This window comes from Salmo trutta, chromosome 10, assembly GCF_901001165.1.
Source record: "Salmo trutta chromosome 10, fSalTru1.1, whole genome shotgun sequence".
Taxonomy (NCBI): domain Eukaryota; kingdom Metazoa; phylum Chordata; class Actinopteri; order Salmoniformes; family Salmonidae; genus Salmo; species Salmo trutta.
In genome coordinates, this window is record NC_042966.1 from 26,869,261 (window position 1) to 26,941,349 (window position 72,089).

Genomic DNA, 72,089 nt, shown 5'->3' on the forward strand with positions numbered 1-72,089 from the left:
AGAGGTTGATAAGTAAAGAATATACTCTTGGCCAATCAGAAATCAATTCCCTTCCATATGCACTTAGACTGCACATTGGTTATAGTCCTCAGGGATTTCCTTCCTATGCCACTGCAGGCTTTCATCTCTAGAGCAATGTTTGGTAACACTTTACTTAAAGCTGACTAGTAATGCTTTAGTACAAATGTTGGATCTCAATTTGACCAGTAGTGTCACAGCAAAATAATTCTGCAGCAACAGGATTTGAACGTTTAGTCCATAATGTTACTTGATCGGTGGTTTGGCTATTAGCTGGCCAAAATTAGGCTACATGAAAAGTGCAATACTGTTAATATAACCGTGTGTTAATATTAGTGTGAGTTTTCAGAGAATGTATGTAAATCACAAAGCTCATCTGAATTTCCTGTGGTGTAGAACAATTCTCAGCAACAAGAGTGATCAAATGAAGATCCTACACCTGTAATTATTATAAGCATATATATATATATATATATATATATATATATATATATATATATATATATATATATATACATATATATATAATTTATTTTATTTATTTAACCTTTATTTAACTAGGCAAGCCAGTTAAGAACAAATTCTTATTTTACAATGACTGCCTACCCCGGCCAAACCCTCCCCTAACCCAGACGACGCTGGGCCAATTGAGCGCCCCCCTATGGGTTCTTAACAGTAAATTGTGTTCTTCAATCTGAGTTTTACAATGCAAAACATAATTTGTATGCTGTATCATACGAGGCAGGTTGTCCACATTTGCATAGCGTCAGACCACAATGAATCAGCAGTGTTATAGTGATGTAGAAATATATTAGCCGTGATTGTGTTCAATATTATAAGGCTAATGTTATGTTTCTCCATGTACTGTGGAACATTTTGGTAACACTTTTCTTAGGTCTGATTTCGCTCTGGATAAGAGCGTCTGCTAAATGACTTAAATGTTAAATGTAAATTTATGGTATAGTTTCAATAAATCCTTGTATACGGAACATTGTTTATTAAACAGTAGATGGCAGCCTTGCACCTAAACCAAACAGTCTCTGTAAAGGCCAATTCATTTTTACAGCCTCTTTTCATTAGGCTACTCTGCATATCAACTCACCATGGACCCTACTGTGTACATACATTCTGGCCATTAATCATGATTCAAATTTTCCTACATGTCAACACTACCTGGTCCTTTAATTGAGCTTCTATTTATAGTAGTTTGCACATTTCACTTTATCTACACTCACAGATTCCCTATTTGTACAATGCCAATGCTCTTACTTAAGGTATAAGTTGTAGTCAGTGTGTGTGTCAGTGCTGGACTGTTTAGTATATCCATGTTTTGGCATGTGAAGGTATTTTATCTCTTGCTAACACACATCATGCAGCCAAGGTGTCAGCTGAGCCCCTGCAGAGCACTCTATGACATAAGAATCGCATTGCCCACGGTGGGCTGTCGAAAGCTGGAGTTCACTCCAACACACGGGTTGAGCCTCTTGCCTCGAAAGGAAATAGAGTCAGCCATCTTTGGTGTATTTTTAAATGGTGTGAGTGCGCTCAAGGCTGGTGATCTCATAGCATTTAGGGCCAAAGTAACAGCATATGCTTATTGTACAGCGCTGGCTTTGCCAATTCCAAATGATTGTGTTGTAACATTAGGAGATACACTATGGACTAGGAGGGAGGTGGGAGGACGAGGAGATGGATTATGGTGATAAGTTCACCATGTAGCTGGCTGTGAGACAATGCTCAGAGAGGGTCTGGAGGCAGGAGAGGGCTGGTTTCCGTCAGCTCTTGGCAGGAATTGGAGAGCCTTCCTGAGTGGTGTCCACCCACTGGCAATACAGCTCACTCAGGGCTTTTTTCTTCTTCTCAGGAAACCATAGCCTACAGTTAAAGAGGAACTGTTTGGATGGCTGTTACACTCTAAGAAAGTTGTGGGAAAAAAGAAAAGAAAAAAAGAATATATATAATAAAGTTGTGCAGGTAGTAGCCTAGGCAGCCGATAGTAGCCACTAGATCTCTAAGATTGATGTTCATTCTCGGTAATACACTCTTGTCCGGCTAGTACATAAAGCATCCTCCATTCAGGCTGAAAAGGCATCATTTTCCTCCTCAACTAGCTTTAATGGTGGACCGTCTGAAAAAAAAACGGGGAAAATATGTGTACTGTCTTAATAAATAAAACGTAATTTTCCACCACAATTTTCAGATTTTCAGACAATTTAAGATGATTTATGTAGATCTAAGCTTTCCATTGGTCAAATATATTATTAAACAAACTTTCTATTCAGTTTTCAAAGACCTATTTTAACATTTCTGCTGAGTTCATATTTATTTTAAACTAGCTAAGTAAAAAACAAAATAAACAATAGCATGATTATAGTGATTTTAGAGATAAAACTAAATAAAACTTATATTGTCACATGCGACAAATACAACAGGTGTAGACTTTACTGAGGAATGCTTACTTACCTAAGAAAAGATTAGCAAAAAAAAGGAAATCGTAACACAATAAAATAACAATAACGAGGCTACAGTATATACAAGGAGTAACGGTACCGAGTCAATGTGCAGGGGTACGAGGTAGTTGAGGTAATTGATGTAATGTGTACATGTAGGTAGGGGTAAAAGTGACTAGGCAATAAGGATAGATAATAAACAGAGTAGCAGCGTATGTGAAGAGTGTGAAAGTGTGTGAGTGGCGTCGATATGCATGTGTGTGCGTGTATTGTGTGTGTATGTAGTTTATGAGTGTGTGTGTGTGTGTGTGTGTGTGTGTGTGTGTGTGTTAAAGTGTCAGTGTAGTATGTATGAGTGCGTGGGTAGAGTCTAGTGAGTGTGCATAGAGCCAGTGCAAGAATGTCAGTGCAAAACAAATAAAATATGAAAGGGGGACAATGCAAATAGTCCGGGTAGCCATTTGGTTAACTGTCAGCAGTCTTATGGCTTAGTGGTAGAAGCTGTTCAGCAGCCTTTTTGTCCCAGATGTGGCACTCCGTTACCACTTGCCATGTGGTAGCAGAGAGGGCAGTCTATGACTTGGGTGGCTGGAGTCATTTACATTTTTTAGGGTATTCCTCTGACACCACCTGGTATAGAGGTCCTGGATGGCATGGAGCTCAGCCCCAGTGATGTACTGGGCCATATGCACTACCCTCTGTAGCGCCTTGCGGTCGGATGCCAAGCAGTTGCCATACCAAGCGATGATGTAGCCAATCGAGATGCTCTCAATGGTGCAGCTGTAGAACTTTTGGAGGATCTGATGGCCCATGCCAAATCTTTTCAGCCTCCTGAGAGGGAAGAGGCATTGTCGTCCTCTCTTCACGACTGTATTGGTGTGTTTGGAACATGATAGGTCTGTAGTAATGTGGACACTGAGGAACTTGATTCCGCTCTCGACCCGCTCTACTACAGCGCTCCACTACAGCGCTGTCGATGTGAATGGGGGTGTGCTCGGCCCTCTGTTCCTTGTAGTCCACGATCAGCTCCTTTGTCTTTCTGACATTGAGGGAGAAGCTGTTGTCCTGGCACCACACTGCCAGGTCTCTGACCTCCTCCCTGTAGACTGTCTCATCGTCGTCAGTATTTTTGGTTGAAGTTTAATTGAACAGTATAAAACAATCAGAATGGAGAAATACCCTCTGAAATCACTTAGAATGCATGTGTTGCCATCCTAGGGTCACAACCTACCCAAATAAAATGTAGAACGTGTATTATTCAAAAACATCAAATACCATCAAATACCACCATACCTTCAAAAAAAAGTAAAATACTGTGATATTATATTTTGGCCATATCGCCAGTCCCTGCTAGCTAAACAGTCCTGTACCTTAGATTGTTCGCTTGTTATGCAATCCTCAAACTGCCATCAGTTTGAAGATCTGAACACTGCAATTGTATTATGGTGTCACTGTGTGGTTGAAACATATCTATACTGTGTTGATTAAATGACATCCAACTATTTACATCTGTTATAGGCACGTTGGTGGTTGTAGGCTATTGGGGCGGTATAGCAGAGATTGTGGCTATAATGACGAGATGCTCGTGTCTCCACCCTAACAACGGGAGTCGTTGTTCACAAAGGCGGAAGACAGGCAGGAGGACGCCAGATCAGGTGGGAACATTATAGCCAATGAGAGGGCAGATACGCGTGTTAACAGTGGACAGAACTCTGATATCAAATATGTGTTCAAAGTTGCTGGAATGCCACGTGCGTCCACTCAAATCAGTACACTTGTAACAACCTAAGCATTACGAAACTTCTTGTCGATCAAATAAATCTCACGTAGCAAATTTGCAATATATATATTTTTTACCAAATTCGACACTCTCATTGGCCTCCATACACAAATTCCTCACTTCGTGGAATTATTTTCGTGGACAGATTTTGGGCGGAGTAAACCCTCTCGCTTCGCCTCTTCCTTTCTGGTTGTAGAGAATTCCTCCCCTCGACCTCTGACGGGTAGTATCCTAATCTGCATAAAGAAATGACAGGCATTCTTGAGCTGAATCGGAGGGAGGCTAAACAGGGGTTTTCAGTACCAGCGAAGTTTTTTTTCAAGAGTTTTAACCCAACAATTGGCCTGAAGTAGGTCAAATTAACTTTAGGATTTGGCGATGATTTTATTGTGAAAGTTCATCGGGGACCGCGTGATTGTTGGCTTGGCGGTCCATTGAAGACAGAATGGGCCAGACGTCTGTCTCCACCTTGTCTCAAAATGCGAGTGGTGAGTCTGCTTTCCTCATTCACGCGCATACCGATATATCTTATTGTTCAGGAAGTCGATAATGTCTGACAATTTTAACTTGCCTTACTTTACTCTTTTGAAATTCACCTATTCAACAAGTTTGAGTTGGTTTGCTTGAAAATATCGGTCTTATTTTCCTTTTACTCCAATGTGATCGTGCATATGCATCTACATCATTGCAACTGATTTTGAATGCATAAAGCTGTTAGAATAATTGTATTGCATTAGGCGATAGTAACATTTACTTTGACAAGAATCGGATACATTGTACCACTAACGGTTACGTTATGCTCATCAGTCATGGAACTAATGAGTAAACAATGACTCATCTTCGAAACCAGTTTTCAATACCCAAACTAAATCACAATGCAAACTGGAAGACATGCAAAACAGATAATTTGTGCAATAGTGAACGGTTATTGCATAATAAAGAATCCAGTACCAAACTGCTCTGACTCTCCTTTTGACCGGTTTGAGTACTATGAACTACATATTCAATGGGAGAGATAATGATCAGCACATCTGTTGTCTTTTCAAAAGAGAGCAGGGGCATGAAGGTTTGGTGAATTATCATACACACAATGAGTAACGAAACCTCGACTAAGACCAGTGGTGTAAAGTACTTTAGTAAAAAATACTTTAAAGTAAGTTGTTTTCTGTACTTTACTATTCCTTTGCCTACTTTTGCTTCACTACATTCCCAAGGAAAATAATGTACTTTTTACTCCATACATTTTCCCTGACACCCTAAAGTACTTGTTACATTTTGACAGAAAAATAGTCAAATTCGCTACTGCCTCTGATATGGTGGACTCACTAAACACAAATGCTTCGTTTGTAAATTATGTCTGAGTGTTGTGCCCCTGGCTATCCGTCAATAAAAAAATACAACACATATTGTGCCATCTGGTTTGCTTAATATAAGGAATTTGAAATGGTTTATACTTTTACTTAAATACATTTTAGCAATTCCATTTACTTTTGATACTTAAGTATATTTAAAACAAAATACTTTTAGACTTTTACTCAAGTAGTATTTTACTGGGTGACTCACTTGTACTTGAGTCATTTTCTATTGAGTTATCTTTACTTTTACACAAGAATGACATATTAGTACTTTTTCCACAACTGACTGAGACCAGGGAGATAACACAGTAGTCTTGCAGACGACATGGGTTCAATACCCGGTTGGTCACACATGCTCGAGCAAACTGACATTACTGTATTCATGTCAAAGTTACAGTAATATGTGGGTGGTTTAGAAAGTTGTGTGGTCTCTGTCCGCATGCCACCTTTGGTGAGACAAAATCCCACAGTAGAATAGAGTAGCCTAGGCTATGCAGTGTCGGCCGACAATGCACTTTAATTAATGCCTATCCATGTGGTAGCCTCTGTTTATAAAACAGGCAGTTGTATTGGCTTTATAGTCCTGATACCTGACAAAGACTTAAGAATTTTTTTGGGGTATTCAAGCTCTAAATATCAGCTACCATAGGTGGCGGTTCCTAAAGTAAATTGGAAAACATTTTCCAGATGTGTATATACAGTGGATTCGCAAAGGATTCAGACCCCTTTTCTTTTTCCTCATTTGTTTTACGTTACAGCCTTATTCTAAAATTGATTTAACAAATATTTTCCTCCTCAAGATAAACACAATACCCCATAATGACAAAGCAAAACAGGTTTTTAGATTATTTTTTTTAGCAAATTTATTAAACATAAACAGATACCTTATTTACACAAGTATTCAGACCCTTTGCTATGAGACTTTCGAAATTGAGCTCAGGTACATCCTGTTTCCATTGATCATCCTTGAGATGTTTCTTCAACTTGATTAGAGTCCACCTGTGGTAAATTCAGTTGATTGGACATGATTTGGAAAAGGTACACACCTGTCTATATAAGGTCCCACAGCTGACAGTGCATGTCAGCGTGAAAACCAAGCCATGAGGTCAACGGAATTGTCCGTAGAGTTCCAAGAAAGTATTGTGTCAAGGCACAGATCTGGGGAAGGGCACCAAAAAATGTCTGCAGCATTGAAGATCCCTAAGAACACAGTGGCCTCCATCATTCTTAAGTGGAAGAAGTTTGGAGTTGGCCGCCCGACCAAACTGAGCAATCGGGGGAGAAGGGCCTTGGTCAGGGAGGTGACCAAGAACCCGATGGTCACTCTGAAGGAGCTCCAGAGTTCCTCTGTGGAGATGGTAGAATCTTCCAGAAGGACAACCATCTCTGCAGCACTCCACCAATCAGGCCTTTATGGTAGAGTGGCCATACTGAAGCCACTCCTCAGTAAAAGGCACATGACTGCCTGCTTGGCGTTTGCCAAAGGGCACCTAAAGGACTCTGACCATGAGAAACAAGATTCTCTGGTCTGATGAAACCAAGATTGAACTCTTTGGCCTGAATGCCAAGTTTCACGTCTGGAGGAAACCTGGCACCATCCCTACGGTGAAGCGTGGTGGCAGCATCATGCTGTGGGGATGTTTTTCAGCGGCAGGGACTGGAAGACTAGTCAGGATCGAGGGAAAGATGAACGGAGCAAAGTACAGAGAGCTCCTTGATGAAAACCTGCTCCAGAGTGCTCAGGACCTAAGACCTGGGCCAAAGTTCACCTTCCAACAGGACAACGCAGGAGTGGCTTCGGGACAAGTCTCTGAATGTCCTTGAGTGGCCCAGCCAGAGCCCGGAACTGAACCCGATCGAACATCTCTGGAGAAACCTGAAAATAGCTGTGCAGCTACTCTCCCCATCCAACCTGACGGAGCTTGAGAGGATGGGCAGAGATGAATAGGTGAAACTCCCCAAATACAGGTGTGCCAAGCTCGTAGCATCATATCCAAGAGGACTTGCGGCTGTAATCACTGCCAAAAGTGCTTCAACAAAGTACTGAGTACTTGTAATATTTCAGCTTTTTATTTTGAATACATTTGCAAAGATTATTAAAAACCAGTTTTTGTTTTGTCATTATGGGGTATTATGTGTAGATTGAGGAACACAAATTATTGTAATCCGTTTAAAAATAAGGCTGTAAAGTAACAAAATGTGGAAAAAGTTACGGGATCGTAATACCTTCCAAATGCCTCAGTGGATCATTAACTTCTTAATTGTTTTGCTGTGGATTTTTTCAAATCACAGGCGAGTAGGCTTTGCATTGTTGGGCAGTCCACAATTTTGGCAGCTCTCATGGCAATAGACTTAGCTGATTATTGAGTTGTGCCTGTCAGTGAAAAGCATCAAAAATATGTGTGAAGATGATGTGTCTTGAGTATAATTTGAAATGTTGAGACAAGAAGGGGAGGTTTTGGTGGCGAAGATATAGGCTCATCGCTCTCCAGAATGTACTCAGCTCTCCGGAATGTGCTCAGCTCTCCAGAATGTGCTCAGCTCTCCGGAATGTGCTCAGCTCTCCGGAATGTGCTCAGCTCTCCGGAATGTGCTCAGCTCTCCGGAATGTGCTCAGCTCTCCGGAATGTGCTCAGCTCTCCGGAATGTGCTCAGCTCTCCGGAATGTACTCAGCTCTCCGGAATGTGCTCAGCTCTCCGGAATGTGCTCAGCTCTCCGGAATGTGCTCAGCTCTCCGGAATGTGCTCAGCTCTCCGGAATGTGCTCAGCTCTCCGGAATGTGCTCAGCTCTCCGGAATGTGCTCAGCTCTCCGGAATGTGCTCAGCTGTCTCCTGCCAATTCATGCACATTAATTGTTTCATTGTGTGAATTGTTTGCCCTTTGTTTATTTGTATCAATTTCTCATTACATATATCACCAGTAGTAGGCTGTATCACATCTGGGCATGATTGGGAGTCCCATAGGGCGGCGCACAATTGTCCCAGCGTCGTCCGGGTTTGGCCGGGGTAGGCCATCATTGAATAAGAATTTGTTCTTAACTGACTTGCCTAGTTAAATAAAGGTAAAATAAATTAAAAAAAAATAAAAAAAATAAATAAATAAATATATATATATATATATATATATATATATATATATATATATATATATATATAATAAAAATAGTACATTTACAGTTAATCTCTGTCATTTGGTTACATTAATTTCTCTTAATGCATGGCTTAATTACAGTCATTCTCTGAATGGAAACATTGTTTGCAGAGTTCAAAAGTTTTGGTTTATTTCATACCATGATTTATGAGGTTTGTCATTTTTTTTTATTGTCTTGTTTGGAGCGCTCCATGTGAGCAATGAACATGTGTCTGGTTGTTTCTCTATCCTGTTGATGGAGTGCGAGCGCCTGATCACGCATAAAGTAGGCTACCTGGCCTGCAGCACGCAAATGTAGGAAAGTGCATTTGGGGATCAGACATTTGGGTATGTCTGTTTCTGACCACCACTAATAATACACTGAGCTTCTGTCATTTTTGTAACCATGTGACAATGATTTTGAGAAATGAAATATGAATATGAAAATCATAACTGGCACGTAGAAATGGTAGGATACATTCTTAGCTTACCCAAAAGTGAAACTCACGTGCTGCCTGTCAGCTAGCCAAGTTTATCATGCGTTGCGTTATCTTGAAAAACGCAGTTTGTATTTTCTTCTTTGCCATGAAACATATCAGAAATGGAATAATAGGCCTACAAACTTGAAATCGCTAATTATCGTGATAATTTAGCCCACTTAGTGAAACAGCAGTAGTGAGTAGCCTAATTTCATTCCATTGGCTACTGTCCATTTGACCTGTCCTGTTTTTAGAATATGGTGTGTTTGTTAACATGTTAGTTCATATTCACATTGAAGCAAATGTTTTATTTGATTGGGCGCCATTTAGGCTATTTGATCGGAAACATACATGATGTAAAAAGTGTCTCATGACGTTTCTATAAATTTGGTTGCCCTGTAGGCTACAGAAAAGGCCACAGAGGCTATATACTCCATCTACTGTATAGGCTACATGATTTGACGGAGTATTGGTGAAGTGCCACAGCACTGTGTCTCCAACAGCACCATGGAGAGGTGTGCTGTGCATGGACAAGATACATATTTTGCACCCCTGCCTTTGGCAAAGTGCATTGCTTATCATGGGGAGGCATCGGCGTTCAATTTAATAGCCCAAATGCCACTGGGTGAGAGAAGTTAGAATTTTTTTGAGGCAGAGTTATGTGAGGTGTTGGAGGTGCGTCTTGATCAGTTTAGCTCGGAAAAGGCCGCCCTCGTCAATCTGCAGCTCTAGGCATCCGCCTAAACCTGCCTAATGGGCGGGCCTGCCTTGCTGTCGGCACAGGGTGGAGCAGGGATGCATCTTCTATAGCATACTAACCACAATGCTTACTTAACAATAACATTACTCACAAGTAAATGCATGCCTGACATTTCAACTCTTCAAGGCCTAAAGAACCTTATAGTGCAGCCACATAACCCAAGGTGTTATGGTTGAGTTTACCTGGCAAGGTATGTATTCTCTTTAACAACATTGTTCTCTCCATGTTCTTTTTCCTTCTATAAGCAATCATAGCCCATCATTTTCACTGTTCATAATAAAACATTTCAGCTTTTTACATGTTTGGTCGGTTACACTAAATTTGAAAAAAATCTTGAATGTCAAATAGCTTGGGATCTTAAAATACCTTGATGTTTAAGTGCATAAGCCCCCCCCAGTGACTGTATAAACCCTCCCCGGTGGCTTCAGCTGAGGAAACCTCTCCCTATTTCCCCTCTCCCAAATATTTTTCTGGTTGCCGGTGGCACATAAAGCAAGACAATGGGAAAAACATCTGGTGAGCAAACAGCATGTCTGATTGGATTTAAAGCACGCAGATGGATGTGAAGCATTTGAATGCTTTTTGGTTTGGTGTGTAGTTCCATCGTATGTCATTTGACTACTCAAAGTTCTATTTGAGGCACAACCGGTATTGGTGTTTTTGGTTATGACATGCCTTTCCAATGATGTCATCATCCGTTCAGTACAAGTCACACAGCTTCAAATAAAACTCCAGGCTGTTTGCAAAAAGTGTTTCCCAAACAATATGTAAGTCCCTCAATAATCACATAGGAGCAGACATGCAATGTGCTTTGGCCCTCCTACGCAGCATTGTGGAAGACCAGGTTGAGGCTGAGCACTTTGAACCATTTTGCTGCTGTGTTGATAATGTCCTTTCATTACTTTAGGAAAAAAACAAACATATTTTTTTTTCAAGGAGCCTCATTTGTTTCAGAGTAAATGTTTCTCTTGGATAGTGACGACTAGATGCCTGTATTCTTCCCTTTGTGTTCTCCATTTGTGATGTTTCTTTTGTCTGATTCAGTTCTACTTCCTGTCTCACTAGACACCTCGCAAACAATAATTATCAACCTGACTGAGACATGCTAGACCTTTTTTTTTCAAAGTCTTATAGGCCTTTTCTTTTCTCTGAAATGGCTTGAATGTTATGTCATTACAGCCGAAGCTGATATAAACCTACTGATTACATTTAAGTAATCTTAAATCTTAGATGTATGACTGGGACTATACAGAATCCATTTGTCTATGGCTGCGTTTAAACAGGCAGCCCAATTCCAATCTTTTCGGACGGGATACGTTTTACTGGGGGAGCTCAGGTAATGTAATTATGTGTACGACCACAAATCATTACATCTGTTTATTTTATTTTTATTTTTTATTTCACCTTTATTTAACCAGGTAGGCAAGTTGAGAACAAGTTCTCATTTACAATTGCGACCTGGCCAAGATAAAGCAAAGCAGTTCGACAACATACAAAAACACAGAGTTACACATGTAATTACATCTGTAATTTTAGTCCCGTCTGAATCTACCATGTCAGTCATTTTTACTTGGCAGAAAGGTTATTATCCCAACCCTAAAAACCTACTGTTTTTCAGCAAACTCCAACGTCCTCTGATAATACGAATCCCTTGCGAATCGTCATCCCTGTGTTGGGCTCCTGAGTTGCGCAGCGGTTTAAGGCACTGTATCTCAGTGCTAGAGGCGTCACTACAGACACCCTGGTTCAAATCCAGGCTGTATCACAACCGGCCGTGATTGGGAGTCCCGTTGGCCGGTGTAGGCCGTCATTCGAAATAAGAATTTGTTCTTAAATGACTTGCCTAGTTAAATACATTTTGTTTAAGGATATTAGAGTTTAACAGGTGCTGCAACCAGTTTGGGTAAGAACATGGGAACAAATTGATGCTTAAAACAAAGTGCTATGCATGTAGCCGACAGATTAATGATCTGTTTTGTCACATATCAACTTTCCTAGTGCCATACTTCTCTTGTAAAAGATGAAGTGGATGATATTGTGCCAATGAATTGATAAATTGCCAAATCCGTCAGGTAATTAAATGTCTGCATAGGTTACAGTTCATAGTTCTTATTGATATGCATTATTATTTAGACTTTCTCCGAACTGAAGACCATCAGGCCAATATTAGGCTATCCCTAGACATTTGAAATATTCACGTCTAGAAGAGCCTCCAGGTTTCCGTCATAGCGGGAAAAAATATAATTACACGGGCAGTTTGGTGAAAATAATCCCGTCCGAACATGACGTTCTATAGTAGTACTAGTCCTGTGTGAATATGGCTTATATACAAATTTATGACTGGGACTGTACAGAAGTGGCATTTTCTGTGTCCTTCATTTCGTTATGGCTCCAAGTCATTCTCCTTGACTCTGAAGGGAGGCATTGTTAGAGCTGAGGACTAACTTTGTTTGTGTCCCTAAACCATTTTCTCTCTTGTCAAGCAGCTGTTTGAATGATTATTGTCATGCAGTACTTTGTTTGATACTGTCTGTGAGTTATACCTCCAGCCAAACATGAAAGCTGCTAGCCGGACTATACCAGAGATCAACACTAATCTAATAGGCTTTGTATACTGTATGTGATAGGAGATCCACATTGACAACAAATCCTGAATGTTTTTTTTCCCCTAACAGATTGGCATTCTGCTGTATGTGGCCTAGATGTTTGTGCTGTCAGTGCTATCTCAATAATTGTCTGTTTGTTTGGTTTGACACAGTCAATTCACAAGATAATCAAACACATTTGAGAAGGACTACTGTTCCCTCTGTCAATGAAATGTGCTTGTCTAAGAACAGAAGACAGTTGTCAGTAGTCCCATTTAAAAGTTGGTACTGTAAATTTCAATGTCTCTCAATTGATTTGAAATATAGAGCTATGTCCCAAATTAGTTCTCCCAAATAGTCAACCTCTAACTCTCTCTACTGAGCAGCAACAAGTGAAGCCATTGTCCATTCGCTCCCAGGCAGTTCTAGTCTTTTTATTGAAGTCTAATGGTGATAATTGTGAGCTTTACAGATTTTTCTGTCATTAACCACACAAAGAACCTACTGTAACAGTCCCATTGTTCCTATTTGATATCAATCTGGGAATGAAACCATGGGATCGGAAGTTTGGAGTGCAGCTGGCCCCACCTCTTTCATATTTGTTTGTAAGCTTAGCTTGATTAATTGAGACTAAATGTGATTATTGTAGAAAATATAATAAATGTAATGTGTCCTTCAATAGGCTTACCCCAAAATGGCCCAAACAGTTTGTGGTTGTTTGTTTCAAACTTTCAGTTTTTTTTATTGGTAGCTGTTTGGGATATAGATAACTATCTATCAATCCCCCTACTGGGGAGCCAGGCCCAGCCAATCAGAATGAGCTTTTCCCCACAAAAGAGCTTTATTACAGACAGAAATACACTTCTGGCGTGGTTACACGTGGTCTGTGGTTGTGAGGCCGGTTGGACGTACTGCCAAATTCTCTAAAACGACGTTGGAAGCTGCTTATGGTAGAGAAATTAACATTCAATTATCTGGCAACAACTCTGGTGGAAATTCCTGCAGTCCACATGCCAATTGCACATTCCCTCAACTTGAGGCATCTGTGGCATTGTGTTGTGTGACAAAACTGCACATTTTAAAGTGGCTTTTTATTGTCCCCAGCATAAGGTATCTTGATATGCCACACCTGTCAGGTGGATAGATTATCTTGGCAAAGGAGAAATGCTCACTAAAAGGGATATAAACAAATTTGTGGACAACTTTTGAGAGAAATAAGCTTTCAGTGCATAAGAAACATTTCTGTGAATATGACATTCACTGTAAATTCCTTGTCAGAATTGAGGAGCAAAGTCTGAAGGGAAGGTATTTACTGATCTGCTGTAGTGGTGTATGACATGTTCTTGCAGTATTCAATGCTCATGACCTCAGGCCTTTTCAAAATTGAATGTCAGGCCTCAGGCAAGACATTATCCCTGCCGGTCTGGTCATTCATGTTAGTAATCACGAGTCATCATGGTTGTAAAAAAATATATAATAATAATAATTGCACCAATGTTTGGTAACTGCCATTTGCAATGGAAGAGAGTTATCAGTTTTTATATAGCTAATCAGTTTTATATGGGTAGAATGTTTGAACTTGGAACTGGAGCTCTGCTGAAAGGATGACTGGTCAATATATATTGGAAATTATATGTCAACCGTGTAAACACAATTCGGGCTATAAACCTGCCAGATGGCTTGAAAAAGTACTTTTCATTGCAATGACATAATGATGGACGCCTTAGAATGATGGACAATTGTCATTCTCGAATCAAACCCAACCCTCGAACAGTGTCACATAAGCTAGCAAGACAAAAACAAGATCAGCTGAAATGGAGGTGTTAGCTCAAGCTGCTGGAAATCACACTTGCCTCATACTGTGCTTCTCTTCACACTGAAGCACTTGCAATGTACACTGAATGTACAAAACATTAGGAACAGCCTCAATTTGTCAGGGCATGGACTCTACAAGGTGTCAAGCATTCCACAGGGATGCTGGCCCATGTAGACCCCAATGCTTCCCACAGTTGTGTCAAGTTGGCTGGATGTGGTGGACCATTCTTGATACACACGGGAAAGTTGAACGTGAGAAACCCAGCAGCGTTGCAGTTCTTGACACACTCAAACCGGTATGCCTGGCACCTAATACCATACCCCGTTCGAAGGCACTTAAATCTTTTGTCTTGCCCATTCACCCTCTGAATGACAAATACACAATCAATGTCTAAAGGCTTCACATCCTTCTTTAACCTGTCTCCTCCCCTTATTTTACACTGAAGTGGATTTAACAGGTGACATCAATAAGGGATCATGCCTTTGACCTCTATTTACCTGATCAGTCTGTCATGGAAAGAGCAGGTGTTCCTAATGTTTTCTACACTCTGTGTATAAACACTGGCGGTGACACATTTGATTATTCTCTAGGACCGGTGCCTGGGGTTAAACTCTCACAGTTAAAGCGGCGCATTAGCTTATTACCTGTTATTTGTTTACTCAAAATGTCATACAGACATGATACCATTCAGACCAATCAAATACATCTGTCTTTGATTCTACTGGGTTCTACTCTATAGACGTGTGTGAATATTTATTTTATTTTATTTATTTCACCTTTATTTAACCAGGTAGGCAAGTTGAGAACAAGTTCTCATTTACAATTGCGACCTGGCCAAGATAAAGCAAAGCAGTTCGACAACATACAACAACACAGAGTTACACATGGAGTAAACAACATACAGTCAATAATACAGTAGAAAAAAAAAAATAAAAAAAAATAAGACTATATACAATGTGAGCAAATGAGGTGAGATAAGGGAGGTAAAAGCAAAAAATGCCATGGTGGCAAAGTAAATAAAGTATAGCAAGAAAAACACTGGAATGGTAGATTTGTAGTTTGAAGAAAGTTCAAAGTTCAAATATAAATAATATGGTGCAAAGGAGCAAAATAAATAAAATAAATAAATACAGTAGGGGAAGAGGTAGTAGTTTGGGCTAAATTATAGATGGGCTATGTACAGGTGCAGTGATCTGTGAGCTGCTCTGACAGCTGGTGCTTAAAGATAGTGAGGGAGATAAGTGTTTCCAATTTCAGAATATAGGTTGTGTGACAGTGAATAGTGATTTGACGTAGACTAGGTACATTTCTTTGAATCAGAATGCAGTTGAGTGACGGAGAGAACAAGGATGGTCTGATTAATTCAAATGCCATTATCTTTTTGCTTTTCTTTTCCTCGTGACAGTTCGTTACCTCCTTTCCTTTTTCAAATTAGGTCAAGCTAAAGTCATAAAGAAAGACACAAGGTCACATTTTACAGCCTAGGAATCCAAAAACAACCAAGGACTCCCTCAAGATCACTGGATCTTGGAGGAGTGTCCTTGGTAGGGAATGTGGGTGTACTCCTTTGACTGGTGTGGAGGAGTACATACTGTGTAGTCTCCATGTCTGACTCCTCATATAACATAGAATTGCTAATGAAATCCATCATAAGGTGCATGGCACACGGTTCCTGGTTGTTAGTGATACGATACCCCTTGTCTGTCGTAATATTGTGGTCTTTGGAGAGCCACACCTCCTAAGGTATTGAGGTAGGTAATGTTAACCTATATGGCCTTTTTGACGCCTCCAGCAATCGACCTTTGAACTACCTTCCGGCTTTTGAATCCTTGAGAAAAATATACATATAGGCTCATCCTTGTGCTCTGCAGTGAACAGCAAATCTAAAAAGGAAGTGTTGAGTATACTGGAGATGTTGGTGTGCTTTTGTATTACAGTGCTATTACTCAAAGGGAAAATCTGTAGTTGCTACATATACTACCATTCAAATGTTTGGGGTCACTTAGAAATGTCCTTGTTTTCCATGAAAACATACATAAAATGAATAGGAAATAGTCAAGATGTTGACAAGATTATAAATAATGATTTTTAATTGAAATAATAATTGTATTCTTCAAACTTTGCTTTCGTCAAAGAATCCTCAATTTGCAGCAATTAACGCCATGCAGACCTTTGGCATTCTAGTTGTCAATTTGTTGAGGTAATCTGAAGAGATTTCACCCCATGCTTTCTGAAGCACCACCTCCCACAAGTTGGATTGGCTTGATGGGCACTTCTTACGTACCATACAGTCAAGCTGCTCCCACAACAGCTCAATAGGGTAGAGATCTGGTGACTGAGCTGGCCACTCCATTATAGACAGAATACCAGCTGACTGCTTCTTCCCTAAATAGTTATTGCATAGTTTGGATCTGTGCTTTTGGGTCATTGTCCTGTTGTAGGAGGAAATTGGCTCCAATTAAGTGCTGTCCATAGGGTATGGCATGGCGTTGCAAAATGGAGTGATAGCCTTCCTTCTTCAAGATCCCTTTTACCCTGTACAAATCTCCCACTTTACCACCACAGCACCCCCAGACCATCACATTGCCTCCACCATGCTTGATAGATGGCGTCAAGCACTCCTCCAGCATCTTAACATTTTTCTGCGTCTCACGAATGTTCTTCTTTGTGATCCGAACACCTCAAACTTAGATTTGTCTGTCCATAACACTTTTTTCCTCTGTCCAGTGTCTGTGTTCTTTTGCCAATCTTAATCTTTTTATTGACCAGTCTGAGATATGGCTTTTTCTTTGCAACTCTGACTAGAAGGCCAGCATCCCGGAGTTGCCTCTTCACTGTTGACGTTGAGGCTGGTGTTTTGCGGGTACTATTTAATGAAGCTGCCAGTTGAGGACTTGTGCGGCGTCTGTTTCTCAAACTAGACACTCTAATGTACTTGTCCACTTGCTCAGTTGTGCACCGGGGCCTCCCACTCCTCTTTCTATTCTTGTTAGCGACAGTTTGTGCTGTTCTGTGAAGGAAGTAGTACACAGCGTTGTACGAGATCTTCAGTTTCATGGCAATTTCTCGCATGGAATAGCCTTCATTTCTCAGAACAAGAATAGACTGACGAGTTTCAGAAGAAAGATCTTTGTTTCTGGCCATTTTGAGCCTGTAATCGGACCCACAATACTCAGCTAGTCTAAAGAAGGCCAGTTGTATTGCTGCTTTAATCAGCACAACAGTTTTCAGCTGTGCTAATATAATTGCAAAAGTGGTTTCTAATGATCAATTAAGCCTTTTAAAACAATAAACTTGGATTAGCTAACACAACGTGCCATTGGTTTGGTTGCTGGTAATGGGCCTCTATACGCCTATGTAGATATTCCATAAAAAAATCTGCTGTTTCCAGCTACAATAGTCATTTATAACATTAACAATGTCTACACTGTATTTCTGATAAATTTTGTGTTATTTTAAAAAACAAGGACATTTCTAAGTGACCCCAAACTTTTGAACGGTAATGTACATTTTTGGAGTTATAAGTTAATGATCTGTACCCATTTGATTCTAGAAGAATATAACTTATAAATGTCTCATGAGCTTAGTTCAACTGTCGTACCCCATCAGAACCCAACATATAACCTTGTTTTAATCCAATGTTTGTAAAAAAAAAAAAGTACACTGAACAAAAATATAAACGCAACATGTCAAGTGTTGGTTTCATGAGCTGAAATAAAAAAAATCCTAGAAATGTTCCATATGCACAAAAAGCTTATTTAGATATGCCAACCCTGTCAGGTGGATGGATTATTAAGAATTACCAGTGGTGTAAAGTACTTAAGTAAAAATACATTTTCCCTGACACAAAAAAAGTACTCATAACATTTTGAATGTAATTCACGCACTTATCAAGAGAATATCCCTGGTCATCTACTGCCTCTGATCAGACGGACTCACTAAACACACATGCTTCGTATGTAAAATATATCCTGAGTGTTGGAGTGTGCCCTAACTATCAGTAAATGAAAAATAAATTGTGCTGTCTAGTTTGCTTAATGTGAAGATTTTTATACTTTATGATACTTAAGTATATTTAAAATCAAATACTTTTAGACATTTACTCAAGTAGGTTTTACTGGATGACTTCCGCTTTTACTTAAGTCTGTTTCTATTCATCTTTATTTTACTCAGGTATGACAATTGGGTACTTTTTCCACCACTGATCATTACACAGGTGCACCTTGTGCTGGGGACAATAAAAAAATGACTTTAAAATATGCCGTTTTGTCACACAACACAATGCCACAGATGTCCCAAGTTTTGAGGGAGCGTGCAATTGGCATGCTGACTGCAGGAATGTCCACCAGAGCTCTTGCTAGAAAATTGAATGTTCATTTCTCTACCATAAGCTGCCTCCAACGCCGTTTTAGAGAATTTGGCAGTATGTCCAACCGGGCTAACAACTGCAGACCATGTGTAACCACGCCAGCCCAGGACCTCCATCAGGCTTCTTCACCTGTGGAATCATCTGAGGGGGGGTGCTGAGGAGTATTTCTGTCTGTAATGAAGCCCTTTTGTGGGAAATACACATTCTGATTGGTTAGGCCTGGCTCCTCAGTCGGTGGGCCTGGCTGCCAAGTGGGTGGGCCTATGCCCTCCCATGGCTGCACCCCTGCCCAGTCCTGTGAAATCCATAGATTAAGGCCTAGTTCATTTATTTCAATTGACTGATTTCCTTTTATGAACGGTTTAAAAAATATTTATATTTCACCTTTATTTAAACAGGTAGGCTAGTTGAGAACAAGTTCTCAGTTGCAACTGCGACCTGGCCAAGATAAAGTATAGCAATTCGACACATGCAACAACACAGAGTTACACATGGAATAAACAAAACATACAGTAGAAAAAAGAAAACAAAAGTCTATACAGTGAGTGCAAATGAGGTAAGATAAGGGAGTTAAGGCAATAAATAGGCCGTGGTGGCGAAGTAATTACAATATAGCAATTAACACTGGAATGGTAGGTGTGCAAAAAGATGAATGTGCAAGTAGAGATACTGGGGTGCAAAGGAGCAAGATAAATAAATACAGTATGGGGCTGAGGTAGATAGATGGGCTATGTACAGGTGCAGTGATCTGTGAGCTGCTCTGGCAGCTGGTGCTTAAAGCTAGTGAGGGAGATAATAGTCTCCAGCTTCAGTGATTTTTGCAGTTCGTTCCAGTCATTGGCAGCAGAGAACTGGAAGGAAAGGTGACCAAAGGAGGAATTGGCTTTGGGGGTGACCAGTGAGATGTAGCACACGCTCCAGCAGGTATGAGTGGGTGCTGCTGGTGACCAGTGAGCTGAGATAAGACGGGGCTTTACCTAGCAGAGACTTGTAGATGACCTGGAGCCAGTGGGTTTGGCGACGAGTATGAAGCGAGGGCCAACCAACGAGAGCGTACAGGTCGCAGTGTAGGGTAGTGTATGGGGCTTTGGTGACAAAACGGATGGCACTGTGATAGACTGCATCCAATTTGTTGAGTAGAGTGTTGGAGACTATTTTATACATGACATCGCCGAAGTCGAGGATTGGTAGGATGGTCAGTTTTACGAGGGTATATTTGGCAGCATGAGTGAAGGATGCTTTGTTGCGAAATAGGAAGCCGATTCTAGATTTAATTTTGGATTGGAGATGCTTAATGTGAGTCTGGAAGGAGAATTTACAGTCTAACCAGACACTTAGGTATTTGTAGTTGTCCACATATTCTAAGTCAGAGCCGTCCAGAGTAGTGATGCTGGACGGGCGAGCATGTGCGGGCAGTGATCGATTGAATAGCATGCATTTAGTTTTACTTGCATTTAAGAGCAGTTGGAGGCCACGGAAGGAGAGTTGTATGGCATTGAAGCTCGTCTGGAGGTTAGTTAACACAGTGTCCAAAGAGGGGCCAGAAGTATACAAAATGGTGTTGTCTGCATAGAGGTGGATCAGAGAATCACCAACAGCAAGAGCGACATCATTGATGTATACAGAGAAGAGAGTCGGCTTGAGAATTGAACCCTGTGGCACCCCCATAGAGACTGCCAGAGGTCCGGACAACAGGCCCTCAGATTTGACACACAACTCTATCTGAGAAGTAGTTAGTGAACCAGGCGAGGCAATCATTTGAGAATCCAAGGCTGTCGAGTCTGCCAATAAGAATGTGGTGATTGACAGAGTCGAAAGCCTTGGCCAGGTCGACGAATACGGCTGCACAGTAATGTCTCTTATCAATGGCGGTTATGTCATTTAGGACCTTGAGCGTGGCTGAGGTGCACCCATGACCAGCTCTGAAACCAGATTGCACAGCGGAGAAGGTACGGTGGGATTCGAAATGGTCGGTAATCTGTTTGTTAACTTGGCTTTTGAAGACCTTAGAAAGACAAGGTAGGATAGATATAGGTCTGTAGCAGTTTGGGTCTAGAAGAGGGGGATGACCGCGACAGCTTTCCAATCTTTGGGAATCTCAGACGATACGAAAGAGAGGTTGAACAGGCTAGTAATAGGGGTTGCAACAATTTGGGCAGATCATTTTAGAAAGAGAGGGTCCAGATTATCTAGCCCGACTGATTTGTAGGGGTCCAGATTTTGCAGCTCTTTCAGAACAACAGCTATCTGGATTTGGGTGAAGGTGAAATGGTGGTGGCTTTGGCGGGTTGCTGTGGAGGGTGCCGGGCAGTTGACCGGGGTAGGGGTAGCCAGGTGTAAAGCATGGCCAGCCGTAGAAAAATGCTTATTGAAATTCTCAATTATAGTGGATTTATCGGTGGTAACAGTGTTTCCTAGCCTCAGAGCAGTGGGCAGCTGGGACGAGCTAGCCTTAGCCTTCCTAAATGCCTGTGTATATTTGTTCCTAACTTCCCTGAAAAGTTGCATATCACGGGGGCTATTCGATGCTAATGCAGAATGCCACAGGATGTTTTTGTGCTGGTCAAGGGCAGACAGGTCTGGAGTGAACCAAGGACTCTATCTATTCCTAGTTCAACATTTTTTGAATGGGGCATGTTTATTTAAGATGGTGAGGAAGGCACTTTAAAGAATAACCAGGCATCCTCTACTGACGGGATGAGGTCAATGTCATTCCAGGATACCCCGGCCAGGTCGATTAGAAAGGCCTGCTCGCAGAAGTGTTTTCGGGAGCGTTTGACAGTGATTAGGGGTGGTCGTTTGGTCGCAGACCCATTACGGATGCAGGCAATGAGGCAGTGATCGCTGAGCTCTTGATTGAAAACAGCAGAGGTGTATTTGGAGGGTGAGTTAGTTATTGAGGGCATCAAGCTTAGATTGTAGGATGGCCGGGATGTTAAGCATGTCCCAGTTTCTGTCACCTAGTAGCACGAGCTCAGAAGATAGATGGGGGGCAATCAATTCACATATGGTGTCGAGGGCACAGCTGGGGGCAGAGGGTGGTCTATAGCAAGTGGCAACAGTGAGAGACTTGTTTCTGGAAAGGTGCATTTTTAGAAGTAGGTTCTCGAATTGTTTGTGTACAGACCTGGATAGCCTGCAGAGTTCTGTATTACTATCTTTGCAGTAGATTGCAACACCGCCCCCTTTGGCAGTTCTATCTTGGCAGAAAATGTTATAGTTAGGGATGGAGATTTCAGGGTTTTTGGTGGTTTTCCTAAGCCATGATTCAGACATGGCTAAGACATCCGGGTTGGCAGAGTGTGCTAAAGCAGTGAGTAAAACAAAGTTAGGGAGTAGGCTTCTAATGTTAACATGCATGAAACCAAGGCTTTTACATTTACATTTACGTCATTTAGCAGACGCTCTTAACCAGAGCGACTTACAAATTGGTGCATTCACCTTATGATATCCAGTGGAACAACCACTTTACAATAGTACATCTATATATTTTTTTGTGGGGGGGGGGGTTAGAAGGATTACTATATCCTATCCCAGGTATTCCTTAAAGAGGTGGGGTTTCAGGTGTCTACAGAAGGTGGTGATTGACTCCGCTGTCCTGGCGTCGTGAGGGAGCTTGTTCCACCATTGGGGTGCCAGAGCAGCGAACAGTTTTGACTGGGCTGAGCGGGAACTGTGCTTCTGCAGCGGTAGGGGGGCCAGCAGGCCAGAGGTGGGTGAACGCAGTGCCCTTGTTTGGGTGTAGGGCCTGATCAGAGCCTGAAGGTACGGAGGTGCCGTTCCCCTCACAGCTCCGTAGGCAAGCACCATGGTCTTGTAGCAGATGCGAGCTTCAACTGGAAGCCAGTGGCGTGTGCGGAGGAGCGGGGTGACGTGAGAGAACTTGGGAAGGTTGAACACCAGACAGGCTGCGGCGTTCTGGATGAGTTGTAGGGGTTTAATGGCACAGGCAGGGTGCCCCGCCAACAGGGAGTTGCAGTAATCCAGACAGGAGATGACAAGTTAGTAGAAAGAGGAGGAAGGGAAGCGCTACTAAGGTACACAATAGTAAATGTTGGTAGACAGAAGGTGCTCTTTGGTAAAAGGGTTGAGTTGGTCTTCAAAAAGAAAGGAGGACCAAGGCACTCTTCATATAATTGATTAAAATGCCTTTATTAGTATGGCATGTTCAATAGAAACAATGTTTTTAAAAAACCGACGCATTTCGGCTGCATGGCCTTCATCAGGGTGTACACCCTGATGAAGGCCATGCAGCCGAAACGCGTCCTTTGGGGGACGCGTCCTTTGCAGCCGAAACACGTCCTTTGGGGGACGTCGCGATGGAGGTAAGTCTGTTTTTGCCTCTTCGTGCGGTGACGTCGATAGACCAGTCGTGGATTAGTAGGGTTCCAAGTAGCTCTAGGTAGCTAGCAGGCCGCGGTTAGCAGAATGGGCCTTCAGCGGACGTTGCGTCTGAGGTGCCTGTAACTCAGTAATATCTTTGAAATTGTTGCATTTATATTTTTGTACAGTATGACTGTAAACAACACTATATAGCCTCAAAACATGAATAAAACTATGGTTTTGATATCATGGATGGTCAGTCCTTGCATCCATAGCTGTGTGAATTTGAGTGGTTACATTTCTCCAGACCCATATTTTTGCCTTTTACTGAAACGGGCGGGGAGTTGGCGTTGTTATTGTTTCAACTAAGGATTACCGCTTTTTAAGAGGGTGTTCACATTTACTAGACTTTTTGCAAAAATACCCTCGCCTACACATATATAGGTCCAGTCAAAAGTTTGGACACACCTACTCATTCCAGGGTTTTTCTTTATTTTTACTATTTTCTACATTGTAGAATAATAGTGAAGACATCAAAACTATGAAATAACACATATGGAATTATGTAGTAACCAAAAAAGTGTTAAACAAATCAAAATATAGGGCCTCCCGAGTGGCGCAGTGGTCTAAGGCACTGCATCGCAGTGCTAGCTGTGCCACTAGAGATTTTGGGTTCGAGTCCAGTCTCTGTCGCAGCCGGCCGCGACTGGGAGACCCATGGGGTGGCGCACAATTTGCCCAGCGTCGTCCGGGTTAGGGGCAGGTTTTGCCCGGCATGGATGTCCTTGTCCCATCGGGCACTAGCAACTTCCGTGGCAGGCCGGGCGCAGTGAACACTGACACAGTCGCCAGGTGTACGGTGTTTCCTCTGACACATTGGTGCGGCTGGCTTCCGGGTTAAGTGAGCATTGTGTCAAGAAGAAGTGCGGCTTGGTTGGGTTGTGTTTCGGAGGACGCACGGCTCTCGACCTTCGCCTCTCCCAAGTCCGTACGGGAGTTGCAGCAATGAGACTAGACTGCAAGTATAAACACCATGGGACCACACAGCTGTCATACCGCTCAGGAAAGAGACGCGTTCTGTCTCCTAGAGATGAACATACTTTGGTGTGAAAAGTGCAAATCAATCCCAGAACAACAGCAAGGGACCTTGTGAAGATGCTGGAGGAAACGGGTACAAAAGTATCTATATCCACAGTGAAACGAGTCCTATATCGACATAACCTGAAAGGCCGCTCATAAAGGAAGAAGCCACTGCTCCAAAACCGACATAAAAAAGCCAGACTAAGGTTTGCAACTGCACATGGGGACAAATATACTTACTACGTACTTTTTGGAGAAATGTCCTCTGTTCTGCTGAAAAAAAAATAGAACTGTTTGGCCATAATGACCATCGTTATGTTTGGAGGGAAAAGGGGGAGGCTTGCAAGCGGGGGTGGCAGCATGATGTTGTGGGGGTGCTTTGCTGCAGGAGGGACTGGTGCACTTCACAAACTAGATGGCATCATAAGGACGGAAAATTATGTGGATATATTGAAGCAACATCTCAAGACATCAGTGGGTCAATGGGTCTTCTAAATGGACAACGACCCCAAGCATACTTCCAAAGTTGTGGCAAAATGGCTTAAGGACATCAAAGTCAAGGTATTGGAGTGGCCATCACAAAGCCCTGACCTCAGTCATATAGAACATTTGTGGGCAGAACTGAAAAAGTGTGTGCGAGCAAGGAGGCCTACAAACCTGACTCAGTTATACCAGCTATGTCAGGAGGAATGGGCCAAAATTCACCCAACTTATTGTGGGAAGCTTGTGGAAGACTACCCGAAACGTTTGACCCAAGTTAAACAAGTTAAAGGCAATGCTACCAAATACTAATTGAGTGTATGTAAACTTCTGACCCACCGGGAATGTGATGAAAGCTGAAATAAATCATTCTCTCTACTATTATTCTGACATTTCACATTCTTAAAATAAAGTGGTGATCCTAACTGACCTAAGACAGGGGATTTTGCTAGGATTAAATGTCAGGAATTGTGAAAAACTGAGTTTTTAAACGTATTTGTCTAAGGTGTATGTAAACTTCCGACTTCAACTGTATGTGTGTTATTTCTATGCTTCCCGTTAAGTTTTGCTTTTGCGTCTTTTAATTTCAGAGTTGTACACCAGCTGAAAATACAATATTTTTGGTTATGGAAAAGATATTTCACACCGGTTTAGATGGTTCGATGATTCTCTATACTATATTTGCTTGCTTTGTCACATAAACTGAAATTAGGTGAACTATTAGAATGTTAGCAACCAGAAATGGCGTAGCGGATGTTAAAATAAACCCTTTAATTGTCTGCACATGCTTGTGGATTGTTGCTTTATTCAAGAGTGTAATATGGTTTGGTTTAATTATTCACTATTGTAATATGTTTTAGAAGAAAAGTTACTTGGATTGTTAAATAGTTTGCTTACTGGCTAGTGGCCACTGTGATATGTACGTTGTTGAGCTGCGGACCAAGAATGTCATGTTGCAAGCCACAACGAAAGGTAAGGCAATTATGTAATGTAATTGAAAAGTGGAAATCTATCCGCTTCTTAGACTCTCCTCCATCTCTCGTAGTTGGAATAAGGCCTACATCTTCGACACTTCCTATGTTTCTCAAGCACATTATTTTTACACTGTCTTGGGAACCTCCCATGTGTTGCTCTTGTGTTCCCCTTTTGTTTGGACAGGCCTCACTTCACTTCCCCTCCATCAGACAGAGACCCATGATTTCATATACAGTTGTGCTGCTTATTTACAGCTACCAGGACATTAAATGAAACAGAGGTTGAATTGTTCTTGAGATGGTTAGGGATTCTATCCCACCATGTTTTATTTCAATTTTAATAAATCATCCTTGGGTGTTGTTTTTTTCCTGAACAAGGATGTGCTCCTTCAGCAATAAAAACAAACATCAAACATACTATAATAATAATAAATTGCATTTGTAGAGCGCTTTTCATTTACAGACATAAATCACAAAGCTCCTTAAATTGAGAGCTACCATTAAATGGAAAGAAATTGAATTAACCTCTCTGGGATATGTGGATATGTGGGACAGCCAGTGAAATTGCAGGGCAAACAACAGAAATCTCATAATTAAAATTCCTCAAACATACAAGTAGTACACACCATTTTAAAGATAAACTTCTTGTTAATCCAGCCACAGTGTCTGATTTCAAAAGGCTTTACGGCAAAAGCACACCATGCGATTATGTTAGGTCAGCGCCTAGCCACAGAAAACCATACAGCCATTTTCCAAAGAAGGAGAGGTGTCACAAAAGACAGAAATAGCTTTAAAATGAATCACTAACCTTTGATGATCTTCACCGGATGGCACTCCCAGGACTCCATGTTAGACAATACATGTGTGTTTTGTTCGATAAAGGTCATCTTTATGTCCAGAAATCTCATTTGAAATTGGCGCGTTATGTTCAGAAATGCATTGTCTCAAACAAACATCCGGTGAAAGTGCAGAGAGCCACATCAAATTACAGAAATACTCATCATAAACATTTATGAAAGATACAAGTGTTTAACATACGATTAAAGATACACTTCTCCTTAATGCAACCGCTGTGTCTGATTTCAAAAAGGCTTTACGGCAAAAGCACACCATGCGATTATGTTAGGTCAGCGCCTAGCCACAGAAAACCATACAGCCATTTTCCAACCAAGGAGAGGTGTCACAAAAGACAGAAATAGCATTCAAATTAATTGGAATAGGGCCTACCTTTGATGATCTTCATCTGATGGCACTCCCAGGTCTCCATGTTAGACAATAAATGTTTGTTTTGTTCGATAAAGTTCATCTTTATGTCCAAATACCTCCTTTTTGTTCGCGTGTTTAGTCCAGTAATCCAAATGCACAAGGCGCGCTCACAAAGTTCAGACGAAAAGTCAAAAAAGTTCCATTATAGTTCGTAGTAACATGTCAAACGATGTATATAATCAATCTTTAGGATGTTTTTATCATAAATCTTCAATAATATTCCAACCGGACAATTCCTTTGTCTTTAGAAAGGAAAGGGAATGGAGCTCGCGCTCACGGCGGCACGCAATAAACAACTCAAGGCTTTCAGCCAGACCCCTGGTTCAAACAGCTCTTATTCGCTCCCCTTTCACAGTAGAAGCCTGCAACAACGTTCTAAAGACTGTTGACATCTAGTGGAAGCCTTAGGAAGTGCAATCTGACCCCATAGACACAGTATATTGGATAGGCAATCACTTAAGAAAACTACAAACCTTAGATTTCCCACTTCCTGGTTGGATTTTTTTCAGGTTTATGCCTGCCATATGAGTTCTGTTATACTCACAGACATTATTTTAACAGTTTTGGAAACTTTAGACTGTTTTCTATCCAAATCTACTAATTATATGCATATTCTAGCTTCTGGGCCTGAGTAGCAGGCAGTTTACTCTGGGCACCTTATTCATCCAAGCTACTTAATACTGCCCCCGTTCCCAAAGAAGTTAAAGGGCTAAAAAAACTTTAAGCAAGAAATTAAAAGATCACAAGCAGCCTAGTATTATACAAGATACATACATACATACATTTTAATAAAGGAGGTGACAAGGACAAAATAATAACTTGAAACAAATGTATAAGACTGACAACAGATACCACAACAATCACATTAAGCGAAATCCAGTTTGAAGAAGTGTTTCTTTAGCTCAGACTTAAAGGCAGTGGTGGTCTGGGGCATGCGGAGGTGGGGGGAGCTCGTTCCACAGCCGGGGGTCGAGACAGCAAAATGCCCATTGTTTTTAGGTGCGTCTTTGGGACTGCAAGGAGTCATTGATAATTTGACTGGAGTGGGGCTGAAGAGTTCACTGACGTATTGGGGACCAGAGGAATTGGGGGTTATGAAGGAGAGGGAGTCTGGGGTTGTGTTTATGTTTATGTTCTAGTGGAATTGGGTGTTGCGTTTCCTGATTAGGAAAGGAATGGGGCCTAAGACGGTTCCTTGGGGGACGCCACTGTTAATCGTTGAGGCGATGATTCCACTTCTTAATCTTTTCAAATAAGTAGGTGGAGAATCTTCTACCATCCTCTGTGGTAGCAATGTTTTATGGATGGATGGATGGATTGAGAAAACATTCAGCAGCCATGGGATGCAGAGAAAACATTCAGCAGCCATGGGCCATGGAACCTCCCTATTCCTAAGAAGTGAGGCATGAGGAAACGCCACACCTTCTCCCTCCCCCTCCAGCCTTAGCATTCCAGCTTGTTCCCATTCCCCTGGCTTCTTACTTTCAAACAGGAAAGGAAATGATTAGGGAAGGACATGAATCTGGTTGCTAAGGCCAAGTACAGCAACAAATGAATCACTGTGAAACAGGGCTGCACGTGGGTTATCAAAAGGTTTTATCTGCTATTTTGCTTTGCTATGGAGATTATGATTTGTTTTGCAAAGAAGAGAAATTATTAAATGCAACAAAGTTGGGATAATTGTTGACAAAATGATTGGCCTAGGAAATCTAATTAAAGTCATGTGAAAGTACATGTTTATTTCTGACACATACTGAAGTGAATTCACCATTGTGCAATATCCGCTTTCTCATGTTGTGTTTAGTAATTCTTAAAGCATAGTGTTGCAAATGGAGGGTCGATTACCGGTAACTTTCAAAGTTTACCAGTAAACTACCGGAATTTCGAAAACATTCAGGATTTTATGGAATTTTCATAACATATCAAGTATATTTATTTATGTATTTATTTTACTATGTCAATATGTTTTTGTAAATGTTTTGATGCCAAACTGGTGGCAGTTGTGAAAAAAAGTGTATTAGTTGCAGAGTTAATAGAAAATTATGTCATTGTTGATTAGATGTTTTTTCATTAATTAGGCTCTTTTCCCTAGAACCTTTGGTCTATTTACTAGAAACTCATGGACAATATGTACACAGATATAAATATGTATTTGTAATTCAAATATATTACCAAAGTTACCATAGATTACCTGTTAATTACCAAAATTATAGAATTATATAACTTTGTAAATTACTGGTAGTTTTGCAACCCTATGTTCCACATAGGAATGAACAGGGCTAAGTAAGTAAGTTTCCTGATCAGGTGTGTCCTTGTGTGATTTCCCCACAGTTGATGGACTGGAAACAGCATCTCTGTCCAACTGTGATGTTGTGCTGGGCAGCACCCAGACTCCTCCACTGAAGCAGAAGGGGAAGCTCTCCACTATAGGGAAGATCTTCAAACCCTGGAAATGGCGCAAGAAGAAAACCAGTGACAAGTTTCAGGACCTATCCAAAGGTACTTCTGAAGTAGCCTGGACACATACTGTTTTATTATGCTGTTGCCATGCCATATGTTTTCATGCTAACATGAAACTTGTTCTATTTGCTATCCCCTGAAATTACCCCCCCCACACACACAAAGCCATTGGTTTGTATTTTGCATGACGCTAAAATTCTTGGCAAGCTACATAGTGTGAGTACCCTAACTAATGTAAATCTTGTGATATTGACAATTTACATTTATGTAAAGATCTCGAGCGATAGAATATAGGCTGGCTAGGGGCAGGTTTGAAATGAATTCAGTGCTGCCAAAGAATAGAAGTGTGATCATGGGTTTCATTTCTCAAGCATCCTCCACTGTCTGTACTATGTAACACAGAACTAAATTAAGTGATATCTGATCATCATATGCAGTCATGTTGAGCTCTTCATGTCATTCTAGACCTGGCTTCAAATAATTTTTGTTTTCTTTCAAATACTTTTACCATTTGATGGAGCCTGTCTGGGTGGGGTTTACATTGTTGGTTCTAACCCATTTGTTCCATTGTGCCAGGCAAGCTCAATCAAATGCAGCTATTTGAAAGAAAACCAATACTATTTGAACCCAGGTCTGTTGGCTGGTAGTGGAAAGGACTTCTCAGGTTCAACTCTTGGTGTGATAATTGTTTTTAGAACACAAATGCTCTCCATTAGCTGTGTTACAGTGGAAGTGATTGTCTGGGAGCATCTCATTTGAACAAAAGCAGCTTTTTGCGCTCTTGCATGGCTAAAGTGTTGGATGGCTGTATCTGGGCCGCCAATAGTCAGCAGTGTATCCCCAGTCTATGCCAGCCTATCGAAATATCTGTCACATGCAAGGTGGTATAAAATCCAACCTTCTCGTGTAACTAGTATGAGTGAAACTTTATGCTTCCAAGTCAGTCACTTTTCCTATGGAAAACTAGAAGAACTAGGCCTAAATTAAAGTTGTAAGCAGATTACATTATCTAAAGGCTTCAGTTCTGAGAATACTCCTCTGGTGTGGACTGAAGAATGGTCATACCTAGGACTGTTGCGGTGACCATATTACCGCCACACCGGCAGTTATGAGTCATGACCGCAGTAAAATTCCACTTGACCTTTGAGTCACGGTAATCTCCTTTTATGCACTCTGGACATGCGTTGGTAGTACCCAACTCACTAACGACCATCAGGTCGCTAATGACCTGGTACTCAGCGCTCTATTGTCCCTCTAACCACTCTAACATCAATGCAAATGCCATTAAAAATCACATCAAACACTTATCATCAAAACAGTATCATGCTTTTAAAACTCACTTCACTGTGATCGATCAATTTGAAGAAAGAAGTTCAACAACAGGTTGAAACTGAGTGGAAAACATGGCCGTTGTGAATCTTGTTTCAAAGCCTAATACAACTAAATGGACAGCACTTTCTAAGGGGATGATTAATAAAAATAAAAAAATTTGTCAAGTAATAGGGCGTTTAAAAAATATATTTTCATAATTAATAGACTGACATTACCCCTAGCTACAGAATATCTCACCACTGTGCGTTTCCCTCCTTTCTCGAGCGTGCAGAGAGGGGGGCTGTCAATAGTTTAATGAAATGTTTTCTTGCGAAAAAAAAGTTACTATCAATATTCCCTAACAGATTTGACTTTGTTTCCCAAATGAAGCTGCTGGAACAGGGTTGGACAGCCCATGGCATACAGAGTTTGGGCGGAATATAACCTGTCGCACAGCGAGAGGCTGCGTGCTCCTCAAACCGCGGAGTGAAATAGGTGTTACTATGAGCCCAGTGTGAAAGCAGAGTTTTGATGGTTGCCACTAAAAAGAGGAAGATCCCAGCTGCTACTATATTTAGTTTTCAGCTGCTCATATTAAGCACATGCTCCACTATAATACCGGAGTAGCCTACCCTGCATGATTGAAAAACAAGCTACGGGAAAGCGGCCTCAGTTCACCATTCGAGTGCATGTGGATGACGTCTTTTTTCCCCTACACCAGTTCTTGCCCATTTTATAATGGGCCATTCTAAATCAAAACAACTTTGACATATTAGTAAAGACAAGATTACATTTAGAATAGTCTGATGGGTGAAATATGGTCACTTGATGAGAGAAGAGTGTGTGCAGCCTGAGGCAAGGAACAGAGCGCAAGCTTTTTTTGGGGCTTTCTCAAATCTTCAATAGCCTATAGTCGCACCATGCAGTCCCATATACATTCTAAGGTTTGTATCATTCACAACTAAAGTTGGCAAATAACTCTAAATCTAGCATATAGGACCTGTTTCAAATGATCACTTACGCTCAACATAGCCACTTCATATGCACACTCACTCCAGAATGGGAAAATATATATTTTCTATTTTATCCAGCTATGTTCAATTAGACTTCTTACTATAAAATCATATAATATAAAATAATGGCACAGGATTTATAAGCAATATCTTGTCTGCTGAATGAACAAGCCTACAGCCTATGGCATGGCGCATAGCCAGATAACATACAGTAGGACAACTCATATTCTGTTCTTCTGAAATACATTTTCTTCATATCATAATGTTTCTTTAGACCTGCCTAAAATAATGGATTTAGTGTGATGATGTATATTAAATGGATTTATTCTACTCTTTTTTTTTTAAATGTAGATGTTCCAAAGACGCGCATCAGTGGCTTGTAGGCCTATGCGTGGAGGCCTGGAGATGCTAAACGTGTTTTTATGTTAATTAAAAGGTCAATTACCGTGAGACTGGCAGTCATTTGCATGACAATAACCATCTGACAAAATGTCAAGTCCTCCACAGCCCTAGTCATACCAGGTATTGTATTAGTCCTATGCAGTTTACTCCTTTTATCTCACCTTGGACCGCCTCTAGTTAGTACTAATCCATTCTCTTGAACACAATCTCAACTAAAGGCTCATGTAACACTTCACTGTGAGATTGTCATGCAAGTACTATTAATGATGTTAGGTGCTGTCGTGCTATTAGGTGACCTAAACTGGGACATGCTTAACACCCCGGCCATCCTACCAATCTAAGCTTGATGCCCTCAATCTCACACAAATGATCAATTAACCTACCAGGTACAACCCCAAATCCGTAAACACGGGCACCCTCATAGATATCATCCTAACCAACCTTCCCTCTCAATATACCTCTGCTGTCTTCAACCAGGACCTCAGCGGTCACTGCCTCATTGCCTGCGTCTGTAATGGGTCTGCGGTCAAACGACCACCCCTCATCACTGTCAAATGCTCCTTAAAACACTTCAGCAAGGAGGCCTTTCTAATTAACCTCATTCCGACAGTAGAGGATGCCTGGTTATTCTTTAAAGTGCTTTACTCACCATCTTAAATAAGCATGCCCCATTTAAAAAAATTTGAACCAGGAAAAAGATATAGCCCTTGGTTCACTCCAGACCTGACGGCCCTTGACCAGCACAAAAACATCCTGTGGCGTTCTGCATTAGCATCGAATAGCCTCCGCGATATGCTACTTTTCGGGGAAGTTGGGAACCAATATACACAGTCAGTTAGGAAAGCAAAGGCTAGCTTTTTAAAACAGAAATTTGTATCCTGTAGCACAAACTCCAAAAAGTTATGGGACACTGTAAAGTCCATGGAGAATAAGAGCACCTCCTCCCAGCTGCCCACTGCACTGAGGCTAGGAAACACTGTCACCACCAATAAATCCATGATAATTGAGAATTTCAATAAGCATTTTTTTACGGCTGGCCATGCTTTCCACCTGGATACCCCTACCCCGGTCAACAGCCCTGCACCCCCCACAGCACCTTGACAAAGCCTCCCCCATTTCTCTTTCACCCAAATCCAGATAGCTGATGTTCTGAAAGAGCTGCAAAATCTGGACCCCTACAAATCAGTCGGGCTAGACAATCTGGACCCTCTCTTTGTAAAATTATCCGCTGAAATTGTTGCAACCCCTATTACTAGCTTTTTCAACCTCTTTTGTATCATCCGAGATCCCCAAAGATTGGAAAGCTGCCGCGGTCATACCCCTCTTTAAAGGGGGAGACATTCTAGACCAAAACTGCTACAGATCTATATCTATCCTACCCTGCCTTTCTAAGGTCTTCGAAAGCCAAGTTAACAAACAGATCACCGACCATTTCGAATCCCATTGAACCTTCTCCGCAATGCAATCTGGTTTCCGAGCTGGTCATGGGTGCACCTCAGCCCTCAGCCATGCTCAAGGTCCTAAACGATATCATATCCGCCATCGATAAGAGCCAATACCGTGCAGCCGTATTCATTGACCTGGCCAAGGCTTTCGACTCTGTCAATCACCACATTCATATCGGCAGACTCAACAGCCTTGGTTTCTCAAATGACTGTCTCGCCTGGTTCACCAACGACTTCTCAGACAGAGTTCAGTGTGTCAAATCGGAGGTCCTGTTGTCCGGACCTCTGGCAGTCTCTATGGGTGCCACAGGGTTCAATTCTCGGGCTGATTCTTTTCTCTGCACACATCAATGATGTCACTCTTGCTGCTGGTGATTCTCTGATCCACCTCTACGCAGACGACACCATTTTGTATACTTCTGGCCCTTCTTTGGACACTGTGTTAACTAACCTCCAGACTAGCTTCAATGCCATACAACTCTCCTTCCGTGGCCTCCAAATACTCTTAAATGCAAGTAAAACTAAATGCATGCTCTTCAACCGATCGCTGCCCACACCTGCCCGCCCGCCCAGCCTCACTACTCTGAACGGCTCTGACTTAGAATATGTGGACAACTACAAATACCTAGGTGTCTGGTATGACTGTAAATTCTCCTTCCAGACTCAAATTAAGCATCTCCAATCCAAAATTAAATATAGAATCGGCTTCCTATTTTGCAACAAAGCATCCTTCCCTCATGCTGCCAAACATACCCTCGTAAAACTGACTATCCTACCGATCCTTGACTTCGACGATGTAATTTACAAAATAGCCTCCAATACTCTACTCAGCAAATTGGATGCAGTCTATCACAGTGCCATCCGTTTTGTCCCCAAAGCCCTATATACTACCCACCACTGCAAACTGTATGCTCTCATTGGCTGGCCCTTGCTTCATATTCGTCGCCAAACCCACTGGCTCCAGGTCATCTATAAGTCTTTGCTAGGTAAAGCCCCACCTTATCTCAGCTCACTGGTCACCATAGCAGCACCCGCCCATAGCACGCGCTCCAGCAGGTATATCTCACTGTTCACCCCCAAAGCCAATTCCTTCTTCAGCCGCCTTTCCTTCCAGTTCTCTGCTGCCAATGACTGGAACGAACTGCAAAAATCACAGAAGCTGGAGACTCATATCTCCCTCACTAGCTTTAAGCACCAGCTGTCAGAGCAGCTCACAGATCACTGCACCTGTACATATCCCATCTGTAAATATAACATCCAACTACCTCATCCCCATACTGTTTTTTATTTTATTTATTTTGCGCCTTTGCAACCCAGTATCTCTACTTGCACATTCATCTTCTGCACATCTATCACTCCAGTGTTTAATTGCTATATTGTAATTATTTCGCTACTATGGCCTATTTATTGCCTTACCTCCGGTATCCTACCTCATTTGCACACACTGTATGTAGACTTTTTTTCTACTGTATTATTGACTGTATGTTTATTCCATGTGTAACTCTGTGTTGTTGTTTGTGTCGCACTGCTTTGCTTTATCTCGGCCAGGTCACAGTTGTAAATGAGAACTTGTTCTCAACTAGCCTACCTGGTTAAATAAAGGTGAAATAAAAAAAACATGATAGAGAATCGGAGTTCCAGAAAGCCTTCGAGGATCATAATTTACATATTTAATGGGCTTACTTTCCCGACTGCAACATGGAACCATTTCCCTAAGCTGTCCATCTTTCACATGATCTGTTGTAATTGATTCCTCTGTGTAATTGTTCCTGTGCTTTTATTTAATCCCTAACTTAGTGTGTGTGGGGGGGGTGCAGTGGGTAATATCCTCCCCTGTCATTGCAATAGGCATAGAATTAATGACTGCATCTGGTCAATGATTAACAACTCTGCCATGCTCATCTCCATAGTTCTGGAGAGGAAAATCTCCACGAGGCAAAGTCGAGAGGAGCTGATAAGACGAGGTGTTCTCATTCCCGATCAAGGTGAGTTATGGCGGGGAAAATGTATGAAATCTAACAGTGTTCCATTTGTTTATTATAGTATTGTGTAGAAGTCCCGCCCCAAACCCCGTTTCCCTCTACGGCATCAGGGAGTGGAAGAAGCCCAAACTGCACTTCCATTTAAGTTGTTTGTGTCCTCCTGGTACACTGTACTGTAGTCCCCTCCCACGCATTGTTAAACGCCAATTTAACATTACCTCAAATCTGCGTCAAGGAAGACAAATTTAATTTTGTTCTTAGGGGAGCTAATCTAATGGTAAATGTCTCGAGACGGAAGCCTCTCTTCTTACATTCCTTGTGTGTACTGTATAATTAATGGATGTAGTAAAATAGCTGTCAGTTAAATGTCAGGTAATGTCAGCTAAAATGTACCCCATTCTCACCCCCTGCTAACTCTTAAATGTTTCGTTTGCACCAGAGGAGCCAGTGAACTCTGAGAATCTAAATGGCCATGCAACGCCTAGTGTGGGGTCAGATGAGGTCAAAGTTGACATGGAGTCTCTGCAAACACCTTTGGAGGAGAAGACAGAAGGGTCGGAGAATGCTGAGGACAAAGCAGGTATACTGGAATGCTTTTAACATGTTTGTCTGCAAGCAGGCCAAAGCTAAATGAAATGGCATGGTCTAAATCCATTCGGTGAGCTCCAATTGAATGTGTCGACTAGCGCTTCCTATTTTGGCTTTGACCTCCAAGCAGGAGTCTGAACAGAGCAATAACCCATCCACTAATGGTCAATATCACCCTTTTAGACCTGCAGGAGTATTGCCATCTGAAGCTTTTTAAGTGTTTTGGGGGTTCCTCAATTCAATTTTTCCATCCCATATCCATTAACACTTCTCCATCGCTGTTGATCTTTTAGCGGTAACCCCTGACACTCCAGCAGAACGTATCCAGATACACCTATGTTAAATCCCCTTGACAGTCAGATAGGGAAACGAAAGAAATCCCCTATTCTTAAGCCCTGCAGACAAAAGGAGGCTGTCACTTCTGCAATGATCAAAGGCCCTCAGTACTCTACTGACCATAACAATGTGGGACTCTATAGAACCACTGGAGCCAGAGCTCTGGCCTCTTCAGATCAATAGTAAGCCAATCTACTGCTAGAGCGGCAGGTAGCCTAGTGGTTAGAGTGTTGGGCCAGTAACCGAAAGGTTGCTAGATCGAATCCCCAAGCTGACAAGGTAAAAATATGTCATTCTGCCCCTGAACAAGGCAGTTATCCCAATGTTCCTAGGCCGTCATTGTAAATAAGAATTTGTTCTTAACTGACTTGCCTAGTTAAATAAAGGTTAAATAAAAAAAATAACACTGCTGCCAACTTAATACTGCTGACCAAAGACAAACTGGGATGACCAGCTAGATCTCTCTCCAACAACACATTCAGCTGGTCAGTGTGGGTCAGGAAGACTGATTCAAATGAGGCCTCAGTTCATTATGGAGCCATTTGGTGCCCTGTCAGGGCAGATACCCAGACAATGCCTCATCTAAAGTGCCCGGGCACTGAGGGCTCTGCCTGGCAATAATCTGTTGCATTATTGAAGGCAGCAGGAGCTTGGTCGTGATAGCTCAGATGAGAAGAATGTAAAGCGAAATTATCCTATAATAAGATATACTTTATTAGTCCATACTAGATGAATATTTGTCTTCTGCTTTTTTCCCCAACCCTTCCGAGATAGATGGATACTGTACATACATACAGTACATATATTTTGGGTATATAGTACCAGTACCATTCAAAAGTTTGGACACACCCACTCATTCAAGGGTTTCCTTTATTTTTACTATTTTCTACAGTGTAGAATAATAGTGAAGACATCAAAACTATGAAATAGCACATATGGAATCATGTGGTAACCAAAAAAGGTTTAAACAAATCAAAATATATATTATATTTGAGATTCTTCAAAGTAGCCACCCTTTGCCTTGATGACAGATTTTCACACTCTTGGTATTCTCTTAACCAGCTTAAACTGAAATTCTTTACTAACAGTCTTGAAGGAGTTCCCACATATGCTGAGCACTTGTTGGTTGTTTTTCCTTCACTCTGTGGTCCAACTCATCCCAAACCATCTCAATTGGGTTGAGGTCGGGTGATTGTGGAGGCCAGGTCATCTGATGCAGCACTCCATCACTCTCCTTCTTGGTCAAATAGCCCTTACACAGCCTGTAAGTGTGTTGGGTCATTGTCCTGTCGAAAACAAATGATAGTCCCACAAAGCTCAAACCAGATGGGATGGTGTATCGCTGCAGAATGCTGTGGTAGCCATGCTGGTTAAGTGTGCCTTGAATTCTAAATAAATCACTGACTGTGTCACCAGCAAAGCACCATCATAACACCTCCTCCATGCTTCACGGTGGGAACCACACGTACGAAGATCATCCGTTCACCTACTCTGCGTCTCACAAAGACACGGCGGTTGGTACCAAAAATCTCAAATTCGGAGTCATAAGACCAAAGGACAGATTTACACCGGTCTAATGTCCATTGTTCATGTTTCTTGGCCCAAGCAAATCTCTTCTTCTTATTGGTGTCCTTTAGTAGTAGTTACTTTGCAGCAATTCGGCCATGAAGGCCTGATTCACACAGTCTCCTCTGAACAGTTGATGTTGAGATGTGTCTGTTACTTGAACTCTGTGAAGCATTTATTTGAGCTGCAATTTCTGGGCTGGTAACTCTAGGTAACTCTAATGAACTTATCCTCTGCTGCAGAGGTAACTCTGGGGCTTTCTTTCCTGTGGTGGTCCTCATGAGAGCCAGTTTCATCATAGCAGTTGATGGTTTTTGCGACTGCACTTGAAGAAACTTTAAAAGTTATTGACATTTTCCAGATTGACTGACCTTCATGTCTTAAAGTAACGATGGACTGTCATTTCTCTTTGCTTATTTGAGCTGTTCTTGCCATAATATGGACTTGGTCTTTTACCAAATAGGGCTATCTTCTGTATACCACCTTTACCATGTCACAACACAACTGATTGGCTGAAACGCATTAAGAAGGAAAGAAATTCCATAAAATAACATTTAAGAAGGCACACCTGTTAATTGAAAGGCATTCCAGGTTCTGGGTGACTACCTCATGAAGCTGGTTGAGTGAATGCCAAGAGTGTGCAAAGCTTTTTTGGTAACTACATGATTCCATATGTGTTATTTCATAGTTTTGATGTCTTCACTATTATTCTACAATGTAGAAAATATAAAGACAAACCCTGGAATGAGTAGGAGTGTCCAAACTTTTGACTGGTACTGTATATATTTTATATATACAGTTGAAGTCAGAAGTTTGCATACACTTAGGTTGGAGTCATTAAAACTCGTTTTTCAACCACTCCACAAATTTCTTGTTAACAAACTATAGTTTTGGCAAGTCAGTTAGCACATCTACTTTGTGCATGACACAAGTAATTTTTCAAACAATTGTTTACAGACAGATTATTGACTGTGCCTTTAAACAGCTTGGAAAATTCCAGAAAATGATGTCATGGCTTTAGAAGCTTCTGACAGGCTAATTGACATCATTTGAGTCAATTGGAGGTGTACAAGTGGATGTATTTCAAGGCCTACCTTCAAACTCAGTGTCTCTTTGCTTGACATCATGGGAAAATCAAAAGAAATCAGCCAAGACCTCATAAAAAAATTGTAGACCTCCACAAGTCTGGTTCATTCTTGGGAGCAATTTCCAAATGCCTGAAGGTACCACGTTCATCTGTACAAACAATAGTACGCAACTATAAACACCATGGGACCACGCAGCCGTCATACCGCTCAGGAAGGAGACGCGTTCTGTCTCCTAGAGATGAACGTACTTTGGTGTGAAAAGTGCAAATCAATCCCAGAACAACAGCAAAGGACCTTGTGAAGATGCTGGAGGAAACGGGTACAAAAGTATCTATATCCACAGTGAAACGAGTCCTATGTCGACATAACCTGAAAGGCCGCTCAGCAAGGAAGAAGCTACTGCTCCAAAACCGCCATAATACAGCCAGACTATGGTTTGCAACTGCACATGGGGACAAAGATTGTACTTTTTGGAGAAATGTCCTCTGTTCTAATGAAACAAAAATAGAACTGTTTGGCCGTAGTGACCATCATTATGTTTGGAGGAAAAAGGGGGATGCTTGCAAGCCGAAGAACACCATCCCAACTGTAAAGCACGAGGGTGGCAGCATAATTTTGTGGGGGTGCTTTGCTGCCGGAGGGACTGGTGCACTTCACAAAATAGATGGCATCATGAGGCAGGGAAATGATGTGGCTATATTGAAGCAACATTTCAAGACATCAGTAAGGAAGTTAAAGCTTGGTCGCAAATGGGTCTTCCAAATGGACAATATTCCCAAGCATACTTCCAAAGTTGTGGCAAAATGGCTTAAGGACAACAAAGTCATGGTATTGGAGTGGCCATCTCAAAGCCCTGACCTCAATCCTATAGAAAATTTGTGGGAAGAACTGAACAAGTGTGTGCGAGCAAGGAGGCCTACAAACCTGACTCAGTTACACCAGCTCTGTCAGGAGGAATGAGCCAAAATTCACCCAACTTATTGTGGGAAGCTTGTGGAAGGCTACCCGAAATGTTTGACCCAAGTTAAACAATTTAAAGGCAATGCTACCAAATACTAATTGAGTGTATGTAAACTTCTGACCCACTGGAAATGTGACAAAAGAAATTAAAGCTGAAATAAATCATTCTCTCTACTATTATTCTGACATGTCACATTCCTAAAATAAAGTGGTGATCCTAACTGACCTAAGACAGAGCATTTTTACTAGGATTAAATGTCAGGAATTATGAAAAACTGAGTTCAACTGTATTTGGCTAAGGTGTATGTAATCTTCCGACTTCAACTGTATATATGCGTACAGAGGCCCATTATCAGCAACCGTCACTCCTGTGTTCCAATGGCACTTTGTTTTAGCTAATCCAAGTTTCTCATTTTAAAAGGTTAGTTGATCATTAGATACTACTTTTGCAATTATGTTAGCACAGCTGAAAACTGTTCTGATTAAAGAAGCAATATAACTGGCCTTCTTTAGACTAGTTGAGTATCTGCAGCATCACCATTTGTGGGTTCGATTACAGGCTCAAAATGTCCAGAAACAAAGATCTTTCTTCTGAAACTCGTCAATCTATTCTTGTTCTGAGAAATGAAGGCTATTTCATGCGAGAAATTGCCAAGAAACTGAAGATCTCGTACAACGCTGTGTACTACTCCCTTCACAGAACAGCGCAAACTGGCTCTAACCAGAATAGAAAGAGGAGTGTGAGGCCCCTGTGCACAACTGAGCAAGAGGACAAGTACAGTAGAGTGTCTAGTTTGAGAAACAGACACCTCACAAGTCTTCAACTGGCAGCTTCATTAAATAGTACCCACAAATCACCAGTCTCAACATCAACAGTGAAGAGGTGACTCTGGGATGCTCTGTTCCACCTCTCTGATCCACCTCTACGCAGACGGCACCATTCTGTATACTTCTGTCCCTTCTTTGGACACTGTTAACTAACCTCCAGACGAGCTTCATTGCCATAACTCTCCTTCCGTGGCCTCCAACTGCTCTTAAATGCAGGTAAAACTAAATGCATGCTCTTCAACCGATCGCTGCCCGCCCGCCCAGCATCACTATTCTGGACGGTTCTGACTTAGAATATGTGGACAACTACAAATAATACATAGGTGTCTGGTTAGACTGTAAACCCTCCTTCCAGACTCATATTAAGCATTTCTATTCCAAAATTAAATCTAGAATCAGCTTCCTATTTCGCAACAAAGCATCCTTCACTCATGCTGCCAAACATATCCTTGTAAAACTGACTATCCTACCGATCCTTGACTTCGGCGTTGTCATTTACAAAATAGCCTCCAACACTCTACTCAGCAAATTGAATGCAGTCTATCATTGTGCCATCTGTTTTGTCACCAAAGCCCCATATACTACCCACCACTGCAAACTGTATGCTCTCGTTGGCTGGCCCTCGCTTCATATTAGTTTCCAAACCCACTGGCTCCAGGTCATCTATAAGTCTTTGCTAGGTAAAGCCCCGCCTTATCTCAGCTCACTGGTTACCATAGCACCACCCACCTGTAGCACGCGCTCCAGCAGGTATATTTCACTGGTCACCCCCAAAGCCAATTCCTCCTTTGGCCTCCTTTCCTTCCAGTTCTCTGCTGCCAATGACTGGAACGAACTGCAAAAATCACTGAAGCTGGAGACTCATATCTCCCTCACTAGCTTTAAGCACCAGCTGTCAGAGCAGTTCACAGATCACTGCACCCGTACATAGCCCATCTGTAAATATCCCATCCAACTACTTCATCCCCATACTGTTATCTACTTCATTTATTTTTGCTCCTTTGCACCCCAGTATCTCTACTTGTACACTCATCTTCTGCACATCTATCACTCCAGTGTTTAATTGCTATATTGTAATTATTTTGCTACTATGGCCAATTTATTGCCTTACCTCCGGTATCCTACCTCATTTGCACACACTGTATGTGGACTTTTTTTCTACTGTATTATTGACTGTATATTGTGTTTATTCCATGTGTAACTCTGTGTTGTTGTTTGTGTCACACTGCTTTGCTTTATCTTAGCCTACCTTGTTAAATAAAGGTGAAATAAAATAAATAAAACTACATACATACATTGTATCATACAGGGCGCAACGAGTTTTGATCAGTCATGGAAATAAAAGTGATGAAAAAGAGTGCTAAGATGGAGAACAAGATACTGGAGTTTTGGTGTCGGTACAGCCAAGTAGTGCATACATAATATTGCGATATTGTCAAAACAATACGATATATCATCTAAAATAATATCCCGATATGTAACTGTATCCATTTTTTAAAATTCTTCTCCCATCACTATAATACACATTAGGTTGGAGGTCAGGTCATGTCTGTTAGACTTCGCTTCCTACCTTAGATATGCACATGATGGAGCCACTTTACGTTCCCGACTTTTACGACTATTAGCTAGACACATTTTTCTACATGGTCCCACCCTTGTGTTTGTCTCTCCCTGACTCCCTCCATCTGGGTTTGGTAAATTACAGGAGAGGTTGCTCTGCTCCCCCCTCCTCTACCTCCCTTAGTGAGGAATGAAATCAAAGCTACTCCAAAAGGAAACCAGGCCAGAACGCGGGAGGCTAAAAAACATCCCACCACCGCTCCTCCCAAATCAGCTGGTGGGGCTACAGCAGGGCGCAGGGACGGGACCGCTGGTGTTAAAAAGCTGCCCAAAAGCACAGGCAAACAAGCTTCCGCACTGCCGCCCAAACAAAACCCTCGAAACAATTACATTGGGAACGGTGAGTATCAGTTGCACTGGTTGGTTGGGAGAGAGAACCCTATTGGCATGGAGAATGCACCCGTCTTCGCATGTGAAAGGCCTCCCACCGCCTATCAGTCCATCCCTCCTTGTTCCCCTTCAGGATTGAATGGTAGTGTCCATACTAGAAAGCTAGGGATTTACAGTAGTTGAAAGTTGAATTGTTCTTGTTGTGAAACAGGAAGTGAGGAGAGTGTGTACAGAGAGTTGCTTGCCGAGACTTCTCCATTTTCAGACAGCATAGCACTACAATAAGATACGCTGTGTACTGTGTGTCCCATCTTTGTTCCCCTGCCTGCCTGCCTGCCTGCCTGCCTGCCTGCCTGCCTGCCTGCCTGCCTGCCTCCGAGGGTTTCTGAAAACCCTTGCTTTTTTTGTCTTTGGTGCATGATTATCTGGTTCATGGATCGTTTGGTTTCCCAGGGCGATGTGGCCATGACGTGTGTGTGTGTGTGTGTGTGTGTGTGTGTGTGTGTGTGTGTGTGTGTGTGTGTGTGTGTGTGTGTGTGTGTGTGTGTGTGTGTGTGTGTGTGTGTGTGTGTGTGTGTGTGTGTGTGTGTGTGTGGGTGCGCCAGCGTCCGTGCATGTGACTTGTTTGACCCCACCGGCGTAAACTGCACTACCCAGGGACAATTGTGTTGATTGTAATGGGCATGCCTAACTTAGTATTTTATGAGTTTCTTAGAAGAAATGCCAGATTTTGGGCTGTTGATATTTCTGTTTCTGTTTAATATCCATTGTTATCCTCTGCCTATAATAATTTTGAGTGCACATTGTTCTCTTGTTGAGTGTCAGTAGTTTATTTGGTTTTGAATAGCTTTTGTATATCTGCCAAATGGCTTATCCACATTACGACCTCTTTCACAGCCACTAATAATATTTGACTCTTAGACCCAGGCCATGACCCCACTCTATGAAGGTGTCTCAGGGAGAGTTGGGATATGCAAAAAAAGGAATGCTTATAATACACACTTGTACATGTGTGAAATAGGACAAATATAAGCACCAACAAAATAATTATTATTATTTTACTCTTCTTATTCTGTCACATGACCACCAACATTCTATAGAAGTAATGTATGTTTTTTGTCAGGGACAATGCATCATTGACTGTTAATGTGTCAGACTTAGACAAAAGGCTCATGTTCGTCTTTAGTGCCTGGGCAGGTCATTTGACATGAATGCACTAACAAAAGCGCATAAAATGCAACAGGACATCAGACCGTTTTTTTGTGTTTAACATAAATCTAATGAAGTTTCCTCTCCTCTCAGCCAAATCCTCTCATCCTAAGAAAACTGGAGGCACATCCAAGAGCACGGCCCAGTCCTCATCCTCCTCATCGTCCACACCGCGTACCACAAAGACCTCCAAGGACAGGCCTGCCAACCCAACTGGGACAGATAAGACAAACAAGCGCGTCCTCCAACTAGTAACTGACCCTTCCAGCTTCTCTGGAGCTCCCAAGGCCTCCCCAGAGAAAGACAGCCTTTCTGGAGAGAGGCGGGTCCCGGGCACTGGGGATGGGCATGGGAACCAGGGGTGCAAGGAGGAGCCCTCTTCTGGCCCAGAGGGCAGGCCTGCTGCTCAGGATGACTCCTCTCTGACTGGAATGGATAAAGACAATGCCTCAGGAGCCAGTCCTCAGGACCCTGGGGAGAAGGCCCCTCTGGTCAACAACGCCACTGAGGACACTTTCTTCACCGAGTCTCATAGCGAGAGCTCCATGGAGGAAGCCCTGGGGACTGGGGAAGATGGAGGTGGTGACCGTGGGCAACAGTCGGGGGACGCAGACCATGAGTTAGAGAAACGTCAGTGGTACGTATCGATACTGCAACACAGATCTATAGACTTCTAGTGCAGAAAAACCCTATGGGAAGACCTGGGTCAAACACACTTTCAAGTATTTAAGATATGTGAGGTACACTTGATGTAGCTTGAATTCTGCACTTTTGGGACTGTTCCATTGAACCAGGCCAGTTACATCAACTATTTGAAAATAGTTGAGTTATATATTTGACCCAGGTTGGAATTAAAAGTCTCCTCCAAACTGAAGATAATAAAATGTTGTCTTACATCATAATTGCTGTCATGAAACTTTAGAATGAAATCTGGTGGCATTGGTGGGAAAGCTCTTTACCGCAATCATGCTTCCTAAAATAGAACAGTATGCTTTAGAAAACTCCATTGAATACATGGTGTAATTCTTACTGCACGTGTAGTGTAAATTGATTTGAAAAGTTTCAACTGTGGCTGCAATGTTGTTCGTCATTCTCAGTGTTTTGCAGCTTGAGATGGTCAGCATTGGGAGTCACACAGTACTGCAGAAGATGGCACAGCAGTGTGAAAAGCTATCCTGTGTGGGAACATAATTCTGATAGGTTTTGCTTTACTGGATTATTTCCCACTGGTATTGCACTTGGTCATGTGTTCAACAGTAGGTCAACACAAAGGTCAAAGTCTATAAATGTACAATACTCTACCTTATAGTCACTACCACTCACAGTATGCATTCTAAAAGCTGTTGTTCTTAGTTTTCAACCTTCACATTTTACTATGTGCTGTATTCTTAAATGGCTCCTCATTGCCGAAGTACTGTTCTGATGATGAACACAGCTTGAGTTGAAAGCCCAGAAAATGATGTAAATATTTTAGCAGCATCAGCAGCCTAGTTTACCATTTACCGCTACCTGGATTCAATGTTGTCATAATTCATAATGGCTGCTGTGTAATAGGGAGTAACCTATTTCAGCCCTCTATTTAAACATTTGGTGGTGTGGCAAATGGTTGTCTCTCTCTCACACACACGTCTGAGTCAGCATAGATGTCATAAATGGCCTTCATAGCCCTGAGCTGAACTGGTATAACTTGAATTGGGACAGTAAGTCACAGAGCTCTGTCTGTGTTATAGGCCTTAAACCATTTAGAAAGATGATAGTTCACATGACTTGCATGATACCAGATTCATGAGGAAAAGACTGTTGGGAAAGAAAAGGCCTGTTTTCACCAGCATTTTTGGTCTATATACCCTTCATTAGAGTTTGTAAATCGACATTATCCATTATGCAACAAGGAAAACAATGGACATGATAAATAAATCAGAAGACAAGATAAATCAAACCGGTAAGAATGGTTTATCAGGGTTTTGATGATATGATTCCAGGCCTACCAATGGGATTGGAGAGAAGAAGCTCCACAGTGTTAACCTGGAGAGCCCAGAGGTTACAGTCATCCCAGACAGCACTACGGAGTCTGACTACCAGTCCACAGTCAGCGACTCCGACTCAGATGGGCCCATCCTCTACCGAGACGAAGACGAGGATGAGGAGGACGAGTATACCACAAGTAAGGAATCCGTTGCAGATGTAGAAGCTTAAAGCTCATTGTATTCTAGCCTTTTTAGTCAGTCCGCATGTGTTAAATATCTGTCTGTCCAGCCTTTGCAACAAATTAGTCCGTAGCCACTCGTGCACCAGAAACAAGGACTAGAAACAAGAACAAAAAAAAGGACTACAAACAAAGACTAGAAAGAAGGACTAGAAACAATGAAAACAACCTTGATAACAATCTCACTTATTGTGTTTCCACACTCTTTATTGGTGGTTTTATATGTACTTCTTGACTTATATTTTATATTTACTGCACAGCACACATTCCTATAATGCCGTACTCTTGTCCTCTGACTCAGCCCATTTTAAGACTCTCTGGGGGCAGCCTGCATGGCGTAGGCTGGGGGAAGGGGCTAGCTAGATTTTCAGGATTATTATTGGTTTTGTAGGCTCCCTAGCCAGTAAGATTCGCCGCAGGGACACCCTGGCCATCAAACTGGGCAACCGGCCCAGCAAGCGAGAGCTGGAGGAGAAGAACATCCTGCCTCGCACCTCTGAGACCGAGAGGCAGGAACTCCGGCAACAGATTCACTCCAAGCTAGTGAGGTACAGAGTACACCCATGGAGTCATATACACACACACGCCTACACATGCATTGTGTGTATTTAAGATTGTATTTCATCGGAAATAACTGTTCTGGTGTGAGATTTCCGAAAACTTGGTAGCACTAAAATCCTCTTTCATCTAAGGGACTTAAGATGATCTTAGTGCTACAAAGCTTTTGGGGAACTCACCCCTGTTCCCAAATCACTGAGGTATTGTCTCGTTTCATTCTCCCTCTGTCCCTCACAGACGACTTAGTCAGAGGCCCAGCACTGAGGAACTGGAGCAGAGGAACATTCTGAAACGTGAGTGACGACAGACAGATGCCACCACAGACAGACAGCACCACATTGGCCCCAGTCAGACAACCCCTTAGTACTGTACAAGACATTTCCTCCACACAAGGTCTGTTTGTCTTCTGGCTTTGGTCATGTGTGTTTTTCAGATTATATACTGAACAAAAATATAAACGCAACAGTCAAATCTTTGAAATTGTTACTTGAGTTACAGTTCATATAAGAAAATCAGTCAATTTAAATGTAAAAAATTAGGCCCTAATCTATGGATTTCACATGACTTGGAATACAGGTATACATCTGTTGGTCACCGATACCTTTAAAAAAACAGATAGGGGCGTGGATCAGAAAACTAGTCAGTATCTGGTGTGAGCATAATTTGCCTCATGCAGTGCGAAACATCTCCTTCGCATAGTTGAACAGGCTGTTGATTGTGGCCTGTGGAATGTTGTCCCACTCCTCTTCAATGGCTGTGCGAAGTTTCTGGATATTGGCAGGAACTGGAACACTCTGTCGTACACGTCGATCCAGAGCATCCCAAACATGCTCAATGGGTGACATGTCTGGTGAGTATGCAGGCCATGGAAGAACTGGGACATTTTCAGCTTTCAAGAATTGTGTACAGATCCTTGCGACATGGGGCCGTGGATTATTACATTTACATTTAAGTCATTTAGCAGACGCTCTTATCCAGAGCGACTTACAAATTGGTGCATTCACCTTAAGATATCCAGTGGAACAACCACTTTACAATAGTGCATCTAAATCTTTCGGGGGGGGGGGGGGGGGTAGAAGGATTACTTTATCCTATCCCAGGTATTCCTTAAAGAGGTGGGGTTTCAGGTGTCTCCGGAAGGTGGTGATTGAATTGATTATAATGCTGAAACATGAGGTGATGGTGGCGGATGAATGGCACGACAATGGACCTCCAGGATCTCGTCACGGTATCTCTGTGCATTCAAATTTCCATCGATTTAAAATGTCATTGTGTTTGTTGTCTGTAGTTTATGCCTACCCATACCATAACTCCACCGCCACCATGGGCCACTTTTTTCACAACGTTGACATTAGCAAACCACTCGCCCACAAGACGCCATACACGTGGTCTGCGGTTCTCTAAAACAACGTTGGAGGCAGCTTATGGTAGAGAAATTAACATTCAATTATCTGGCAACAGCTCTGGTGGACATTCCTGCAGTCAGCATGCAAATTGCACACTCCCTCAACTTGAGACATCTGTGGCATTGTGTAGTGTGACAAAGATGCATATTTTAGAGTGGCCTTTTATTGTCCCCAGCACAAGGTGCACCGGTGTCATGATCATGCTGTTTAATCAGATGCTTGATATGCCACACCTGTCAGGGGGATGGATTATCTTGGCAGAGACCAACACTTTATATGTTGCGTTTATTTTTGTTCAGTGTAGATAGTTCAGTTCCACATGACCTAAAAAGCTGATGACTTTATCCCATTCAGTCAAAGGTTGATGCTAGACTAGTTACGTTTTCATAAGGAGACGGTGTATGTGAATAAATTAGCCCCGCTGGAATCCAAGACAAAGGTGAAGTTGTTCTCCTGGCCTGGACAGCTCTGCATCAAGGTCTAATGGTGCATTGATGTGGGGGGAGGCCAGTTATCGACTGATGGCTCATCTACTTGCCCAGTTTATTGCTTAGTAAATCAATTTTGTGAAACACATTACGCCAGATTGAGCATGACCAGTGAACATTAACATTTTTAAGAGGATAACATCTTGAGCTCTTATCGTGCCAGACAATGTTTTACATTTTTGGGTCAGAGAAGGTCAGGATAAAAGTCAATAGGAATGTGTTATTTATGTTTACCTGGTCATTCCCTTTATCTCCTAGAAGCTAACTTTGTTCTAAGCAAATCAAACTTAATCTAAAGTGCATCGGGACACACTTTACAGGCAAATCTAAGGACTACCATTTGATCAACAGGCTTAAAACATGTTCCTGTAATACAGTCAATGCTCACGTGGAGATTTCCTGTCTATTAAACAGGAAGCAGTGAAAGAAGGGGCCATTTTGTTGTTTTAATGCAGAAAACACCCCAGCAAGATTATTTATGAGGTCTTTGTGGTGGAATCATAATACATGAGGCTAAGAGGGAGAGGGCAGTTAACTGACTGTTGCCTTATTGAAAGCAGATGGCAAAGGTTGCACGCCTCCCAGGGACTCTATACACATCTGTCACACACTCAACAACTACCTGTTGAAGAATATAACACAGGTCTACACTGCTCTGGTTTAAAGAGTTGACTATGTATGGTTAAGAAAGTACGACTCCAAATTAAAGTTTGTCAGATGTTTTCAGACCTCAAAAGCAGACTAAAGTTGAGATAAGTCCATGTTCCAGGCCATCTGTTTTGTAGATGCAGCCATATGGCACATTCCAAAATCAATGGGAAGGATAAGCACTGTATCATTTCCAGACTTTCCATTAACCACATTGCTTAATTGATAATCACTATATTGGTCAGTGAAGTACCACCTTAGCCTACTTACAACTTCTTTTTAATTTCACTGCAGAGACGAATGAAGCTGATAAACATGAAGCCATACAAGAGATTAAAAGGAGACTCTCCCGAAAGGTACTGTCATTTATACTTTATTTAGGCACACCAATACTAGGCTTGCTGAATGTCTGCATCTCATTAGACATAAAATTCATGTAATGACTCGTTGATACAGTGCATTCGGAAAGTATTCAGGCCCCTTGATTTTTTCCCACATTTTGTTACGTTACAGCCTTATTCTAAAATGTATTCAATTGTTTTTTTTGCTCCTCATCAATCTACACACAATACCCCATAATGACAAAGACAACAACGTTTTACATTTTTGCACATTAATAAATAAATAAAATAATAATAATGAAATGTCACATTTACAAAAGTATTCAGACCCTTTACTCAGTACTTTTTTGAAGCACCTTTGGCAGCGATTACAGCCTCGAGTCTTCATGGGTATGACGCTTGGCACAACCTGAATTTGGGGAGTTTCTCCCATTCTTCACTGCAGATCCTCTCAAGCTCGGTCAGGTTGGATGGGGAGTGTCGCTGCAAAGCTATTTTCAGGTCTCTCCAGAGATGTTTGGGCTCTGGCTGAGCCACTCAAGGACATTCAAAGACTTGTCCCGAAGCCACTCCTGCGTTGTCTTGGCTGTCCTGTTGGAAGGTGAACCTTGGCCCATGTCTGAGGTCCTGAGCGCTCTGGAGCAGGTTTTCATCAAGGGTCTCTCTGTACTTTGCTCCGTTAATCTTTCCATCTATCCTGACTAGTCTTCCAGTCCCTGCCGCTGAAAAACATCCCCACAGCATGATGCTGCCACCACCATGCTTCACCGTAGGGATGGTGCCAGGTTTCCTCCAGACATGACACTTGACATTCAGGCCAAAGAGTTCAATCTTGGTTTCATCAAACCAGAGAATCTTGTTTTTCATGGTCTGAGAGTCTTTAGGTGACTTTTGGCAAACTCCAAGCGGGCAGTCATACACTTTTTACTGAGGGGTGGCTTCCGTCTGGCCACACTACCATAAAGGCCTGATTGGTAGAGTGCTGCAGAGATGGTTGTCCTTCTGGAAGATTCTCTAATCTTCGCAGAGGAACTCTGGAGCCATGTCAGAGTGACCATTGGGTTCTTGGTCAACTCCCTGACCAAGGCCCTTCTCCCCCGATTGCTCAGTTTGGCCGGGCGGCCAGCTCTAGCAAGAGTCTTGGTGGTGGCAAACTTCTTCCATTTAAGTATTATGGATGCCACTGTGTACTTGGGGACCCAATTGTTTTGGTACCCTTCCCCAGATCTGTGCCTCGACACAATCCTGTCTCAGAGCTCTACGGACAATTCCTTCGACCTCATGGCTTGGTTTTTGCTCTGACATGAACTGTCGACTGTGGGACCTTTTATATACAGTTGAAGTTTACATTAACCTTAGTCAAATACATTTAAACTCAGTTTTTCACAATTCCTGACATTTAATCCTAGTAAAGATTCCCTGTCTTAGGTCAGTTAGGATCACCACTTTATTTTAGAAATGTGAAATGTCAGAATAATAGTGGAGAGAAGGATTTATGTCAGCTTTTATTTCTTTCATCACATTCCCAGTGGGTCAGATGTTTACATGCACTCAATTAGTATTTGGTAGCGTTGCCTTTAAATTGTTTAACTTGGGTCAAACTTTTCGGGTAGCCTTCCACAAGCTTCCCACAATAAGTTGGGTGAATTTTGGCCCATTCCTCCTGACATAGCTGGTGTAACTGAGTCAGGTTTGTAGGCCTCCTTGCTCGCACACGCTTTTTCAGTTCTGCCCACAAATCTTCTATAGGATTCAGGTCAGGGCTTTGTGATGGCCACTCCAATACCTTGACTTTGTTGTCCTTAAGCCATTTTGCCATAACTTTGGAAGAATGCTTGTGGTCGTTGTCCATTTGGAAGACCCATTTGCGATCAAGCTTTAACTTCCTGACTGATGTCTTGAGATGTTGCTTCAATATATCCACATAATTTTCCTGCCTCATGATGCCATCTATTTTGTGAAATGCACCAGTCCCTCCTGCAGCAAAGCACCCCCACAACATGATGCTGCCACCCCTGTGCTTCACAGTTGGGATGGTGTTCTTCAGCTTGCAAGCATCCCCCTTTTTCCTCCAAACATAACAATGGTCATAGCATGGTCATAACAATGGTCATAACAATAGTTATATTTTTGTTTCATCAGACCGGAGGACATTTCTCCAAAAAGTACCATCTTTGTCCCCATGTGCAGTTGCAAACCGTTGTTTGGCTTTTTTATGTCGGTTTTGGAGCAGTGGCTTCTTCCTTGCTGAGCGCCCTTTCAGGTTATGTTGATATAGGACTCTTTCACTGTGGATATAGATGCTTTTGTACCTGTTTCCTCCAGCATCTTCACAAGGTCCTTTGCTATTGTTCTGGGATTGATTTGCACTTTTCACACCAAAGTACGTTCATCTCTAGGAGACAGAACACGTCTCCTTCCTGAGCTGTATGACGACTGCGTGGTCCCGTGGTGTTTGTAGTTGCGCACTATTGTTTGTACAGATGAACGTGGTACCTTCAGGCATTTGGAAATTGCTCCCAAGGATGAACCAGACCTGTGGAGGTCTACAGTTTTTTTTCTGAAGTCTTGGCTGATTTCTTTTGATTTTCCCATGATGTCAAGCAAAAAGGCACTGAGTTTGAAGGTAGGCCTTGAAATACATCCACAGGTACACCTCCAATTTACTCAAATGATGTCAATTAGCCTATCAGAAGCTTCTAAAGCCATGACATCATTTTCTGGAATTTTCCAAGCTGTTTGAAGGCACAGTCAACTTAGTGGATGTAAACTTCTGACCCACTAGAATTGTGAAACAGTGAATTATAAGTGAAATAATCTTTCTGTAAACAATTGTTGGAAAAATTACTTGTGTCCTAACTGACTTGTCAAAACTATAGTTTGTTAACAAGAAATTTGTGGAGTGGTTGAAAAATGAGTTTTAATGACTCCAACCTAAGTGTATGTAAACTTCCAACTTTAACTGCTGACAGGTGTGTGCCTTTCCAAATCATGTTCAATCAATTGAATTTACCACATCTCAAGGATGATCAATGGAAACAGGATGCGCTTGAGCTCAATTTCAAGTCGCAGAGCAAAGGGTCTGAATACTTTTTTAAGTAAGTATTTCTGTTTATTAGTTTTTATAAATGTGCAAACATTTCTAAAAACCTGTTTTCACTTTGTCATTATAAGGTATTGTGTGTAGATTGGGGGGGGGGGGGTGATTTAATCAATTGTAGAACAAGGCTGTAATGTAACAAAATGTGGAAAAAGTCAATGAGTCTGAATACTTTCCAAATGCACTGTATATTTGGTAGACAGATCCATCTGGTGGACACAGCTGGAACTGAAATAACTGATACCAAACACATGTCAATCTCATGTCGACTGAATATATGGACTGAACTCAATATAATGAATTACCAAACAATGTCTTGATTTCTGAATTTCCAACTCATTTGTTCCTTGTCAATTAGTTTTTTTTGTTGACATTGTAAAATTCAGCAATCGTATAACTCAGTTGGCACAGTGCATACTGTAGGGCATTCCAACTCTGTGTGAGCAGCATGCCTCAAAGTGTAGCATCAGGCTGCTTGAAATTCCTCAGATTGCTCGCCCCCAGTGGTGGTAGGGAGGGAAGAGGGGATTGGCCAGGGTTAGGCCAACGAGGCTTGACCTCAGCTATATTGAGAATGGCACCGTGGAAGTATGGCACCGTGGAAGGAGTTCAACTTTTCCCACAACTCTCTACCCATCTTCTCCCGGGCCCTAAATGTTTTATCTACAAGTCCCAATTTACAGTTGTCAATCACTGGTTACTTTGTGTGTGTGTGTGTGTGTGTGTGTGTGTGTGTGTGTGTGTGTGTGTGTGTGTGTGTGTGTGTGTGTGTAGCTGAGTGTGAGGCCCACAGTAGCAGAGCTGGTGGCTCGGCGGATTCTGCGCTTCAATGAGTATGTGGAGTGCACAGATGCTAAGGACTATGACCGCCGTGCAGACAAACCCTGGACCAGGCTCACTCCAGCTGACAAAGTGGGTCCCAGACTCCTACTGTATAATGTTATTGCAAGAGAACCTAAAATACCTGACATTCATAATGTGATTAAATACTTGGAATAAGACAGGTTATAAAAAGGTGTAATTAAAAAACGTTTTGTTAGAATTTTATTCCTCATGCATACCACATACTGGCCAGCAACTGAACCATACTCTAAATACATTATTCACAATAATAATAATGATTTATCATTTAAAGCTGCAATATGTAACTTTTTGGGCAACCTGACCAAATTCGCATAGAAATGTGAGTTATAGATATGTCATTCTCATTGAAAGTGATGTTCTATGTGCGCTATTTCTATGTTTCCCATTCTTAAGTTTTGATTTTGCACCTTTTACTTTCAGTTTTGTACACTAGCTTCAAACAGCTGAAAATACAATATTTTGGGTTATTGAAAATATATCTCACAGTGGTTTAGATGGTACTATGATTCTCTACACTGCATTTCTTGTTTTGTCACAAACTGAAGTTAGGCAAATTAATCTAATTTTAGCAACCAGGAAATGGTGGAGCGATTTCTGCATATTGCATCTTTAATCTTCAGTTATATGAAACATGTTTACCTGTCTGAAAGTATTGATGTTCTGACATTTTTTCTTTGTAAATGAAGACTTTGATCTTGAATGTTTATATTCCCTCAGGCTGCTATCCGTAAAGAACTGAATGAGTTCAAAAGCAAAGAGATGGAAGTTCATGAAGAGAGCAAGCAATTCACCAGGTAATGACAACTTCGACCTTATTGACCCCCAGCCATTATACTACATTATGTTATGAGTCATACAAGATAATAAACTGCTGTTTGATTTAGCCCTAGTATGCAGTGTACTATAATAGGTAGACTGCCGTTCTGAACCAACAGCATCTGTTTTCCCTGTGCCTTGGCAGGTTCCATCGGCCCTGAGGTGTCTATTTCTCCAGTGGGGGTCCTGGTCAGCTGCCGGCCCTGCCTGAGGGCTCTTTCTTCCCGCTGCCCTGTGTCCCGCTGTGGGCTTCACCGAAGCCGGGAGCCTAGATGCCCCTAGGCACGGACACATGGACAATGTCCCCTGGGGCAAACCGGTCTCCAGCTATAGAGATCAATGACATTGGGCCACACCTGGTTACACAGACCAGACTGAGCTTTAGTGTTGTGTGGAAAGATACAGAGAGAGCGAGAGGCCAATATCCATCCAGAGAATGTGAATGGGCCGAGCCCATGCCCATTCACCGTCTTTGCACACCATGAAGAAAAAAACTGTTGCACTTTGTAACACAGCGCTGATTGAATTACCCACATACTGTACCTGTTGGCTTCCCCTAACGCCCCCTAACAAGCTTTGACCAAGTCCCTGTGGAAGGGAAATGGTTTTGCAACTATGGCGATGTTGTAGGTTAGGCAAGTCCAGCCAAGGGTAACGGTAATCAAATCAATACAGCATAAACGGTGCAATTAAATGCTTACTTGCGAGCTTCCTCAACAGTGCAATGAAAAATATAAACAAATCAAAAAGTTAAACACATAGTCATAAGCTTAATGTAATGTAAGTGCATGGAAAGGAGTGTTTAAGAAAGAATGGTCACTTTTACTGCCATTTGGTTTTGATGGTGGAAATGAAGGTGTTTTTGGGTCTTGTTTTAAGGGGTGATTGTTCATGCTGATCTTAAAGTGGCTGGGACTACATGAATTGTGCCTAGATACTAAGCATTATGTATCATTACTATATGTGTCATGCTTTTTGGAACTGTAAGTTACCATTATTGAGCATATCTTTATGGGGACAGAGAAGAGTGGACCCTTTTGATTGGTGTAGGCAATACTATGCAAATTCCCCTCTATCTGCAAGTCATCCGGTGAGTTTCCAAATTTAGAGCAAGTTCAGACACAATTGGTCTGCTTTTGATTGGTTGAGCTGTTCATAATGGATGGTCTGTGTAGTTTGAAAGGATGTGGTAAATGTTAGCATTTTACAGACCCAGATAAATCCATCACACGCTTTTTTCCTGATCATAAAATGTATTTTGTAAAGCATTTCTTTGACATTTCTGTGATCAGGTGTACCAATCCATCAGAATGTATATTCATTTCAGACCACAGTATTCATGTCCATTTCTTTCTCGTTCTATAGATTTTTTGTAAGAAAATGTATATCTGATGCATGATCACAACATTACTGCCAATTACCTGATAGATTTTTACATTGATGTGATGAACAGGACAATTTTCGTAGTTTCTTTTTAAACCCCCCCCCCCCCCAATCTCGATTGATGGCGCTATGTGCTGTTCATATGTGAGTACTGTATCTTTGAATTATGTCATGTACATAATAGTAATGTATATGCAGTTATTGTCACTCCCATATTTATCATGCATATAGGTCTATATGTGCATCATATGCCTCTAAATGTCTTTTATTTTTCAGTTGTTGATCACGTAACTGTGGATACCATTTATGCGAAACATCAACGGTGTATGCTCAGGAGGAAGATGCCATAACCCTTCAGTATTAGCTACATAGACTGAAAGTGACCCCATGGCCACTGAATTGGTGTCACATGTTGACTTAGACATCCATTAGGATGTCATGTATATTGATGAAAATACACACTGTATGTCTCACCGTCATTGTGTATTGGTTTTTATGAGATACCTTTTTTCGTACTGCTTCTGTGATCATTGTGCACAATGGCTTTAAAGTGGCCAGGATCTAAATGTTGTAGAAGTGTGTTTGTGTTGAAAATCATCTGTGCAGTGGAAAGTAATGTCTGCCTGGCCTGAGCCCACCGTGCAGTCAACTGTGAAGCCATTGAGTGGGTCAATTAAAGCTGAGCAGGAGGGGGTGCGCTCGTTCTCAGTGGCATATTGTCTTTCTATCTGGTCCTTGGCCATTGATCCCAGTGGAGAAGGGATAGTCCAAAGCACCTCTGTGGACCTAGGCAGCATCAAGTGCCAAAAGTAAAATGTTCAGTCTCTTAGAAGGGTCAAACTTACAGGCAGGACTGCACACTTGAGACTACACGTCTCTCAAGTAATATTCTTTGTCATATTTTGAAGCAGTGTATCTCTGTGCTGGAAATATATGTAGCTAATATGTGTGTGTAAGATACTTTATGTGAATGTCTATTGGAGTGGAATGGGTTACTTTTGAGCCGTTTGTTTGACACCTGCTAAACACACAGATGGTTTAAAAGTTGCTTAAATGTCTTAACATTTTACTAGAAGTAAGACAGATGCAGCATGTCAATTTGTATCACTTTCCATTGGGTTACATCAACACAACTCGCATGGATGGGGGTTTATTGGTTTCAGTTTGTAGGTTAATGTAGGAGTTGCAGTCAAACCGACATTGCTTGTCAGTGGAGGCTGCTGAGGGGAGAACGGCTCATAATAATGGCAGGAACGGAGAGAATGGAATGGCATCAAACACCTGTGTTTGATGTACTTGATACCATTCCCGATTCCGCTCCCATCATTACCTTCTCGTGCCACCAACCTCCTACTTACATCTGTGCACATATTTGTGATATTGGCCATTGATTTCACAGGCTCAGCAATATGACATGATATCATCATACGGTACACAGCGAGGCGACTTCCTGTTTACAGCCATGAACAACAACGGAGTGTGTGAGCTTGTTTTGCACAGCCAGGGGACGCCGAACCATGTAACCAAAGGCAGAGTTTGCTGTTGTAATCAATTGCTGTAGAGTCGGGGGCGGCAAATGTTGGTCACTAACTAAAACACGACAGATAAGGACTAATTGTCAGACAGATCAAAAAAGCAAGACTTGTTTCTCAGACAGCACCATGACACTGTTCCATTTGTCTCTGATTCAAATGGCTATTAACGTTTGTTAATCTGAAGTGCTAACTCCGCCCACCCGGGCAACAGCCAAGGGACCGGGCCTTGCAAAACAAGCTCGCTCGATTAAAAATCTGCCAAAAAATTGCTTCTATTGGCTGTTTCCAAATTGTGTCCTCCTTTGCAGCATCCCTACACTGGGAAGAGCCAATAGTAGTAATACGTGGGACTTATATAGCGCTTTACAATTGTAGAAACTAAAACAATGCCAGACTAACAACAGGAAGAAACATGAAACGAAGAGAAGGGGGTAGGGCTTGAAGGTAGGAAAATAATGGGCGGCTAAGGTAGATTGATCAGTCACTAGCCCTGTTTATACCTGGTGCTAACGTGTCCTTTGTCCTAATCTTGTCCACATTCTGATTGTGCCCATATATTTAGACAGGTGCAGACAATTTAAAAGACTTATTGTGATCAGATCTTATAAGTGTAAACTGACATGATCAGCACAATATCTGGATGAAAGATACATGTAAGAACTAGGTATAAACAGGGCTTGTGATGAGTATATTTGGGGGATCTCGTCCTTTGAAAAAGGAGTGGCAGACTTGGCAGATTCGTCATTGACATCTTTAAGCAGCAAGTTGCCTAGTTATTAAAGGTTAAATAAAAAAAATATAGAAAGTTGCCCCGCTGTGTGGGATGATGTCATACTGATGAGTACGCTGTAATCAATGGAGCAGTCTAGCCAGTATGTGACACAACATTCATATTGTACACCCTCACCTTGAAAGAGTGAAACTCTTTCTAATAACTCTCCCATCAAATATTTTTTGATCAAAACCACTTAATAGCCTTTATTGTCCGAGGCGCCACTTCCACATTGTACACCCTCACCTTGAAATATTGAAACTCAAAACAGTGTAGCCTTCTATCATCAGAGGCGCTAGGCCTGTAACAGAAGATTTAAATGATATTTACAGTGTTTTTCTCACGTCTTGTTTATTCCCCTGCTCCTGAAATGTCCACAATTTGTTCAGGTGGAGATCAAGTGAAATGAAATCAAAAAAAAAATATGGTGTCCTGGCTTGATAATTTGATGTATTGTAAGAATTATTTCACAACTATAGAAAGTTTTAATTTACCTCCTAGACCCAGACTATGCATTGACTTTGACGTTGTTTAGTGTTTTGTGGTCATTTAACGCTCTTCTAATCATATCTGGAACACAGTGTAGGTACTATTATAACTTATAATTATATATCACAGACCTAGGGTTGCAAAATTCTGGTAACTTTCCCAAAAATCTCAGGTTTTATAGAAACTCTGGTTGGAGCATTCCGGATTTTCTGGTATACAGTCCACATACGTTGACTAATAGTTATACAAATGCAATGCGGCCCACTCTAATTGAAGTTGATAAAGCCAGGTGTTACATCCATGTTCCAATTGTCTCAAGGCTTAAAAATCCTTCTATAACCTGTCTCCTCCCCTTCATCTACACTGATTGAATTGGATTTAACAGGTGACATCAATAAGGGATCATAGCTTTCACCTGGTCAGTCTATGTCATGGAAAGAGCAGGTGTTCCTAATGTTTTGGACAATCACTGTACACACCAATGTATGACAAATCCCTCAGGACTGCCATGAAGATAATTTGTGCTTTCCAATTATCAATTGACCTTTTTAATTAAATGAACGACTGCAATGAAGTGAAATGAATCAAATGGAAAAATACATCATTTAAGGAGAAATTAAAATCAATCGACACAAATCATACTTGAGTATTAATAGATGTTGTTGGTAGCAATGTAATTTCAGACCAGGATAGCTGAACCTATTGTATGGGTTGTGATATACTGCTCTGAACAGGTTGCAAATGGCTTTTACGATAAATCAAGTATTGTTCCCCTACTAAATACCACTATACAAGTTTAAGTTACTATATTGTGGCAGGTAAATGCTTTTTAAACCACATGTCTTCTTTGTGCTCCTCGCAGACGGCATGTCACTTTAATTGGTCACAGACTGCACCAAAGTACATTAAAGGATAAATTGATAACCCAATTTTTCACAGCTCATCTGCCGTACCAGCCTGCCAGCTATCTGTAGAGGCTTCGGCAGCATGTGTGTAATGAAAGTGCCTCTGTGAACGGGTTAAGGGAAGCGGCTCATCCTAGCTAAGGCTCTGTCTAAATGATGATACGGTCACTCAATCTGCCCTCAGTCTGTCTTGTAGATGTCATGCACCTGGAAAATGTGATTTCACTAGCAGGATGACTTTCCCCATCTGGTACACTGCCTAGGTTTATATTCCATCTTGATCTATAAATAATTCACAAAAGGCAGTGTTCAATCTGTTTTTTCTCCCAGATGGATGTTCCTCTTTGTGAACCTGGGATTTATCCATTTGAATGTTTTCTATTACTTCCTAATGAGTTTAGAGAACAGAGAGATACAGTGAGATTAAAGTGCTTCTTGTGTTGCTCTGAATCCACGATGTGGCAGAGGTTGAAAAGCCCTAACACATACATTTTCTCAACAACAGGTTATTGTCAATAATATCAAAGGCTGCACTGAAATCAAACAGTACAGCTCCCTAAATCTTCTTATAAATTTCTTTCAAGCAATAATCGCTCATTTGTAACGGCTGTCGTCTGAAGAAGTGGACCAAGGTGCAGCGGAGTTAGTGTTCATTATAAACAACATGAACACTATACAAAACAAGAAACGAGTAAACTGACAGCAAACAGTCCTGTCTGGTACAAAACACTGACAGAAACAATTACCCACAAACCCAAAGGAAAAACATGCTCCTTATGTGTGACTCCCAATCAGCAGCAACGAGCTTCAGCTGTGCCTGATTGGGAGCCACACACACGGCCCAAAACAAAGAAATACAAAAACATAGAAAAAGGAACATAGAACGCCCACCCAATGTAACACCCTGGCCTAACCAAAATAAAGAACAAAAACCCCTCTCTATGGCCAGGGCGTTACAGTACCCCCCCCCAAAGGTGCGGACTCCGGCCGCAAAACCTGACTCTGAAGGGGAGGGTCCGGGTGGGCCTTCTTACGGCGGCGGCTCAGGTGCGGGACGTGGCCTCTGCTAAACCCTTGACGTCGCCCTCTTCGGTGGCGCACCTGGCCGCGCCGAAGGTCTGGTGGGCGACACTGACTGCGCCCGGCTGGCGGGTGGTGATAGCTGCGCCCGGCTGGCGGGCGGCGATGGTTGCGCCCGGCTGGCGGGCGGCGATGGTTGCGCCCGGCTGGCGGGCGGCGATGGTTGCGCCCGGCTGGCGGGCGGCGATGGTTGCGCCTGGCTGGCGGGCGACCCTGGCTGCGCCCGGCTGGCGGGCGGCGATGGTTGCGCCTGGCTGGCGGGCGACCCTGGCTGCTCTGACGGCACTGACCCAGGATTCACCAGGCTGGGGAGACATGACAGAGGCCTGGCCCTAGGCGTAGGCACAGGACTCACCGGGCTGGCGGGCCTCCCTGGCCACTCTGGCAGTTCGGGGCAGTCTGGCCACTCCGGCAGGTCGGGGCAGTCTGGCCACTCCGGCAGGTCGGGGCAGTCTGGCCACTCCGGCAGGTCGGGGCAGTCTGGCCACTCCGGCAGGTCGGGGCAGTCTGGCCACTCCGGCAGGTCGGCGCAGTCTGGCCACTCCGGCAGGTCGGCGCAGTCTGGCCACTCCGGCAGGTCGGCGCAGTCTGGCCACTCCGGCAGGTCGGCGCAGTCTGGCCACTCCGGCAGGTCGGCGCAGTCTGGCCACTCCGGCAGTTCGGCGCAGTCTGGCCACTCCGGCAGTTCGGCGCAGTCTGGCCACTCCGGCAGTTCGGCGCAGTCTGGCCACTCCGGCAGTTCGGCGCAGTCTGACCTCTCTGGCGACTGTTGACTGGCGGGCAGCTCTGACGACTGTTGACTGGCGGGCGGCTCCGACGACTGTTGACTGGCGGGCGGCTCCGACGACTGTTGACTGGCGGGCGGCTCCGACGACTGTTGACTGGCGGGCGGCTCCGACGACTGTTGACTGGCGGGCGGCTCCGACGACTGTTGACTGGCGGGCGGCTCCGACGACTGTTGACTGACGGGCGGCTCCGACGACTGTTGACTGACGGGCGGCTCCGACGACTGTTGACTGACGGGCAGCTCCGACGACTGTTGACTGACGGGCAGCTCCGACGACTGTTGACTGACGGGCAGCTCCGACGACTGTTGACTGACGGGCAGCTCCGACGACTGTTGACTGACGGGCAGCTCCGACGACTGTTGACTGGGGACACGCACCACTAACCTGGTGCGGGGAGCAGGGACGGGCCGGGCCGGACTGGGGACACGCACCACTAACCTGGTGCGGGGAGCAGGGACGGGCCAGACAGGACTGTGGACACGCACTGGTGACCTGAAGCGTGGAGCCGGTTTAGCCACTCGTCCTGGCTGGATGCCCATCCTAGCACGGCATGTGCTGGGCATGTCCACCGGACGCACCGGGCTGTGCGGGCGCACTGGCGACACAGCGCGCAACTCCGCATACCAAGGCTCCTCCAGATCATCCCTCTGCAGGTCCTCAATCAACTGCCTCATCATCTGTATCTCCTCCTCTGCCGTCATCCCCCACGAGAGCAGTGGTCTGGGCTCCTCCTCTGCCCTTCCGGACCACCCCATTAGCCCCCCCCCAAAATTTTCTTGGGGGTGTCTTCCAGGTTTCTTCGACCGACGCCAGCGACCCCGTCTGCTGGCCGGCGTCTCCTCCATCGCCCGGACCTCCCTCTTCCGCTGCTTGGTCCCTTGGTGGTGGGTAATTCTGTAACGGCTGTCGTCTGAAGAAGTGGACCAAGGTGCAGCGGAGTTAGTGTTCATTATCAGAATTTAATATAAACAACATGAACACTATACAAAACAAGAAACGAGTAAACTGACAGCAAACAGTCCTGTCTGGTACAAAACACTGACAGAAACAATTACCCACAAACCCAAAGGAAAAACATGCTCCTTATGTGTGACTCCCAATCAGCAGCAACGAGCTTCAGCTGTGCCTGATTGGGAGCCACACACACGGCCCAAAACAAAGAAATACAAAAACATAGAAAAAGGAACATAGAACGCCCACCCAATGTAACACCCTGGCCTAACCAAAATAAAGAACAAAAACCCCTCTCTATGGCCAGGGCGTTACATCATTTATGTAATTGAGGAACATAAGCATGCTGAAAGTCAGTTAATTTATTTACAGAGAAATAGCATTGTATTTGTTCAACAACCAAAAAATCCAACAGTTTGCTAAGAGCTGGCAGCTAGCTGATAGGTCTGCTCTTAGAACCAGTAAAGGCCTCTTCTTGGGTAGCGGAATGACTTTGGCTTCCCTCCAGGCCTGAGGACAAAGACTTTCCTCTAGGCTCAGATTAAAGATATGACAGATAGGAGTGGCTATAGTGTCAGCTACCATCCACAGTAGCTTTCCATCTAAGTTGTAAATGCCAGGAGGTTCGTCATTATTGATCGATAAATACGTTTTCCACTTCTCCCAAACTAACTTTACATAATTCTAACTTGCAATGCTTTTTGGCAGTATTAGTAAAAATGTGATCAATACATGTGCAAGATCTTGTTCCTGTAATGTTTGTAAACACCCTGGTAGGTTGATTATTAACCTGAACCAGATTACAGGCACTTGATTACAGGCAGGTTGATGAAAACCAGTCAATATTCAGGTCCCCAAAATAGTAGACCTCTGGGTTTACATCACTTACACTATTAAGCATTTCACACATATTATTTAGATACTGACTGTTATCACTTGGTGCCTATATCAACGCCCCAAAAGAAAAGGCTTTAGATGTGCCAAGTGAACCTGCAACCACAACACTTCAATAACACTTGACATAAGATCTTCTCTAAGCATTAGGGATATGGCTCTGAATATATACAGCAACACCTCCCCCATACAGATTCCCGTTTATTCTACAGATTTTATAACCTTGTATTGCTACTGCTGTATCATCAAATGAAAGAAATTGCTAATATATGAATGTTATCTGATGTTAGAAATAAGATTCATGAAATCAAGCATTTGCTAAGGCTAAATATATTAATATGGGCTATTTTCAGGCCTTTTCTGGGTAGCTTATCAGAGATAGATATATGGAAAAGGGCGAACAAAGCAAGAAAAATATATATACATTCAGCAGTCCATAATCAGTGTGTGTGTGTGTGTGTGTGTGTGTGTGCGGGGTTGAACCAACGAACCCATAGGCTTGGCTCTCATCCCTTCCAGGCTTTTGGGAGGGAGGGTGGAAAATGAGAGGATGTAAGCAATGTCCCAACTCGTTCACCCAATATGGATGAAAATACCTTCACATTAAAGCTGACAGTCTACACTTTAACCTCATAGTCATTGTATCTTTTCAAATCCAAAGTGCTGGAGTACAGAGCCAAAACAACAAAAAATGTGTCATGGTCGCAATACTTTTGGAGCTCACTGTATCTAAAGAAATATATGAAAGTAAATATCTGAGCCAGCACAATACGGTTCAGATGTGGTTTGAATGGTTAAATAAATGAATAAATTGCACAGAAGTTCATGACACAATGCATTCAATCCATTTAAACAGACAATTAATTGACAATGTCAACATAAGACCCAGCGGTATAATTACAGGCCGCATGATGTTACCTTTTGCGACCTGGAGACAAGACACAGGCAAATTACTCAGGGTTATATCTGAGTCATCACTGTGAATCAGTGTAAATGAATGCTTCCATTCTGTGGGCGTTTAACTACAGATTTATATGTAGAAGAATACACACACATCTTTATTCAATTGAAAAGTATATTTCCTGTTACATCTATGAACATCCACTCTGTGCATCACTATCAGTCCAGGTCCACTACTCATAAATTAAATAAGGTTATATTAATATATTACTATTATTATTATACACTCCCCTCCATATATATTTGGACAGTGAAGAAAATAAATAAATAAATAAATAAATAAATAATAATAATAATATATATATATATATATATATATATATATATATATATATATATATATATATATATATATATATATATATATAGAGCTCTATACAGTACTCCATTTTAGATTTGATAGATTTCATATTAGGCAACAGTACAGAATGTCAGCTTTTATTTGAGGGTATTTTTATGTTTTGTTGTATTTGTATTTTATTCTGGATCCCCATTAGCTGCCACAAGGCACCAGCTACTTTACATTGGGTCTATAAACAATTACATACACTAAAACAATACATAACACAACACATTATTACACTACTATATTACTACTCTACCATAACATATCTACAATACAAAATCAATAATACAGCAAAATAAAATAAAAATTGTGTGTAGATTGCAGGTGTTAGCATGTGTTTGCAAAGCTGTGTGTGTGTGCATGTCTCTTCACAGTCTGCGCTGTTCCAGAACGTGTAGTTTTATCTTTTTTTAAATTAGATTTTACCGCTTGACTGAGTTACTTGATGTGGAATAGAGCCCCATCTAGTCATCATTTAGAAATGAAAGCACTTTATGTATCTTGTCCCACCCTTTAAAGAACTCATAAGTATTTGGACAAATTCACTTAGTGTATTAAAGAAGTCAAAAGTTTAGTCCCACATTCCTTGCACACACTGACTACAGGCTTGTGACTATACAAACGAGTTGGTAGGGTCACACAAGCTGGATTTTTTTTTTTTTTTTTCACCTTTATTTAACCAGGTAAGCTAGTTGAGAACAAGTTCTCATTTGCAACTGCGACCTGGCCAAGATAAAGCAAAGCAGTTCGACACATACAACAACACAGAGTTACACATGGAATAAACAAAACATACAGTCAATAATACAGTAGAACAAAAGAAAATAAAAAGTCAATATACAGTGAGTGCAAATGAGGTAAGATAAGGGAGTTAAGGCAATAAATAAGCTATGGTGGCGAAGTAATTACAATATAGCAATTAAACACTGGAATGGTAGATGTGTAGAAGATGAATGTGCAAGTAGAGATACTGGGGTGCAAAGGAGCAAGATAAATAAATAAATACAGTATGGGGATGAGGTAGGTAGATAGATGGGCTGTTTACAGATGGGCTATGTACAGGTGCAGTGATCTGTGAACTGCTCTGACAGCTGATACTTAAAGCTAGTGAGGGAGATGTGAGTCTCCAGCTTCAGAGATTTTTGCAGTTCGTTCCAGTCATTGGCAGCAGAGAACTGGAAGGAAAGACGACGAAAGGAGGAATTGGCTTTGGGGGTGACCAGTGAGATATTCCTGCTGGAGCGCGTGCTACGAGTGGGTGCTGCTATGGTGACCAGTGAGCTGAGATAAGGCGGGGCTTGACCTAGCAGGGACTTGTAGATAACCTGTAGCTAGTGGGTTTGGCGACGAGTATGAAGCGAGGGCCAACCAACGAGAGCGTACAGGTCGCAGTGGTGGGTAGTTTATGGGGCTTTGGTGACATAACGGATGGCATTGTGATAGACTGCATTCAATTTGTTCAGTAGAGTGTTGGAGGCTATTTTATAGATGACATCACCGAAGTCGAGGATCAGTAGGATGGTCAGTTTTACGAGGGTATGTTTGGCAGCATAAGTGAAGGATGCTTTGTTGCGAAATAGGAAGCCGATTCTAGATTTAATTTTGGATTGGAGATGCTTAATGTGAGTCTGGAAGGAGAGTTTACAGTCTACCCAGACACCTAGCTATTTGTAGTTGTCCACGTATTCTAAGTCAGAGCCGTCCAGAGTAGTGATGCTGGACGGGCGAGCAGGTGCGGGCAGTGATCGATTGAATAGCATGCATTTAGTTTTACTTGCGTTTAAGAGCAGTTGGAGGCCACGGAAGGAGAGTTGTATGGCATTGAAGCTCGTCTGGAGGTTAGTTAACACAGTGCCCAAAGAGGGGCCAGAATAATACAGAATGGTGTCGTCTGCATAGAGGTGGATCAGAGAATCACCAGCAGCAAGAGCGACATCATTGATGTATACAGAAAAGAGAGTCGGCCCGAGAATTGAACCCTGTGGCACCCCCATAGAGATGGCCAGAGGTCCGGACAACAGGCCCTCCGATTTGACACACTGAACTCTATCAGAGAAGTAGTTGGTAAACAAGGCGAGGCAATCATTTGAGAAACCAAGGCTGTCGAGTCTGCCAATAAGAATGTGGTGGTTGACAGAGTCGAAAGCCTTGGCCAGGTCGATGAATACGGCTGCACAGCAATGTCTCTTATCGATGGCGGTTATGATGTTGTTTAGGACCTTGAGCGTGGCTGAGGTGCACCCATGAGCAGCTCTGAAACCAGATTGCATAGCGGAGAAGGTACGGTGGGATTCGAAATGGTCGGTAATCTGTTTGTTAACTTGGCTTTTAAAGACATTAGAAAGACAGGGTAGGATAGATATACAGTGGGGGGAAAACGTATTTGATCCCCTGCTGATTTTGTACGTTTGCCCACTTACAAAGAAATGATCAGTCTATAATTTTAATAGTATGTTTATTTGAACAGTGAGAGACAGAATAACAACAAAAATATCCAGAAAAACGCATGTCAAAAATGTTAGAAAATGATTTGCATTTTAATGAGGGAAATAAGTATTTGACCCCTCTGCAAAACATGACTTAGTACTTGGTGGCAAAAATCTTGTTGGCAATCACAGAGGTCAGACGCTTCTTGTTGTTGGCCACCAGGTTTGCACACATCTCAGGAGGGATTTTGTCCCACTCCTCTTTGCAGATCTTCTCCAAGTCATTAAGGTTTCGAGGCTGACGCTTGGCAACTCGAACCTACAGCTCCTTCCACAGATTTTCTATGGGATTAAAGTCTGGAGACTGGCTTGGCCACTCCAGGACCTTAATGTGCTTCTTCTTGAGCCACTCCTTTGTTGCCTTGGCCGTGTGTTTTGGGTCATTGTCATGCTGGAATACCCATCCACGACCCATTTTCAATGCCCTGGCTGAGGGAAGGAGGTGCTCACCCAAGATTTGACGGTACATGGCCCCATCCATCGTCCCTTTGATGCGGTGAAGTTGTCCTGTCCCCTTAGCAGAAAAACACCCCCAAAGCATAATGTTTCCACCTCCATGTTTGACGGTGGAGATGGTGTTCTTGGGGTCATAGGCAGCATTCCTCCTCCTCCAAACACGGCAAGTTGAGTTGATGTCAAAGAGCTCCATTTTGGTCTCATCTGACCACAACACTTTCACCAGTTGTCCTCTGAGTCATTCAGATATTCATTGGCAAACTTCAGACGGGCATGTATATGTATTCTTGAGCAGGGGGACCTTGCGGGCGCTGCAGGATTTCAGTCCTTCACGGCGTAGTGTGTTACCAATTGTTTTCTTGGTGACTATAGTCCCAGCTGCCTTGAGATCATTGACAAGATCCTCCCGTGTAGTTCTGGGCTGATTCCTCACCGTTCTCATGATCATTGCATGGAGCCCCAGGCCGAGGGATATTGACAGTTCTTTTGTGTTTCTTCCATTTGCGAATAATCACACTAAATGTTGTCACCTTCTCACCAAGCTGCTTGGCGATGGTCTTGTAGCCCATTCCAGCCTTATGTAGGTCTACAATCTTGTCCCTGACATCCTTGGAGAGCTCTTTGATCTTGGCCATGGTGGAGAGTTTGGAATCTGATTGATTGATTGCTTCTGTGGACAGGTGTCTTTTTTACAGGTAACAAGCTGCGGTTAGGAGCACTCCCTTTAAGAGTGTGCTCCTAATCTCAGCTCGTTACCTGTATAAAAGACACCTGGGAGCCAGAAATCTTTCTGATTGAGAGGGGGTCAAATACTTCTTTCCCTCATTAAAATGCAAATCAATTTATAACATTTTTGACATGTGTTTTTCTGGATATTTTTGTTGTTATTCTGTCTCTCACTGTTCAAATAAACCTACCATTAAAATTATAGACTGATCCTTTCTTTGTCAGTGGGCAAACGTACAAAATCAGCAGGGGATCAAATACTTATTTCCCCCACTGTAGGTCTGTAGCAGTTTGGGTCTAGTGTCACCCCCTTTGAAGAGGGGGATGACCGTGGCAGCTTTCCAATCTTTGGGAATCACAGACGGTATGAAAGAGAGATTGAACAGGCTAGTAATAGGGGTTGCAACAATTTCGGCAGATCATTTTAGAAAGAGAGGGTCCAGATTGTCTAGCCCGGCTGATTTGTAGGGGTCCAGATTTTGCAGCTCTTTCAGAACATCAGCTATCTGGATTTGGGTGAAGGAGAAATGGTGGGGGCTTTGGCGGGTTGCTGTGGAGGGTGCCGGGCAGTTGACCGGGTAGGGGTAGCCAGGTGGAAAGCATGGCCAGCCGTAGAGAAATGCTTATTGAAATTCTCAATTATAGTGGATTTATCGGTGGTAACAGTGTTTCCTAGCCTCAGAGCAGTGGGCAGCTGGGAGGAGGTGCTCTTATTCTCCATGGACTTTACAGTGTCCCAGAACTTTTTTGAGTTTGTGCTACAGGACACAAATTTCTGTTTGAAAAAGCTAGCCTTAGCTTTCCTAACTGCCTGTGTATATTTGTTCCAAACTTCCCTGAAAAGTTGCATATCACGGGGGCTATTCGATGCTAATGCAGAACGCCACAGGGTGTTTGTGTGCTGGTCAAGGGCAGACAGGTCTCGAGTGAACCAAGGACTATATCTATTCCTAGTTCTGCATTTTTTGAATGGGGCATGCTTATTTAAGATGGTGAGGAAGGCACTTTTAAAGAATAGCCAGGCATCATCTACTGACGGGATGAGGTCAATGTCATTCCAGGATACCCCGGCCAGGTCGATTAGAAAGGCCTGCTCACAGAAGTGTTTCAGGGAGCGTTTGACAGTGATGAGGGGTGGTCGTTTGGTCGCAGACCCATTACGGATGCAGGCAATGAGGCAGTGACCGCTGAGATCTTGATTGAAAACAGCAGAGGTAGTCATTGATGTAGTCATTGTGTATAAGGAATATGGGACCAAATACAAAAAATGTGTCCAAATACTTATGACTTCTTCAACTGGGGGGGACAACTAGATACATAAAGTACTTTCATTTCTACATCCTGTACTGTCACCTCATATGAAACATAAATCTCAAATCCAAAATACTGGAGTATAGAGCCACATTTTGAATTTTAGCATCACTGTCCAAATACATGTGGGGGTGATGTATTCACATTCCATTACTTGATACAGTACATTCGGAAAGTATTCAGACCCATTGACTTTTTCCACATTTGGTTACATTACAGCCTTATTCTAAAATGTATTAAATAGTTTTTTCCCCCTCATTAATCTACACACAATAACCCATAATGACAAAGCAAAAACTGTTTAACATAAATGTTCAGACCCTTTGCTCAGTACTTTGTTGAAGCACCTTTGGCCGTGATTATAGCCTTGAGTTTTCTTGGGTAAATGCTACAAGCTTGGCACACCTGTATTTGGGGAGTTTCTCCCATTCCTTTCTGCAGATCGCAGACTTCAGTGAGTTCAAGACAACTGGGAACTCTGGGGGGGAAAAACGAGCTCCGACTGGGAAAATATGTTTTGAACGGTCATCCAACTCGGAATTCCAAGTCGAGAACTCTGCCTCTTTCTAGAGCTCCAACCTGAAGATTACTGACGTTATGATCAAACTTGTTTTTTTGCCCGTGTTCCCAGTTGTCTTGAATGCACCATAAATCCAGAGAATACCAGACTTTGATGACAAAATGTGCCCACAAGGAGGACTGCCACGACACCTTCCTGTTCAAGTGAGCACAGCACAACAAAGTGAGTCCAAAAATGTATTGTATATTGCTGTATACATGACGTAATATGCCAGGAAGGTATGTATACTGTAGCTAAGAAAGTAATACTACGTTTATGTAGTGTAGTAAGATGTTAGTAGCCCATGTGCCTCACCCTAATAATTTGGTCCCTTTCCCCCGCATAATTTAGCCTACGGTTCTGACTTGGTTTACAGGGAAAAAAACTGTAAGAACGGCCCATGTTCTGAATTCTGTCGCTGTACATTTCAAAAGTGCTGAACAAATAGTTATATTGACTACGTCCATCCTAGATTGCTCATTAATGTCTTAATCGAAATTACGGACATCCTCATCCGCTCGTCATCCACTTATGCCATAGTTTGTACATCTCAATTGTCAGTAGAAACCACATTTGTTTATTACGCAAGTCAGCCATGTTTTTTTTAAATGCAGTAAATGTAGCTGAATTAACTGTTTCGCTGCCAGACAAGGCTCTGCTGATAGCCAGGTGTAGCAGTGGTAAGGATTTACTCCATGGTGCTGGAAAGAAATCTTTGCTGTTGGGACAGCTTTATGTAGGCCCTAACAGTTTGTGGGCACCGTTTGTCACCATTATAATGCAATTAATGTATTGTTTAGTGTTGTGGCTTTGGTGGCATGCATTCAAAAAATGTGGGGGAGTTTGCCTCACCAAGATTTACATGCTAAAATCACCACTGTTCTGGATATAAGGACAAATGACATAGCGTAGTGGGCTTCTTCATAATATGATCTGGTAATGAAACATGACAAATACATTTCGGTTTCCATGTTACACATCAAAGGGTTTGTAGTAGCCAAATTTAATTTGAAGTTGAGAAATTCAAGTACTGGAATAGGCCTACCTTGAAATTCAGACATTTCCTCAATTTGGTACTTGAAAAGTCCTTGTAATTATTCTAGCCAATGTTTAAGTTCTCCTACTCCCTTATAATTATCAGTAATTTCATTTTTGATCTGTTTTTGTGAGAGGTGGCCACTCGCTTGTTTCCCACCGCTTTAATTGACTGGTGTTGTTGCGCTAATCTGTTGTGGTCAAACCACGTGCGGTTATTACGCTGAACGACAGTCAGGTCAGACCCTGGTGAGGACGACGAGCACACACAGGAGCTTCACTTACATGGTTTCTGACAGTTCTGAAAGTTTGTATAGTCCTATGTTGTTGTAAGTGGAGTTACAGGCCAATATGCATTTTCCTCTAAGTACACATGTGGAACTGCATAAAAATCTATTTTATTTTTGTTTAAAAACATATCACATCCACAATGTCACACATTAGCCCCAATATTTATAGGAAGACCCATACAGTATGTATATACCTTAGAGACATAGGTACTGCCGGTAACAATGACTTTCAATACAGGACTAAGATTGAATCGTGCTACACCGGCTCTGACGCTTGCAAACTATTACGGCTACAAAGGGAAGCACAGCCGCGAGCTTCCCAGTGACACGAGCTAAATCAATTCTATGCTTGCTTCGAGGCAAGCAACACTGAAGCATGCGTAAGAGCATCAGCTGTTCCGGACGACTGTGTGATCACGCTCTCCGTAGCAGATGTCAGTAAGACCTTTAAACAGGTCAACATTCACAAGGCTACAGGACCAAACGGATTACCAGGATGTGTACTCCGAGCATGTGCTGACCAACTGGCAAGGGACTTTACTGACATTTTCAACCTGTCCCTGATTGAGTTTGTAATACCAACATGTTTCAAGCAGACCATCATAGTCCCTGTGCCCAAGAACACTAAGGTAACCTGCCTGAATGACTACCGACCCGTAGAACTCACATCTGTAGCCATGAAGTGCTTTGAA

At 42.4% G+C, this 72,089-nt stretch overlaps 1 protein-coding gene across 3 annotated transcripts; it reads left to right on the top strand.

Moving 5' to 3' along the window:
• The first annotated feature begins 4,472 nt into the window (after positions 1–4,472).
• Positions 4,473–56,518, top strand: phactr2 (phosphatase and actin regulator 2). 3 transcript variants are annotated; one of them, XM_029765138.1, is made up of 13 exons: positions 4,473–4,736; positions 29,198–29,365; positions 35,408–35,482; positions 35,919–36,059; positions 42,551–42,805; positions 44,098–44,641; positions 45,987–46,168; positions 46,602–46,758; positions 47,006–47,061; positions 49,605–49,666; positions 53,526–53,663; positions 54,333–54,409; positions 54,577–56,518. In XM_029765138.1, the coding sequence occupies exons 1-13, from the start codon at positions 4,694–4,696 to the stop codon at positions 54,590–54,592; spliced, it is 1,914 nt and encodes a 637-aa protein (XP_029620998.1). In that variant the 5' UTR covers positions 4,473–4,693; the 3' UTR covers positions 54,593–56,518. The 3 variants fall into 3 exon arrangements, with proteins under 3 accessions (XP_029620998.1, XP_029621000.1, XP_029621001.1); XM_029765140.1 differs by having other exon boundaries at positions 42,590–42,805; XM_029765141.1 differs by lacking the exon at positions 42,551–42,805 and having other exon boundaries at positions 4,474–4,736.
• The last annotated feature ends 15,571 nt before the right edge of the window (positions 56,519–72,089 follow it).

What these genes read in the sequence shown, in the direction of transcription:
- phactr2 (XM_029765138.1), top strand. Translation starts at nt 4,694, where the DNA reads ATGGGCCAGACGTCTGTCTCCACCTTGTCTCAAAATGCGAGTG. An exon ending in GTTTCAGGACCTATCCAAAG is followed by an intron (nt 29,366 to 35,407) that starts GTACTTCTGAAG and finishes TCATCTCCATAG; the next exon opens with TTCTGGAGAGGAAAATCTCC. An exon ending in TGTTCTCATTCCCGATCAAG is followed by an intron (nt 35,483 to 35,918) that starts GTGAGTTATGGC and finishes CGTTTGCACCAG; the next exon opens with AGGAGCCAGTGAACTCTGAG.